Here is a 72,089-nt window from a genome sequence, read left to right on the forward strand (position 1 = left end):
CCATCTTCTGGGTAAGTTTCAAAACATCTTTAATGTCTGGCAGAAATATAAGAAGTAGCAGTTCAGGACTGTTCATGCAAATGTCACAGCTGCACAAAGAATAAAATAAAGAAACCAGTCTGCAATGGTTCCTTTCTTTTTAACACATGGATCAAATGAAGCATAGCCTGTAATTACATTCCCAGAAAGTAGCACAGCATAAATTGATATCTATCATTTGTATTATATAGTTACCAATTCAAATCTCCTTTAGAGAGGATAATCATACGCAGTGGAAAAAGCTAAAACCTGGAACTTATTATTCTGAGGCAAAGCCTGGCCTTCTTGGAGACCTAATTTTCCTTCATCTCTCTGACAATGCACAGAAAATCTAGGTCCTGGGAGGTAGGCCATCCTTACAGTTTTCTCCTTGAGCTCTCCTAATTAGGCAACAAGGGCCCCCAACACAAGAGATTCCACCTGGCTCTGAGCAGGACCAGGTGTGCTGTTATTGTCCTTTACACAGCTGTAACTGTCTGGCACAGGTGTAAACTCCACCTGTCAAAGGTCCTTTAGGGTCAGATATTATGGCTATAAATGTGAGCTGTCTTTAAGGCCATCTAGCTCATTTCAGGAATCAATCTACCACCTCACTAATAAAGAAATGCAAAGGAAATTTGTTCCTTCCCATCTCTTAGAAAATTTAACCTCCTCCATTAAAATCTCTTCAGATTCCAAAACTGCATGACACAAATTGTAATGAAACAAATATGGTATTAGAACAAATTTTTCACATTTATCCATTTATCACATGGATAAGGAGCAGCATTGAAAACTGACTCAAACTACTGAAGGCAGCCATCCCCCAGTGCACAGCTTAGCCTGACTGCCCCCTGCCAGCCTGAAGCACCGAGTGAAGCACAGCTCCCAGGGACCCTTTGGTTCCCCAAATGCAAATGCAGCATGCTGTGCTGAGGGGCTGGGCACATCTGGAGCCACCACACAGCTGCCTTGTGCAGGGCTTGCACCACAGGAAAAGCACATAGAACCCCCAGAGCTCTGCCTAAAATATCAATCCACTAGCCTCTAACTCCTGCTTCTAAAGCTTTCAGCTACCCAAGTGATTGCAATGTTATAAGAATCTGGAAAAAAACAACAACATAATGTCATTAATGCAGGTATTAATGCTCAGGTATTACAGAGATATAAGGACTACAGACTTTGATTTTATTTGTCATAAGATATATATCAAGATAACTTTGACATTTTTTCAGTACTGAAATCCTTGAAGTCCTTAAAGTAAGCGCTTGTAAAACATGAGGGAGAGTTTGCACTTTCCTGGGTGTAAGTAAAACATTTGGTGGGTTACCACACAGGGTTTTACACATGCAGCAACTATGCAGTATACTACTCTGGTTATGGTTATTAAATAACTTGGTAGCATTCAATGAGAATTTAAATTACAATCCTCTTCCATTTAATTCATAATTAGGACACTTAATTTGAACCATTATTTTATGTGAGCAAAGCTGCTGAAATAAAACACATCCTTATTAAAGACATAAAATTGTTAAAATTATCTCAAAAGCTCAGATTAACACAGATTTGGGTTGCTTTTATCCTTTTTTCCTTTGACAGAAGGCATTTCATTGGCAGTACTAGAAATAAAACTGTGCTTCCCATAGTCCAAAGCAGGTCTTGTTTTGTTTGTAGTTTTTGATTTGTTTTATCCGGTGTGAACTTTCATTGTAAATTCCTGATGTGATTTAAATGGTCAAGTGTATGACTTTCAGTGTAACTAAATGGTTTAAATAGTTGACCATAGCAAAATCATAGAGACATTTGAATTGTTAAGGTTAGAAGAGACCTCTAAGATCATCAGGTCCAGCTGTTACAATAGGATCACTGAGTTCCCCATTTAACCATGTTCCCAAGTGCCACACCCACATGATTTTTGAACACTTCCAGGGATCTTGGTTCCACCACTTCCCTGGGACACCTGCTCCAATGCTTGAAAACCAAAGAAATCTTTCCCAATATCCAACCTAAACCTTCCCTGATGCAACTTGAGGCTGCTGCCTCTTGTCACTTGTTACCTGGGTGAAGAGCATGGCCTCCTTTCAGGTAGTGGTACGGAATAATGAGATCTCCCATGAGTTTTCTTTTCTCCAGGCTGAGCTCCCACAGCTCAGCTGCTCTTCACAAGCCCTGTGCTCCTGACAATGCACCAGCTTTGCTGCCCTGCTCAGGACATGCCCCCCTACCTCAGCATCTGTCTGGAGGTGAGGAGCCCAAAACTGGGGACAGGATTGCAGGTGTGGAGTACAGGCACTGCTGAGGAGGGGAGTGATAGACTTGCTTTGGTCTATCAGCTGGCATGCAGCCAGAACCAACCCATCACAATCTGCAGCAAATACACATTCTTCTGCTCTTCTTCAAAATCATGCATCTTTCTTTCTTCATTTCCAGGTAAAATAAAATAAACAAATAACTGTCCAGCTGTGCTAAAGCCTGAAAGCTTTAGCCTAGAAGGAGTAAATTTTCCCACTACTGAGCAAGTGAATTTGAAATGTTAGAGTACAAACAGTTTTGCAGCATTATCTGCAGTGGTCACTTCTGTTCCCATGATGAGAATTCTAATGATAACACAGCAAATCCCAAATTATTTCTGCTTGTAAAGATTTGTAATATTACAAATGGAACCCGGCAGAGCACACAGCCAGGTCTCAGCTGCAGGAATGTCTCAGATTAGCCCATTCGAATTACAGATATGGAAGACCTTACACTGCCTTTGCTCAAAGCAATGTTTAGGGGAAGGTTTGAATCCTTACTACTTTTCAGTTTTCTTTTTTTTTTCCCCCCAGATAATTCAATATTTTCAGAATCTTACCTGGCTTGATATTCAGAGCCAGAGAGCAGAGTTTTTCAAGATAAAACTTTCTTTGATGATAACATTTCAAGCCCAAACATTATGCCACTGACAGAGAGAAAATTTTTATCCCAAAGCCACTTATTTATTTTATATTTTAAAATATTGCAGCCCTTAAGAACTACAGTGCTTATCCTCTCAGAAGCACATACTTGAATGAAAATAGGATGGAATTAAGCAAAATTCAGGGAAGAGCCAGACTCTCCTTTGGTGTAAACCTGCTTCCAGGGACCTAAGCTGATATACAGCAGCTGGCAGTTGGGCTTGTGTATTTTTAGAACCAAAAAAAAATCAATGCTTTCAGACCCAGCTTCCATCCTCTCGTGACACAGTGGTATTTGAGAATCTTTTTTTTCAAATATCTTGCAATTGCCTTTGGTAACTATTAATATGCAAAAGAGAAACCAGAAATAAATCAACAAACTTACTTGTTCAAGCAAAACTTAACAGCCCAAATAGTCTAGATGACTAAGCATGTTCTTGTGGTTTTATGTCCCTGAGGCTGCAGGTGGGAAGACCACTGCAATTACACACACACAAAAAAAAGGTGTCATTGTGGCGTGTGATGAATCAACACCTTCTTATAAAACTTGTACAAGTAGATGGTGACCATAATTCCCATCACAATCTTTCATTTTATGCCAGAACCTTTCAAAGCCACCATTAACACACTAAAAATCCTACATTTATGTTCTAAGTAATGTTTCTATTATCCAGCCTTTACTATTTATTCTCTCCACACAAGGAAAGATTCTGTCAAAATTCTCCTCAAATATTATTTCTTGTCTTGTTAAAGTCTTTCCTTCTTTACAGGCACTTGGAGCAGAACTGCAAAGAGTGTTACTTCAGCTTTGTAATTTGATTATTTTTCTACTGATTCCCTCTTCTATCTCTTCACAGATAGCATCACATGGCATCTCACAGCCCACTTATTCTTTAATTTCTAGTGCTGGTTTCATATCAGCCCCTGATCCCAGACTCATTTCCTGTGATGTCATATTTATAACAATACACATTTGTGTCTTGTTTCCCCTCCTCCACATTGCTCCTCTCAGCTGAAGCAGAAATTACCTACCTTTGCAGAAGAATGTTCTTCAAACCCTTCCCTCACAAGGGAGGCGATACATTTTCCAGCCAACTGGTATTATTCAGCAGAGAATGTCACTCATACCATTTCACATAAATCAATTTAACGTCAGATTTCAGTTTTCCTCCTTTAATTAACATGGACTACACAGGAACAGTTTTATTTCATGCAGGAGGCCAGGTGGGCTTCCAGTGTCAGACAACTCTGACAGCGTAGCACACAGAGTGAGCTCTTACCTTAGGTCAAGCCCTTCTGATCACAGTTCTCCTTCAAATCTATCCCTGTGGTAAAGCCATGAGGTCACTGGTGCCAGGCAGTATTTACACTGACCTGATTTTTCCATCACAAAGGGCCCTTTGGAGCATCACTCCAAAGCTAGGGACTCTGCAGGAACACCACCACCAGTTCTTGGCTGGAGACTGTCAAACAGATCGGGGTGGCCTCCACTGCTGTTTAGGAGCAACTCTTCCCTTTTCCTGCCCATCCTACATGTCCAAGCTAAGCTGTGCAGGCCCTTGCTTCTCATGGGAATAACTGCATGCATTTACTACATTTCAATCTGATAAAATCTGTGATGACTTCACCTCTAAGATAAAAAGGAAGAATTGCCCTTAATAGAGAATCCCTACTTATTAAAGCAAAAGAATTCACAGCGACTGTTAAACAGTCATCCTTGAACTGAGCATTCATGTAAAATTTGTATACATATTTGAACATGTACAAAAGTGGCATCACTCTGCTTCTTCTAACTGATTCTGTGCCTTCAATATCACATTGCTTATTGAAATGTTGTGGGTATGTCCTTTCCCCATTCCAGGGAACAGGAACATGAGAAATAAAGTACTCTAGTGATAAATTTATCCCTGAAATTAACGCTTATATTTGCCTTAATTTTGAATCACTCAAGAAAACAGTTATTAAAACTTTTCTGTTTATTAATTTGGTTTTTGGATTTCATTCTTATAAAAAGCTAAAGACAGGCTTCTTAATTTTTTTTCTTGTGAATAATTTCCTTTTCCTTATATTCCCATAACACAGTTACCCCTTAATGGAATAGTGAAAAGGAAAAAAAACCTATATTAAGTAAGGACTTTTTTACTTTTCTGAAATGTAAGCAATAAATTTAAAATCACATTACCTTAAATATGTCCATGTCTATAAGATACAGAGAAATTAAGAGAAGGAAAGAAGAGAGAAATTAACTGCACAACAGACAAGTGATGCCAACATTCTACTATATTTCATGCTTTTATTCTCAAAGGCAGATTAGTACAAATTGAATTTTGCACTAGCTCTGCATAGCTGTGATTCCTACATTTGATTCTAGGGAATATGATTATTTTGAATTATTTAGGTGCCTCATGAATAGCACCAAACCAGTTGATTGCATACTTGATTGAGTTACATTATATTTGTGTGGTTACATGTAGCCAGCATAATTATTCCTGTATAGAGGCTAAATAAATGCACCCTTTTGATAGAAAATGGTGTCTGTGATCTTTAATTTGCATCGTGTTATTAAAGATTTTGCTTAGGATACAATGAAATCTGGCTAAAGGGGGGAAAATAAAAATAATTTGCTGAGCACCAATGCTTCAATTAATTAACTTCTGTTTCTGCAAACAGCCCTAAGTGAAATAATCAAACTACTATGTTTTGTAGATGAATGATCAGCAAATGCTCAAAGTCATTTGTCATGGTCTAGTTTTGTAGCCTGACAAGAAAAATGAAGCTAGCATTTTCTGAATTCATGAAATAGTTTGGGTGGCAGTTTACATAATATCCACATTTAATTAGAGTGGAACCTGTGGAGGCATTGAATCCTGCTTCAGTCTGGCAGTAGGGTAAAGGGCTTATCATCTGTCCTTCACAAAAGGTTAACACAAAGTGCATACATGTTTCCATGTCATCTAGCCCTGGGTTCAATCACATTCTCAGCTTAATGTAGTGAGTGAACATTTCTGCAGTCAGAATTTCTCATTAGGGATATGTTATTTTTCTAGGGATTTAAGCACTCACTTGTTTCACTCGGTTATTTGGCCAGGATATCCTTTGCCAAAAGAGGCTCTAGAAATCAAACATTTCACTGCACTGTGTTAATAGAATGAATACTCATTTTTTCTCTTGGGCTTGTTTTTCTTTCAGGAGAAGAAAAATTATTCCATGGTGTCAGATAACTATGTCACCAGGGAGAAGGCCTCTTCCTAGCAGGTTGTAGTTTTTTCTTGTCTACACTGCTCATAGCAGTAGTGGTGCCAGTACCATAACTGCATTTCTGTGAAGCAGCTTTGCTTAACCCAGATGCATGGATAACTTGCAGGGACCTGTTACTCATAAGCAGCGCTATTTACAGATCCAGAGCACCTGAAAATGAAGGGACAAATACTTGAGAGCTCAGGGTAAGCTTGAAAGTCTCTCAAATCATAGTTACATGCATATAGAAATAACATATGCAGGCTTTGTGGCTACAGCTGTGTTTCTCTAGTTATACCTCCACCTCTTCCTCTTTATTTTAATTATATAATCATTTCTATATTATGTATATTATGAAAATATGCATAAGTCACACAAACACATATGCTTGTAAATAAAAAGATCTATCACCCAAGGCAGAGTGCTTTTAAGTAAAATAGATTTTCAGGCAGTGGGGCTTCAAACAACTGGAACCTTTGGAATTATTTTTCTAAACAATCAAATATTAGACATATGTTTATACACTTCTTCTTAAGTATGTTTTTTTAACTTACCTCTCAGCAGTGCATATGATCATGCACTTTATGTTGGACAAGGGGATCTCTTACATCTTTTCAGTTCCATTAGTCAGAAAACTACTATCTTTTCTAGCTCAGACAGGAAAGTTGTCCAAGTAACATGTGAGATTAAAATCTCTTAACCCCAATATGAGTTACATATGTCACAACACACACAGTCTTGTGGAAATCCTGCAGCAGTGTTATAGCAAGACTCACTGACTTCTGATATGAATACAAAAAGTCTGCTTGAATATGTTTGTCTTTCTTCTATTCAAACTTGATATGAGCATTAGATATTTAGTTTAAATATGAGATAGACAGCTAAATCAAAACCTCACAAATGCCATTACAAAGGACGTCATGCAGGGCTCTTCTCCAAGGACTGCAGAGCCTCTTGTGTGCTCCCACAGATGAAGATCAGCCAGTTCAGCCACAGCTGGCTCAGCTTTCCCAGCCAGCACCAACTCCTTTTGGCTTCCTTTTTTATCAGTGACCATCATCAAAGACGTAGAGAAGATTTAAGTTCAGCAGTAACTACCCACAAGCCAATTCTTAGCTTTTAGCATTGAAATATTTTGGCCACTCCACCCCTTAGAAAGCTGCACCAACCTCAATGAAGATACAACAGCTCCTTCTTTAAAGGAAAACTTCCTTTAGAAGAAAGAAATAATGCAGCAGCTAAATGCATTCTTTAGCATAGATCCCCCTTGACAGAGTAATAGAACACACCTGGAAAGTCTGTTTGCACTAGGAAACAATGCTATGTATGGATCAGCTCACTGAGACATAACACTTGGTTCCTTTGGGATCTATGAACATAATTTACAAAAGCAGACAAAAAGTGCTCATTTCAGCCAGGCAAAATATTCTAGAATATTTTTCTTATTAGAAACTTCTCCTGCAACCATAATAAAAAAAAGAATTCATTAAAAATTTACCTCTGATTCTAGACAGGCTCTAACAAAACCAGTTCTGTTCAGAAATGAAAACTGGACCTCCTAAAAAGATTACAAAAACCCAAAATAATATGCAGTACTGTCATGCTTCTGCACACTGATCCTGAATCACAGTACTGTTACGTACTGTTATCAGTTATATTACCTTTCCAACCACAGCATTAACATGAAAGGACAACAATTTGAAACATTTGCAGAAGTCTTTCAGATTATTCCACTGCACAATTTTTACAATACTTTCCAGCTGCTTCTTTTCACAAGCTAAGTAAATGCCCCCTGTCTCTGAAACTACCATGAGTACCCTTTCTGTTCTCTGATCTTTACTTCAAAAACATCATTTCATCTTTACTGAGAGATTAGCTGGCTACCATATACTGCAAGACCAGTTCTCAAAAAATGGAATAATTGTCACTGGATTCTGCAGCCACATGTTCCATTCTGTCTTGCTTAACAGATTTCTCTTCTCCTTACTGGAATTTCAATGGTATGTCTACTTGCCAAAATTAGAAACCAGCCTCTGAGTGTATCTTTTGATGGAGATGCTATAATGCAAGATGGAGAGAGACTATTTACAAGATCATGTAGTAATAGGACAAGGGAGAATGAACTCAAATTGAAGGAGGTAAGGTTTAGATTAGATATATAGAAGAAATTATTGTGGTGGTGCTGAGGTGCTGAAACAAATTGCCTTGAGAATTTGTGGATGCCCCATCCCTGGCAGTGTACAAGGCCAGGCTGGATGGGGCAGTGAGGAGCTGGGTCTGGTGGAAGATGTCCCTGCCCATGGCAGCAGGGTTGGAACCAGATGATCTTTAAGGTCCATTCCAATCCAAACCATTATATGATTCTGTCATTCTATGATTTTTGAAAGAGCAAGAAAAACAATCAAGAGCTTAGATTTTTTCACATGCTTGTGATCAAGTGTTTCTCAGAAAAAAAAAAAAAAAAAGGTGATAAATAGAACAAGACAGACATTTCTTTATGTCTGCTTGGGTGATGTTCAAAAGTTCAGTTGCACCAGACTCAACTGCTTTTAAACTTTTCAAGGAATCAGGTTATTGTGGCATTATTACAAGAAGACACGCAAAGGAGAAAAAAAATTGGTATCTCTGCAGGCTGATTTCACCTTTAAATCAATATTGAACCACCTTCTGAAATTTTATGATCTAAGGGAGACACTGTGCTTTAAAAAAAATGTAAAATGAAGTAGGATTTAGAGGTTATGAGTCAGATCATAAAAATCCTGAAAATTATATTTCCAAAAAGAAAAAAAATATGGAGAAGGTGGTTTCTTTCTGATCTCTTAATCTTTACCAATCACTTGGCAATGTAGCAGTGGGGGTGAGGAGAAGGAATCAAAATGCTTTAAAATTAAACAAAATTAAAGCAGTAACTGCCTTCAGTAAATTCAAAGAGCCCTTGAGGCCATCTCTTACATTTCCATAAGATCATGTTTTAAACTGTTTGCTTGTCCACAGAAGCTGGAATCTTATTTGTTCTGAACAGTGGCTGAAATTCTCAAGCCAATACTGTGATGTAGTACCAAGTATCACAAAATCCACAACAAAATTAAGGGAGATGTGAGCCTTGTTTAGGCTTTCACTATTTTGCTTTGTTTAAATTCTCATAATCTCCTTCGTGACTATAGGTTTACTAGTTTTAACAGCAAAGGCCAATTACTCCTGCAATTATTCCATGTTTGTAATAAAATGGCAATCTGCACTCGTTCTAGTTCGGTGAAGGAGGGCAATAACTGACAATTTATGTCCATCAGTGCTGCAACAGCATGACTCTGCCAGAATTTCCTAGTTCAAAACATGGAGTCGTTTACAGTTCTCAGAAGGCCTGTTGAGGAGGGATTCAGTGTGGAGATCACACCAGATCACAGATTTTAAAAATTGCTTGATTTCCATACCTGGTTTTCATGCACTTAAGCTAATAGTTGTTCTTCTTTGGGCTTCAGCCCATTCATCACGTGCCTCCTTATCACAGGACAAGAGTGTCCAGAGCAGAGGGAGAAGTTTTGAAAGTGGCCATCCTCCATCTGTCCTATGTGTTCTTGCTCCTCCTCACCTATGCTAAGTTCAGGTCCAGCAGGTCCTGTCACTGGAAAAGAATAGGGATGTGTCTTAGCTGCCTCTTTGGCTCAAAACTCCTGCCACAGCTAGCTCTGACTTTCAAATCCTTTGCCACAGAAAAGGCAACATAGTCAAAAGAGGAAAGGTGGTCAGAGAAAGAGGTCATCTAGTACACACCTTGCAGCTCTGCCCCAAGGCAGGACCAGCCATATCTGATTATTTTAATAATTCAGCCATCTCATTTCTATATCTATATCCTGTACCTTATATGTAATCTGTAGATATTTATTTAATCACTTTCATTCTAACACAGTCTTCTGAAATACAACCCTCTGAACTTTCTTTTTTCAAATGGCCTGACCAAGGCTCTTCAGAAACATCAGAATAGTCTTAATCAGTTGCTTGGTATTTGTCTCATCACTGTCCAGCATCAAGACAGTAGAGTTTGAGGTCATATTTTCTTTCTCTATTCTGTTCTGCTCAGGCAAGCCAGGCTCATTAGCTTAACTTCCATTCTTTTCTTACCTTTTCACTGTGTAACATCATCGTATGTAGAACAATGACTAGCTGAAATGAATCCAGTACTCTGGGTCTTTAATGCATGTTTGTTGACAACAATTGTTCCCCTGAGACTGCAGACACCTCTATTTCTCACCAGTTTTAAATAAACCAAGCCATTTCTCCTGTATTGAGATGACGGTTCCTCTTAAAATAAGTAATTGTATCTTATCATAATACAGAACAAAACAGTAAATCTGACCAACTGTCTGGTTGCCTTACACTTAATCAGCCTCTGAGCAAGGTTAAGCCTTCATTGCAGCAAAGACTTCTTACCCTGTCCCAATGTATTTCTGCTTTGTATGTGCTCTACAGCTGGAGTCAACAGATAACATCATTTATAAATGTCAGCTTGAGTGTAATCTATTTGACCCAGCTTAAATCTTTTTGGTCACAGAACAGTTTATCCAGAGATATCTTTAAGTTTTTAAGCATTAAACCCCAGGAGGAAATCTCTTTGTTCTTCACATCCAGGCAGGAAGTCATGAAATACAAGAAAATTATATTTTAATTCTCAAGGGAAAAAGATTTCCTTTCTTCTGAAATCAATCATAGTGGCATTCATGTAAAGAAGTAGCACTAAACTTTTTCTTTTCTCTATATTCAGTTTGTGCATTTTGAAGGAGCATTTAGAAGATAGTAAATTATTTTTCAAATCACAAGAAAGCCAAAGCACAAGAGATAGATGATTTAGTTACTTAATACTTAGTTGTCCAAATGGGAACATCAACATAGACTTTCTAGCAGCTCACAACCTTGAGCCGCAAAAAGAAAGAACAAAGCAGTTCCAACAATTTACTTGTAACATTTGACACTCTTTCACTTAAGTCACTTCATTGTTAGAACCAGTTTAAGCAAAATCTATGGAAATCCTTACAATCTGGCAGTTTTTCTATACGTGTTTGGTCTGCTTCTTTTTACTTCAAGCTTTTCATGCTTTGCCAAACTTGCAAAGGAAGAAGCACCCAGATGAAACAGATTGAAAAAAAAACTCTCTATCTCCAAGATGTTATCAATATCACAAAGGAAAACAAACCTTGAGATTGATATGCGGGCAAAAAAACCTCCAACTAATTAAAGTTAGAGAGAGTGTGTTTATTACGATGCCAGGCACATCCAGGAAAATTTTCCAAAGGCATCTGCAAAATCCATGAGGCTCTTTTCCTCTTTCATCTACAAAAATCTTACATATCCATAGAATTATTTATACACTGTACATATGCTTTACCTAACCCCGCCTACCCCTGCTTCATATTAAAATGATCTCAAAGTCCTTTTGCACCTGCGTATTTCCTTCTAAATGGGTCGGTGGGTTTTGAAATGGGTCAGTGGTCTCCTGGGATGAAGTCAGAGATGTCTTCCTCACTTTAAACATTTCACACCTTTGTCTTGTTGGCAGGTTCTCTGGTCCCTTGACTATAATCCAACCCTCCCCATCCTGCCTCCGTCTGGTTTCTGGGCCCAGGTGCAGTTATGGTTTCTTCATCTTCACCTTTCTTGTCTCCTTCTACAAACACTACAAACTAGGTCAAGAAAATAATACATTGCCTTAGCTCTACTGGGTCCATCTAACAATAATTAACCCTTTGCATAGTTTCTACTACTCCTCTTTCATTAATTAAAATACATTACCTCTGTCTTGATAGCTATGCTCTTAGCTTTTAAGTTCTTTTAACCCTTTGATTCAAGATGACTGGTCAAGTTTAAAGTATTCTAGATTACATTGAATAAAATCTCTGTTATCTGCTACAGTAAAGTCTCTTCCTTTTTTTTCTGAATTCCCAGATATTCCTAGCCAGGGATGTGTTCCATAGAGACAGTTAATTTCCAGATTTATATTTGCATAGGAATGAACAACAATTTGACCTTAGAAATAAAACTGAATCAGTGATTCTCTATGCATTGTCTTAAATGCCTTACATATATTGTACCACATTGGGAAGCCTCTTATAAATCGTCTTTGCTACCATTATTGAAGAATAAAAACTTGGCTTCTCTAGCCCACAAAATGAGGGATATTGTGTAGTTTGTAGAGGAATCTGATTAGCACAGACTAGGCTGAGAATCTACAAGTGAATGACAAAGTGTCTAATTCTTCTGAGCCCTCTGAAGCACCTGTGGGTTTAGGATATAGATTTTTTTTCTACTTATCCTTTTGTTCTTATAAATGCACACTTTAGGAGGAAATTCATGGAGTTGTCAGTCAAATCCCTTAAGGTTAAGGGAAGATTAACTGAACCATTAGGGAGATTAATCTTTAAACACTTATACTGCCTTTTCAACCTCAAATGTCAACGCCAGACAGATGGGCTGAAATTTTTGTTGCAAGGGATACCTAAGTAACAGTGTCTCAGTTTCCTTATAGTCCATCCAATCATGATTCCTAAGAAGATGTATTGAGACATACTGCATATGAAATCCATATGTCCCAGAAAGGAACCAGCTATCACCAAATTAATTAAGACAACTGCTTCTGAGCAACACTTAAATGCAAAGCTGCTGTCAGGTTTTAGGAATAATATAGTGTTTTTCACAGAACCTTTTTCCTGCACCTTAGGAGCTTGAAGGGCTTGTTGCAAGTCCTATATAGCATACAATCACGCTATACAATCTGAAATTATTTACATAAAAATTAATATGAATATAGTCCTGCAGAATGCAGATGACATTTCTCAGTATTAGTTAAAAAAAATCAGTAACAACATTCAAGGGATTATCTTACTTTGAAAATACACAGAAAATTCAGAACAGATGGGTTGTAAAATAATTCTTTTTCCATCATATCTGTAGCCTTTACGTTGTGCTTGCTGTTAACTGAGTTTATTCACCCATATGAAGCAAATAAACAGGATGCCTAGATGCTTCCAGTTCCTTCTTTTCTTCCTTCCCTGAAGGACACAGAAAACTCTTATTTTCACAGACAGAAATTATTAAGTGGCCAGAGGAGCTTTCAGTGTTGGATTTTTCAAGTTAGATTTAGTCTGATGTTCAGACTGAGTATCGCATTATATACCAAGATACACGAAAGGAATATCTCATTTTTAACCTGAAACAAATGCAGATTTAGAAGAGAAAGCATGTAAAGGTGTCTTGTAGGAGCCATTTGCTTTCTTAATGTCAGAACACAGCAGGTCCACCTGCAGGTATTGACACCTGATGCTCCACTTTGCATTTGTAGATTCACTGGCACTTTGACCAGTGCCACGAAGCTGTGCTGCCAATCTGGCTGGTTCGGGGAGCTGGCAGCAGAGACACGCGGCTGCTGCCAAGGTCCTCTACCTCAGAGTAAATATGCAAGGATCAGACACATAAGATCTTTTCTTTTCCCACGTCCTGCATGGAATGAGATCATTTACATGGAAGATTCTCCCAGAAAAAGTTTGGTGTGTAAGAGGGGATCACAACTCATGAAGATAAGTTGAGGGGTTTTCTCAGTGCTAGAAAACGAGACTCAGAATTAAGGGAAGACAGATGTCATCAGCTCAATTTCTCTGTGACTATAACCCCATAGTGGTGATGTACATAGATTTCCATATTAAAAAAAAAAAGGAATCAATAGGAGCCCTGTATCTGTCTGTATCTATACCTTTTTTTCCAATTCTACACACTGTTATGGAGTTTTCTAACATTATTTTTTTTCTGAATAATCATCCATTTACCATAAGAAAGCTTTTTATTTACCTCTTATGAACATCATAACATTTTCATCTTTATCTCTATTTTGAATTTACCATATGCTTAGTGTTTTTCTCACATTGTTATCTGCCAGTTTCTGAGATACTGTAGGTATTTTAAATTTCAAAAATTTTCTTTTTTATGTGCTTGCTCTGACAAAGTCATGCCAGCGTTAATTTTCTGAACTGCATCACGTTTGTAATGTGATATAGGGAGGAATTCTGAGATTGGCGACTCACAGATTGTCATAATTCTAATATTAGTTCTTTGAGTGATTTCAGAAAAACTGAATACCTGCTTCAGTTTCTACAGCAACCAAAAAGAGATAAAATGTACACATTATTTAGCACAGCATTTCAACATACAGTTGTGTTAGGTGCTACATGCGTAGATGCACAGAAAGGGTTGTAACACAGTATTTGAATGCTTTTCTTGTCTACTTCTTTATGCAAGTCACTTAATGATTCCTTTATTTCTCAGTTAGTTAAAAACCCAAGTAACCAATTCATAGTACAGAACACTTTACAGTGAGTCACTACAGAGATGTATGAAGGTGTCATTTTCCCTCTCTCTCTACCTCAAAAAGTGAAGCGTAGACAATCAAGGTCACCAGGGAAACTCCCCTCCCAGATTTCAATTCATTCTAGCCCAGCTTTTAGTGGAATACTTTAAAAATTAAGACACATTTTTGAAAGACTGTCTCTCAATGTCATAAGAGAACTTACATTCATGAGGAATAAAGGAATATAAAAAGTCATGAAAAAAGAACTCTAAGAACTTGGAATTCTCCCCAAAAACATTACAGGATATAATAAAGAGAAGATGGCAGATTATTGAATCAAATCCTTCTGTGAAATACTAGATATTATGCTAACAATTATATCTTAAATGACTGAAAACCAAAAAAAAATTGATTTTTAAAAGAGTAACTTTAAAATATTGAGTTCAGCATTAGTGTTTTCCTTAATTTTGTTTAATCCCAAATAAAAACTAGCTGATTGGTAAAATTGGAACCAAGAAAAGGGAAAATAAAAGAAAAACAATGTATATGTTTCAGCTGAATACTAGGTCCTTCTTTCCATCCATTTCAGTGATGCCTGTATAACTTCCATCAGTGAAACCCAATAAAATTTTTAAGCCTTTGGAGAAAAAAATAGAAGGGAAAGAAAAATCACAGTATATATTTCTTTTTTTATACAATTGTGGGTCTGGTGCTTAAACCACTACAACTACATGGTTTTAACAGCTTCTAAGACACTAGGTAATAGCTTCCCATGGGGAATAATTGGTTTCCCAGACTAACCTAACAATCCTGTGGTTTGGGCTAGGATTCTTTATTATTTTTCTTTTTTTTTAATTTTAAACATATCAGTTTCTTTTGGTCTAAGTCCAGGTAGTTAGATCCTCACAAGCATAATCACACAGACCTGCCTCTTCAAAGAAGCTGCTACTGAATTGAATTTTTTACCAAAGAAAAATCAAGACATCACAGAGCTAGTTGAGATGGGTATATATTAGGATATAAAAAGGCTCTCCCCGTGGCTGTTTCCATACTTTTAAAAGTTAAATATGGCATACTCATATTCAAACACTGATCCTGAAAGGCCTTTGCAGCTAGACAAGCACCAGTGGTGCTTCCAACCACAGGAAACAAAATTTGTATAAAAACAATATAGCAGCTCATCAACAGAACTTTTATACACTTTGTTTCCAAAATACTGGTATGAAAGAGCCAATTTAACTATGAAGGAAAGCTCCAGGAAATGGAAAAAACATCACAACTATTCTCAGTTTCAGAGTAGGACCAGTATTCCCACCTCTACTTTCTGAATGTAGCAACAGCCATACGAAATATTTATGCAAGTTCTGAAAAGCCCATCCATTATTTCAAAACCCCAATACAACCTGAACCTAAAGTACCAATCTCTCAGAAAGAATCACTTGAAATATACACTCACAAATTTATAAAGGAAATGAGAAAGACATAACTAATTATGGCTTCCTTGTGTTGCACCACTGGATTTTGTGGCAGAAAGGATAATTCCTTATACACTGCCATGTCTGTAAGCCATCAGAATTTAACAGATTGCATTCTGGAGTGCATTTCAATCTTTTTTTTTCCCCATATTTCATGATTAAGGAGGAAAATGCCAGGAATAAATTTGTTTATTATGAGGAATAATAAGTGTTCTGACTTCAGCCTAAATAATAAAGCAATATTGAGGTAAGATATTATGCCAACACCTGAATTTACTCCTTCAGAAACTTATTCTGGCTAATATAGTAGTCATGAATGCTTTGACCTCCAGTATGAGTATAAGGAAAATACCAGAATAAAACAGCTGATTTACACTTACCAGAAGGATATGCATGTATGAGAAACAGAAAATATAATACTGTGGAGCTATTAGCTAAACTCTCCTTATTCCAGGTCTCCCATTTGACAAGTGGCAGTCATCTACACCTGGGAAGAAAGACAGCAAACGTGCTTCAACAGACATCATGGAAAATTTCTGTCAGAATTAAAAGATGCTCTAAAAATGTCACCTCCAGGGAGCATATTATGTACCCACTGATTTCTTTCTCCTTTGGTTTGAAAGGTTCTGAACACTAATGAGGACTCAAATATGCAGACCTGAGTCATGCTTCTCTCTTTACTTAAGAAATTAAGTTGTCTGTCAGCCTCAGTTATACAGTTCTACAAACAGTTAATGTTCAGAAGCACGAGATGCTGGATGGAAAAAAATAACCAAACCCAAAAGAAAAAACCTAAAAAAAAACCCAAAACAAACAAACCAAAAAAAAAATCATCTTGACTTTCCTATAGCTACTAGAGAAGCAGCAGAAGCACAGACAGATTTCAAGCAAGCTTCCTTATGCACAAGCAAGAATACAAAAACATTAATGTGCAGCAGCCAGAGCAGGAGCAGAGCCAGTGCTTCAAACACACTTTAGGCATCAAGGCAGCAGTGGCACTGCTTCTCCATCCTGTATAGATATATCCATCCTGTAATTCCCCTCTCCCTGAGGGATGATCCTCCAGTTTTTCCTGAGGCAGGATTAGCCAGATAGCACAGAGTCTGTGGGTGTGTGTCCCTCTGTAATATGAGAAGGAAACTGAGTATCCAAAAGTCTTTGGTTTACAACGATATTAGTTGGTCTACTGAAGCACTTACTCTTTCTACATTAAGCTTACACCTACATGCACCACCTGTGATCAGAGGGTCGAGATAACCTACAGCCACATCTTTACCATGGCTTGCTATTAGATGAACAATAGCTTTGGCCTTATTTGTTCCTTGAGTCACCTGTTGAAATTTAAGCAACTTTATATGAAATGTTCAGCACTTCTTTATAATTTTCAGTCTATTTTATTTTTCACACAGAATGTAGGGCACCTGCTTTTGATGAGTTATTGCTAAGGCAGGAGGACCATGTAAAGTGAATGTGCCCGTGATCTTTTGCAAGGACTTTTTCATCTGCTTGCAAGTGTTGCCGTTAAGACATATGGAAAGATACAAGGAGTAGCCTTTTTCTTTCATAACTCCCACACCATTTCCATAAAAAAATGAGCTGATGAGTGTGCTCTTAGAGACACGGAATTTATCTTCCCAGGACTAAATCAGTATATTTTTAAAGGTTCACCCTGTGTTCTTTCACCAAGCATCCATTCTGCTGCACATATAAAGAAATGCGACGGCATCAGCAATCTCTGCTGCCATCTTCTGCTGTTACTTTCCATGCAACCAGTGAACGAGGGACAGAAATATTGTAATCCCATGCTTTCTGAAAGTGAGAGTTACAAATGAAAGGCTATAAATCCATAAACAAAGCTCTGTCACACAATCACAGAAACTTGGGAAGAAAATGTCTCTGAATCACTCTCAATCACCTTTATAGCACAGAATTACTCATGATATGTGCTCCCATCTAACTGAGGCTCTGATATATCTCATAATTAGTTTTATATTCTCCACAAAAGCTTCTTTCTCCTAGCATTTCCTTAGAGCCAGAGGCTGCTTCCCTTTGTCACAAGCAGAGATTCCTCTATAAGTATCTCATATTATTTTAATGGGACACTAATCCACAACATCCAGTTTTTGAAACAATATAGGTGTTTGAGCCCAGTCAGTGTAACCATAGAATATTTCCTCCCTCCAGCAGCAATTTACTCAGAGGTGTTTATTATTCCTTCATCTTCTCAGTGTTTGGTGACAGGTCAAACACCATCAGAATAATTTCTTCTGAGAGATGTAGCTTGTTTGCGTCCCACTGTCCTAAATTCTTAACGAATCTTCTGAATATGAGTTAGCTAAACTATCTTTATTCTTACCTTTTATACATACTTGTATTTTGTGCTTAAGTCCTTATCCCCTCCCTCACTGCCAATCTTTTCTATGGTCTTTTGATATTTGTGATTTGTGACTTTTGAGTGCAGATGATACATCACCACATGCCCTTTTAAAACTGAAGGGAAAAAAGCATTTTTACAACATTCCTCCTTATTCAATGGAATCAATACATAGAACATAAATATAGCAAGCATAAGAAAACAATCAAGAATAAATTAGGCATTTTCCTTTGATTTCTTTTCTCAATGATACCTTATTACCCCTAGATTTTTAGTCCTCTTCCTGTTCTTCTTCTGTATATAGATCTACACATTCCCCATCAGGGGATTAAAATTTAAATATTTCAGTTGTCATTTTTATCCTTCCTCAAGCACCAAGAGCTGACTGACCCTGCTTTTTTGCACTTTTTTTTTTTTTTTTTTTTTTCAGATGCAGGCAGGAAATAAACATTAAAATAAGTCTTCAGTCCAGAAAGAAGTTAGTATACATATTCCAGTCTATGTCCTAAAGGAAAAACTTTGATTGTTGCCACATGCAGTGCAGAGATTCCACAACATATTTTAAGGACTTCCTAGACATACCCGCTCTCCTCAACTCTTCCACTATGACAAGCCTTATAAAAATAATGTACTTTCATAAATTTTTCCCTCCTCTTTGTTGTATCCTTTCTAATATTTTTCTATTAAACTTTGTCAGCTGGTTGTTGTATTCCTTTACTCTTTTAAGGTTTTTATCTTTTATCTTTTTTATTTTGCATTATCTGTTTTTCAGAATTCACATTTAAACTATCTATGCCACATAAGCTATAGAACCATTGTGACCACATCTTTAGAGATAAAAAGGATAAAATTCTATATCATAAAGCATAAAGTATCCCCAAAGGATTTGCATAAACACAAGTTAATTAAAAGCCATATATCACTTTTTTATTAGCATTATAAGACAATATTCTGCCCTTCTCCTTAATGTCTCAGACTCCCTCTTAAAGAATTTCAGCCTTTCACTGGACATTTCAGAAATGTGGTCCATGATGGTTTCTGTGACCTTGGTAATCAAAATAGTTTTTTAGTCAGACCTCCTTTCTTTTTGCCCCTTCACAATTACTGCTACAAGAACCTGCCCCTTGTACAACTCCTGGTACCTGAAAATGCTTTCCACTTCTTAGTATCTTATATGCAGCATCATTCTGTTTCATTGTAGTATTCCCATTTAAAATATGTTTGGAAAATATGTATTAGTCTTACTTGTTTAATCTCCATTCTTTTTCTTTTTGAATCTGAACTCTATTAAAATGTTCCTAACTACAAGCCTTATCTACGTAAGGAGACATTATTCAGTAGGAACATTCTGCCACATTTTTGGGGCAGAATAGATTAAGAGACAGGCAGAAGTAATAAGAAATGGAAGAATGCTGTCTTTTGTGGTCAGGAAGAAAAAAGGGCTTTGTCATGATTGCATTAAATTTTGTTAGAATTTCTGTAAAAATGGCACTTATTCTTTCAAGCACATTCCGAGACCACAAGGCAACATATGGTCTTGTGTCCGGCATAGTATGAAACAATGCAATGAGAAAACAAGTAAAAGAGAAACAAAACAACATATGCACAGCTTCTTAGCATCTGTTCAACCCCACAATTTGTTTCTTCTCTGTAAGAGAATTAAATGTAAGAGTTTGAAGTACAAGAGTGTGTGCACCCTGCAATAACCAGGGAGTTTGGGAACAGGGTACGTCATGGTCACCTGTGTTAGCACATCTTGTGGTGCTATCACCACACAACTGCATGCTCAGGCCTCACTAACAACCAAGTCCTTACAGTTATAGTCTTGTGGAAACCAGACTTTTGTTCCTGAAATGTCTTTGGTCCTGAATAAATTGTCATCCATGGCTTTCCTTAAACACTTAAACCTCTGCAGAAGTGGGAACATAAGAGCAATGACAACACTTAGAGAAACATCATTTTAAAAAGCAGAAGAATGATCACTGTTTTCTCCTCCTTTTAGTTGCTTCTAAACTCCAAAAAATTTTAGTAGTGTCACAAAAATCTGCTTTGCTGCTCTTTCTATATGACCATGTATAAGCTAAATTTTCAAAAGTGACTCCTAGTTTCATTCATCTTTGAATTTTAAATTTTAAATTTTCTACTTCTCGGTTATGGAAGAGTTACATTTTTACATCTTCTATTAGCTCTATACATATGGTCATTTAGCCCTTGCAAAAATGATTTCTAGACATCTAAAAATGAGTAATTAAAAATCACCCCCAAATATCATATTCATTAAATAGAAAGCACTTCATAACTCTTTAATCATTCCCATTATTTTACAGTCTATTTCCAGTTGTGTGAAGAATATGTAAAAACATAATCTAAGAAGAGCAAACATGAATGAGCTGCAATAAATGGATTTCTGAGCCACTAGTTTTACTAGTTCACTTATTTCTTTCTTCTTTAGACAACAAAAGACCTATGGTTGTTTGTTAACAGCAGAATTCAAACACATTCCTTTAGCTATCCTTAACCTTAGACTTCCTGCAAATACCAGGCTGTCAAACAACATTGTTGGAGTCAGCTGCACACATTTGATTGAATGCTGCAATATCTCTGCATAGAGGCATGTCTAAATACTGCTTTTCTTCTCTTCCTTATCACTGACACAATATGCTGCTGAATTGCGCATCAGCCACAGCAGTTGCACCCCCAGAACCGTGAAAAGAGTCACAGGACTTTTCCCTTTAATTACTCTAAAGTACAAAACATCCCAGTTTCCCCTGGTGATATTATTCCTTTGTGAAGTCTAGATTGAATTTACGCTTTTTCTCCAAATGGCAGATTAAGAAATGCATGAATATTAATTTGCAGTATGTTTTGTAGACTATGTTTACAGTAATTCTGTGATTACTCCCTGGTAATTGTATACTAATAATGCTAGTTGTTTATATACAACTTCAAAAATAAATATGAAGCAATTTCATTAGCAATGGACTCTCAAGAGAGATTTCATAATGAGGATAAATTTCCTGTATTTAATATGGAGAGGCTGCTGATATATTCAGATACAAACAGGTGTAGCATCACTAAGGCAGACAGATGCAATAAAAATCTCACAAGCATTTTGGCTGGATTCGTATCAACTACCTTTTAGGCATTTAACTGAGGCACATAAATTAGACATCTGGTCTTGTTTCACAGTCAGCAGAGATCACTATAAGAGAATTTAAGCTATAAGAAATAGGCAATAAAATCAGAGAACAGAGCTGAAATTAAATATTCAGGGTGTAGGTCAAGGCTTTGTTTTATCACAGTGATCAATGAGTTTAAACACCAGAAAGAGTCCAAAGGATTCTCAGGGTTAGTGTGAATGCCAACCTTCATCAGGAAATTACAGCAATGGTAGTTCTGAACACATCACATCTTTCTGCACCACTATGCTAGCAGGGACCATCCAACTCAAGTGACACGTAAAATCACAGCTTGCAAACTGAGATTCATGAATGAACCCAAATAAAAGGTGGGGACGCTATTACATGACCAAGTCCATCTTGGACTGATAGCCATGTCTGTCGCTAAAGGACACAAAATGATTCACAGGAGCACCTCTCAGTATCAGAACAAAAAACGTGCCTTTATACTCTGACTCTGGTATTTATACATTCTCGACAATAGCCAGGGATTGGATAATCAAGTTACCACCTTCCCGAGCACACCAGTCATGAGAAACATCCACCAAAAGACGTTTCTTAGAAGGAACGTGATAAACAACTTATGTTTATAGATCTTCCATGAGAAAGTAACTAAAACTATGAAAACATTATCAGAAGGCTTCGATTTCCAGGGCAACACACGTCTACATTTTTTCAACCTTTTCAAACTCTTTGATTTCTGCACCAATCTGATTGCTACTGAGCAGTTGCTATGTGGTGAACAATTAAATAGCTGTCAGGGGTGGCAATACAGGATGATGGATTAGGCAATTTTGGCAATTCCTTACTGTTAGCAATTTTGGTCAGTGAAATTTGGAAAGAACTTCAGCATCTTTGGCTGAAAATCCCTCTATTAATGCCAGTGATTAATTATTAACAAATGTGCTGTTATTATTTTAATAAGCCTCTCAATATGCTTATTGAGCTGTGAAAAAGCTCACAACTCTCTTAAAAAGTTTGCTTCAAAATGTAGTCACCCATTCTGTTTCCAGAATGAGCCTGTATCCAACCCCAAGGGGATGTGCAGTGCCAAGATGACAAGCCCCACAGCGCGTTCGTTTTACAAGAGCAGCATGAGAGGTCACAGCACAGCAGATATGTCCCCCTTTTCAAGTGCACTCTGGAGGGCTGGAGCCAAACAAATTATCCACACAATCCTCACCTATTGTGTTAAAAAAAGCTCCGAGATGCTCATCGCTCTGCCAGCAAGGAAGGTCCTATTTTCACTGCCAAAGGGATCTTGGAGCACCCTTGGCAGCCAAAGAGCTCCAGCTGTCACAGACTGAGCACCAGATTTGCTGTCCCTGAATGGCTCCATCCACCTCCTGGTACACGGCAACTCTCACATGCACCAGCAGAAGCCAAAATCACACACTGCCTACAGCAGCCCAGGGGAAGAGGCAAGGCTAGGTGCTACACTTACCCCTGTCCAAGACATTTTGCCTTGAAAAACCTTCCCAGCTGGTGATGGCTGTCTGCCAGCCACTGGGCATCCCCAGCTCAGCCCCCTGCTCATCACAGAGGCCATTCCTGAGTGTCCAGCCATGTTCTGCTGAGGGGTCTGGGGGCTCAGCATGGCCCTGGCAGATCCAAACCCCTGTCATCTGCATCAGGGCTCCCCTTTGTGTGCAGCCCTTGGGGTGGGCTTGGGATTGGGCTGGAGCCTTGTCCTGGAGCAGCCCCATCTGCTGGGAGGCTCCAGTGGGAGCAGAGTCAGGCTCAAAGCAATGCTGGGGTGGAAGCTCTGAATGTTTGCTGCTGTCCCAGGCTCTGCTGCCCACTGCTCCTAGAGCTGCAGCAGGGCTCATGGATGATGTTCGCTTACCAGGGGAGGACAGGCTCACCGGGAAGTTAGGGTGATAGACCAAATGAGTTTGTGCCAGAAAAGTTGTCATTCGGCTTTCTAGCAGAATGTGGTTGACTTTTGCCCTCTGCATTTTACCAGAAGATACGTGTTTAAATAAAAACCTACCATGAAATACTGTCCTTGAAATATTTTGGGCCATCCTGACCCACAATACTCTGAAGTCTCCATGAGGCACCTTGGAAAGGCCATCATATCCCCCAGGGTGCATGCACCCAGTCCTGTTGTGAACAGCACTGACTCAAGTGTCAACACCAAGCACCTCTTCTGCACTTAACTCTGCAGACACCATGCTGAGTGACAGAGGCTGCTTGTCATGAGGATATTCCCTGGGACCCACACCCCTTGCTGCTGCAATCCCAATGTCTCCCCAAACACTTAGCAGATACTGTTACCTTCCTCAGAGAGGGAATTACAGTCATTTGAGTGCTCATCTTGGCCAGTTCATCACTGAGGACACAGAAAATAAAAGCTCAGTAATTTGTCAAATGCCATAGAAAAAGACCCAGTGTTTTGATGAAGATTAAAATTCCCTTGAAAGGAATATTTATCTTGTCCCTTTCCACTTACCTTTACTTCATGCATATCTCCTATCATTCATTAATGTTTCTAGTCTTACTTGATGCTTACCACTCTGACTACATGTTACTCCACCCTTTCAGTAATTGTTTTCAATCCTCTCTTGTGTATCAGCTAATTCATGGAGTAACACCATTCTATGAATCCCAGAATGTCTTGGTTGGATATATTAACCTTCTTTAAAAATTCACTGGGAGAAGGAGTTGGGAACCTAAGACTGTAATGGATGTCTCTCTATGTCCTGGATAAATGCTCTATGTGTGTAGAGCTGTTGTTACTGCTCTTGCAATTCCACTCTCAACTTCTGCACCTGTTTATGTGGCCTATCTGTGAAATATAGCCATAATCTTCATAAAATGTAGCTTTATAAACACTTTTCCATCTCAGAGTCTTTACAGACCTTAACTGAGTTTTCTCAGGCCGTTTTGTGTTGCTCTTGGAGGAGATACTGCAGAAAATACCTAATTCTCCATTGAATAAAAAAAAAAAGTGTGTCTTCTACCATTACTTGGGTAATGTCCACGTGAGGTTTTATGCTGGGTGCTGTGACTGCAGAGCACTGCAAGGTTATTCAGACAGTGAACTGTACTTTGGAGGGAGTGTCTGTCTTCTAACCTTTGCAGCATGCTGCACAAGAAGGACTCTTTGTCCTTCCCTATCCCCTGGCTGAAAAACTGACTTCAAACTCAAACAGGTGGTAAAACTGAAAAATCAGATGTAGTTCAACATTCATCCACAAATCAGTCACACAGAACTTAGCCAGTTTCTTGGCAAAACCCTTGTGCAGCCACAGAAACCACATACACAACCACTGCATATTAAAAATGCATTAAAGCTCAAAGGACAAGATTGAAAGGAGAAGAGTATGTACACTTCCCATGCAATTTCTTCTACTCAGAGAAGCATTAGCTTCATGCAGAAATTCCTGAGCAGAAGTGTCCATGTCACTGCTGTTTTGAATCACATTTATATTGGGATCACAGCTCTTTTAAGATCATTAATCTTATAATCTAACAAGACAACAGCTAATGCAATAATTTGTCCCGGGCCATTTTATTTTACAAGCAGCATGAGGGAAAATGTTTGAACTTGGAGTTTGGACAGAGAAAAGTGTAGATGAAGCTACAGGTACTGTACTGTATCAACTATATTTAACCAAATACATTTCCTTTCTAAAAAAAAATGCAAGGAATCATCTCATGCTATGAAACAGCTGTGTTGTAAAAACAAATTAATCCTCTTAAACAGTTCTGAATTTCTCAAATGAGTTAATTGGCGATCCTCACCCCTGATAATGGTGCAGAAAAAGATAGGCTGTTCTCTCTAACTTATGTCCAGGTGGTCATGATTAGTAAAATACAAAAGAATAACAATAATGAACTAGACTCTTATGGACCTAAGAGGTTCCACTAAGAGCATATAACCCACATCAGTTTGTTCTTCCATAAGTGTCCTCTGCATTCTCTGTATTTTAATATACTCCCTGGCAATACTTAGGCACAACTGAAGCAGGTGAGCATGGACAAGCAGGCAGAAAATTATCTGTAATTTAGTATTTCTTCTATGACTTTTGACTAATTTACTTTACTGTTGTTTTTAGCAACAAACGGCAATGTCAGAAATGTATTTCTCCCATGGAACTATATCAGCACTTGGGCTTGAAATCTGAATTTGAATCAGATTAAGTAATACCCCTTAATGCAAAATTTTAGTATAACGTGTATTTCACTTAGCTGTCAGTTGTGAGTAATGAACATCCCTTAACAACATCCAAATTTGTTCACTGGTATTATTTCTAGTCCATGCTGCTGAAGAGCTGTGTATACTGTCCAGTAAAGGAATAGAAATAAAAGCACATTGCTTATGCAGCTAAACAATTCTAAATTTCAAGATTCACTACTGAAAATTGTTTGTCCTGAATCACTCCCCTCAGCATCTCTTCTCCTCAAATATTTTCATTCTAACGTCTTCAGAAGGAAAAACAAGACAATGCAGGAGACAAAAATTTACAATTGATGGTTTTTTTCCCATTGTTCACTGAGTCCTAGTTAAGGTCTTCATGGGAAAAATAATAACAAGACACAAACAAGAAGACATTTCAATAAAAATAATGATAACTAACTGCTCAAATGTCTTCACTGAGGGGATACTCAATCCTGACACTGTTTATCTGACGTGAGAGAACTCTAAAAGGGTATGACAAAATATCCAAATCAATGAGTAACTCTGAGAAGGGGAATCAACATCTGTAATCCTTGTCTCAAGATTCATGAACAGGACAATAAATTATATAGGCAAATGTCAAAGGAAATATCCATCCTGTGTAACTTAACACATCTTTACCAACAGATCTGTGTCAGAATTTAATACGATTTAATAAGGAGATCAGACATTTGTAAATACAATAAAAATATCCAGAGATATGTAAATAAATACTTATCCATATTCTTGGGGGGCAAAAAATCAGATAAGTTCAGTATCAGTTAAAACATTCAGGAGCATTAAAACTGAAATTAATTCTTTTGGTAAATCAGCAGATACTGTTTAGAAATTGAAGTTCAATTAAACAAGGCAAATGCTTTAATAGCAAGGGTCCTAAACAGTGCCACAACTCTACAGCAGATTCTCCATTGACAGAACCTTCAAAGAATCACTGAGTTTTGAGGGAGTTGTAATTTCTTATTGTTGTTTTTGTTTTCCTCTAGAAATATTGTAGTTCATGACAGACTCTGGTGAAGCAAGAGCTACTGATGGAAACCTTCTGTGTTCCACAAGAGGTCAGACTAGAGGGTCAAAATATCCACATCTCTCTATTAAAAAAATCTATGAGCTTGTAAGCCTTGACCTGAAAAATAACTTCTCCATTTTGATGAGTATATCACTCATGGATAAATATATATGCAAAAAATGGACTGACTGAAGCCTATATACAGCTAAACACCCTAGACCTGACACTTCACTTTCCTTTGACTTTTGGTAAAACTATGGATAAATCCCTTAACTTAGCAGTACTCTTTGCACAGCTATAAAATATAACAATATGTTCCCACTGCTTAGTTTGTTGAGCTGCTTAATTGGTAAATATTTATAAAGGGAATCTAAATCCTTGAATTAAAGAGGAGATATGCAAATGATTATTGAATGCAGGTGTTCACAGCTCAATAACAGCAGAGAATGTTATCTTCCCTTGTGCGTTATAACATCTTAGAAATTAATGTCAGCTGTCATTTTAAAAGTACTAAGAGCAAGCATAATAGGCTGTTCCTGGGCAATTTGTCCTTCTTGGCCTCAGCTGACAGGGATGAATTTTCTGTATCTTCATGAATCACCTTAATGTAGTCACTCAGGAGATGTGTAATAAGATTTGCATATTTGTAACTTTGCGAGGCTACAAGATTTGCAATTCAGTTTTGAAATGTCAGCTGTTTCTTTTCACATTTATTTCAAAGGCTCTGGCAACCATTTTTACAACACATCACATGGATCTGTCTGTGTGATACCTCTTTTCCTAATAAGGGATTTGTTAGCTCAAGATTCAGGGCTGTGTTGCATCAGAAAAAGACCTGGACACGCATTTAGGATAACAAGGACCTCTGCTTCACATGCAACTGTGACTTGGCCTGAGGATCACAAGTGCCAAGTCTGTATCCCCTTGAGGGCTTCTCCAGCATCCCTGGAGCTGGCAGCCACAGCCAGCTAGTATCTTTGGAGACACAGGGTCTGTGTAACCCTTGCCCCTTTAGGCCAATGAAGGAGGGCCTTAACATTTTCTTTCGACTCCTCTCCAACCATTAACCACTTGGTAATGGCAATTAATATTAGGTAAACACTAGTATTAGTTATATTTCCAAAACTGTCTATAGACCTATGAATCTTGCTTCTATTAATGTTACATTCAGTGACTCTATCTGAACCATTAAGAAATAATCAACATCACAGTTGATTCTAGAAGTTGAATTAATTAATTTTGTTCTATTTGCTCTTCCCCTTTTTTGTCCTTATTTTGACAGTAAAATCCCTTATTTTGTCCATATTGGAAGGGATGTGGGCAAAGTGGATAAAAAAAGTCAAAACTGTACACCTGAACTATAAGGTTTTCATCTTTTTCCTAACCAATGAGAGACAGATGTATATCTGAGAAATACAGAAGCAGAAAACAGAGAATAACGAACATCATGGAATGACTACCTCCTTCAGTAACACAAAATTAACTGCACATTTTAACTTAATGACTAAAACTTGCCAAATGAACCAGAGAAAAGTCAAAATTCCATTATGCTCTCTTTCCTTAGTTTCTGTATCCTCACTGCTGATTTTATAAGTGATGCTTGTCCTTTTAAAAAAGAAATCCCTATATATCCAACTGTATTGGGTTTGCATGGCCTGGTTTTTGATAGATGGGCGACAGGGGCTGCTTCCGTGAGTAGCTGCTGAAAGCTTCCTCCATGTCCAGCAGAGTCAATCCCTGGAAGCTCCAAAGATGGATGTGCCACTGGCCAAGGCTGGGACAATTAGAAATAGTGGTAAAGCCTCTGTGATAGCAGATTTAGGAAGTAGGGAAAACAAAAAGGGCTTGTGCAGTTTTAATTGTGGCCAGAGAAGAGTGGGGTAAGAACACGTGACAGGAACAGCTCTGCAGGCACCAAGGTCAGTGCAGAAGGAGGGGCAGGAGGTGCTGCTGATTCCTGAGGTTCCCCTGCAGCCCCTGGTGCAGCCCGTGGTGCAGCCCATAGTGATGCAGCTGCACCCCTGCAGCCCATGGGGATCCACAGGGGATGCAGAGATCCACCTGCAGCCCCTGGAGGAGCCCACTCTGGAGTGGGTGGATGCCTGAGAGGAGGCTGTGACCCCATGGGAGGCCCATGGAGAGAGGAGCCCAGGCTGGAGCAGGCTGTCCCTGAAGGACAGCACCCCATGCAAGAGTGACCCATGCTGCAGGAGTTTGAGGGGCACTCTTGCCCATGGGATGGACTAGTGTCCAGAGGGGTTTCAGGGAGCTGCTGCTTGTGAGATGGAGCCACGCTGGAGATGTTCATGGAGAACTGTCTCACATGGGAGGGACCCCACAGTGCAGCAGGGAAATGACTTCTGTCCCTGAGCAGTGGGATAAACAACTTGTGATGAACTGACCATAATCCACATTCCCTGTCTCCCTATTCTGCTGGGGTAGGCAGCAGAGCTGGGAAGTAGAGAAGGGAGGAGAGGGGGAAGGTGTTCTTAAGGGCTTATTTATTTCTCATTATCCTGCTCTGATGCTGTTAGTAATAAATTCACTTGGTATTTCTAAGTGGGCTAACATGGGCCTTTTTTGCCCATAGTGGTATTTGATGTGTGATCTCTCCTTATCTTTATCTTAACTCATGAACCCTTACTTAAATTTTTTCTCCTCTGTCCAGTTTGCAGAGGGGAGTGAGTGAGCAGCTTTGGTGGGTGTCAGGAATCGGGCCAGCATCACTACACCAGCTCACTAGGTGTTTCTGCTGCATGCTATTATCCGCCTGTACAGTTCACAGCTACACACAAATCCCTGCCAATATTTCCACTGGTTCCAAATCAAGCTCTGCTCCTGCTCCCACTGATGTAAGGGGCAGGGAATACTATTCATGCTGAGCATAAATTCATTCTAGCCTGAGAGATACTGAATAGATTTTGTTCAAGAAAAAACAAAAGTGGGGAGGGGGGGAAATTATAAGCATTAGCTGTAGGAATCATTTAACCAAGGGGCCCAAACATTCTGAAATTTTACCTGGAATAGATGAGAAACAACTGTTTTCATCCCCTATTGAGATCCTCTGGATATTGCAAAAAGAAAGAGGTTCCCTGGACAGCCTCAGAGCGTGATGGTGGGAACACCTCCACAAATTGATGCTATCAACAAGCTGTGCTTTATCTTTTCTTGAGGTCTTCTTCCAGCCTGTTCTTTTTGTTTTGCTGGACTCTTATTATCTGACATAGACTTTTTTTATAAATACCAGCAGCATATGCTGTGGCTCAGAGTTTGGCTGTAAGGTGTACTTTCCAAACTCCATACCAGATTCAGCATGTGAATATCTTCTGGTGTGCCTCTGTGGCTGTTTCTTCAGGACAGGGATATAAACAGTGGAAACCCACTTTCTCTGCTTACTTCAGATGTAGAAGCTTCCAGGCAAATATTAAGTATCTCAATGGAAAAAATGTGTAGCAGAACCTAGGACTGTCTGTTTAGTAAAAGACACTAGTGAAAAACAATCACTCAGACTTTCTCTAATTTCCTTTAAAAATAATTCAAGTCTTAAAAAAAATCCAACTACTTAGGCTGTTGGGGGAAAGAAACTAATTTTTTTCACTATTTCAGGTTTAGAAAGCCTCTTTCATTGAAACAAAACCCACAGCTGACTTCTGCCTCACATTTGTTCATCACTAGCATCTCACCCATGTATCAGAGTGCATCACACAGCTTCTCAACTTCACGGCTATCTTGAATTATGGACCTGCAGGAAGGTCCCAGCACAGCAGTGAAGCTCCCCAACAAGGAACATATGAAGAAAAGAGTCTCCCAAGAGGCTCTCCCTCCAAGAGCTGTTGAAAGCAACTCTTTCCACCTGCAGCCTTGACATGTGGCCATCAAGTGGTGCCAGAGCCCCAACACACAAGTGAAACATATTCCACTCCATGGGACAGAAGAGCACAGTGGGCCTAGTATGAATGCAGCACTGACATGAAGGAATTCCTGCACATCTGAAGGTAGATATGTTACATCTAATTTCTCTCTCCTGTAACATAACAGTCAAAAGTGCAGTCAAATAAAACAAAAATACTGGCAAAATACTTTCCACTCCCTCATAGACATTGCTACATGCAAAACACATGCAGTTCACCACTGAATATTTGTGCTGTGTATGCAAGCCTATCTGAGCTGAAATTTCAGCTCCTTCTTGATATTGGCCAGGAGAAGCTGAGCTCTCAATACTCCCAATGATTTCTGTTATGTGGAAGGTGATCAAAATTTCATTGCATTGCACTAAATCCATTTCCAAGCTTCTTGTAGATTGGTTCCATAGGAAAGCTGTTCAACTGAATTCATAAAAGATTTATATTACTCTCCTCCAGGCTGTGATGGTATGGAGCAGACAGAGCAACAATAATACTATGTGACAGCAAATCAGCCAGTATATCCCACAGAATCTATCCAACTTTGGTAAGATTAATTTTTCACTTTTCCTAGCCTTCCCAGTTCATCATCTTTGGGAATCTTACATGAAGATCCATATCTCAATGGCTAAATTCCTTTTATTATCTCAGCACATTAATTTTGAGCTGAGCTTATATGTATCTCTTCTGTGCTGCAATGTCCAGTATAGACAAGACCTGACTGTAATTAACAATCAAAACAAAAATGTCCTCCCTCCTTTTCACTCTGTCTTTGTCAGCTTAATTCTAATTAGCAGAGGACAGATAACACTAGAGAAACTCCACAAATATGCAGACACAGCTTCCATAAGTCGTATTCTGTACTCGTAATATTATTAATAATGAAGATATTCCCCACTGTTACCATGGGACCCAAGTCTGATAAGGCTAAACTGAATTACTGAATGTACCAGATATTCATGCTGAGTAAACAGAAGAAGAGATGGTAAAGATTTCAGTCCAAAAAATGACATGAACTCAAACTTGTAAAAATTGGAATAATAAAGTCATACTTGCTCTGGGGATAAAGCAGTCTGACAAGAATAAAAACAGTGAAATCCTGCAGGACAGATGGGAGGTAAGAATAAAAGAATTTTAAAGTATACAGGATGTTTTCTTCTGACACTTGCAGTCATTATATGTAACACTTTTCTTGATTTTTGTCATGCAGGTTTTTGTTTTTTTTCTTAAAAAAAAAAAATCCTAATTTGGAGTTAGAAAAATACATAATGTAGTATGTGGGGACAGTCCAATATTTGGATGTCTTTTTAATGTATGGAAACATCTAATATGACTTTAAAAGCTCGGACAATCCTTACAGTACTTTAGGAATTTACACTTGTAGACTTAAAAATGAATAAAAGTCCTGCATCTTGTGTCCAGTAATGTGTAGAGAACCTTTTGCTACCCATTGCTTCTCACTGGCTGAACTAGCTGAAACCTCTTAATTCAATCAAAACATCCCAGGAGAACACAACACTTGAAAATTATGTTTGGCAGTAGGTAGCACCCTTCCATTTCAATCCCATCTATTCACAACAGCAGGGAAAGTCCAGCTGCTCTCTGAATTAGCATGCATCTTGTATCCAGCTGTTCTGGAAAATCCATAGCTAGCACTTGAAGACATCAGATTTTAAGTTATTATATACACACATCATTAACTTTAGAAAGTAGAGTAAATTGAGTATTTTTCTTATATATGCCAGTCTATGACATACATTTGAACCAGACATGAATTTTGTCCTTGTTTTAAAGTATTTATATCTCCATAAACATGGATACAATTTTCTGATCCATTAAAATGGATTTCTAAACTTCTGAAAGGCTGACAATAAAAAATAGAAGTAGCTATCTCAATTAAAAGCCACTGGATAATTGATTATTTGATTATACTCCTTTGCTTAGGCATTTTTGGAACAATTAATTATAATATCCAGCTAAATCGGGCTCATCAACTCACTAATATTCAATGGAAATCTGTGGTATTTACTAAATTAATAGTTTGAATTACATTCTTTTAAGTAAATTGCCAAGTTTATACAGAGTGACAGTAAGTTATCTTGTGCATGCTGCTGCACAGATTGGCTTTTCTACTAGCACTGCAAGTGCAACTGATTTACTTTTGGAATGGTTTTTATATCCTGTAAATAGCAGGAGAAAGCTTTTGCTTTTAACTCTACCTCTTGTATAACCCCATAATCAGTGGGACACATGCAAAATGCAACACAAAAAATAAGCTTATACTAAAGATAACATCACTTTAAGATAAGACAAGACTTGAACCTCAGTCTGATTCATTTCCAAGTCCTTGGTCCTGTGAAAGAGCTCCTGTGGTTTTAGTTACAGCCAAGTCAAACCCAACCCAGACAGGAACTGTTTCCAGGCTCTGACCCAGCTGTATCTGATTGTGTCTTGAAGGAAAACCTGAAACCTGATCTGCCAGGAAACCGAAATGCTGAACTCTAAGGCTGTGGCTAAAACTTCAGCAGTGAAACTGCTTGAACCACCCCAGGTTACTGACACCACCAGCTTCCCAGACATTTTTCTTTTTTGGCCTTCTGCCACCTTCTTCCTTCCCCACCTCAGCCCACCACATAGCAGCTAGTACAAACATTTCTGCCAAACCAGCCCAGTGGGCCATTCCAAGGACAAGAGTCAACATCAGGAGGGAGACACTGACTCCTTTCTCCACTGGCACTGAAAATTTTATTGCGAAGTTTTCCATTTAGCTTCATTTTAGTTTCTATGCAGATCCTCATGAAGACTTTAATACCTACAGACATGGCTACAAACAATAATTTGCCATCACTGAAGACTCACTGATTCTGACAATACAACAACAGCAACTTGAAACTGGAAGACTACAGGATAGCTGGTAGCCAGAGCCAGAGCAAAAGTGCAAGATCTAGAATGTCCTTGAGTCACAAGCAAAGGAACACAAAACATGTGAGAGACTTATTGCAACATTTGTTTTCCATTCCTTTCCAGAGGAATTGAAGGAAGATAGCAATATTGTTTTGTGTTTGCAGCCTGTAAAATGAAGTATATCATATTAGTGTTCATTCTGGTTTGTATCGTCAAACACTGGTAAAACTGAAATGAACTGCTAGGATAAATGCTGGTAATCCATCTTAATTGATTGACCAATACATCAACCCTTGAAATCTAACAACAAACCAAAAGGTTGGAGTAGTTTAGGGCAAATAATTGAAATAGTGTTTAATGCCATATTTCCATGATGGAAACCTCCCTACAATGCACAAAGATCAATACCCAGAGTGATAGATGAATGGTTTTGAAAGCTTCAGAAGTCAGCTTGCTGACTTCTAGTTCATGAGATATGAGAAATATGTCAACCATTGCACAATTGCACCATTAGTTTTGGAAACTCGTTTAATATGTGTTCATGAAAAAGAACAAAAAGATTTGTGACCTTCCTGTTTAATACCCTCCCTTTCTGGGAAGGCCTATTTTTTAACTCATCAAACTTTCTTCACACCTGGGGATGCAAAACTGAAGTCTAAATTTTTGAAAGTTTTTATTCTACACACTGGGTTCTCTTTATGAAACACAAGTTTTATTGAAACAAATAGTAGAGTAAAGCCAAGGACCATCTTTGGCAGAGAGCCCAGATCTGACTGCCAGGCTACTTGCAAAATGGCAAGTGGAGGAGAGCGTTTTCCAACGCTCTCGCTTTGACAGAGGAAACACATCAAAGTGGAAAGGAAGAGTCATCATTTAACATGGCTTTCTCATTGATCATCCTGGAGGAAAACCTTGTCAAAACAAAGAAGCTGGCTCTGCTCAACTTCTTGTCAGATTGTCAGGCTTTAAGTACTTTACCAATGAAGACTTCTACCCTTGTTCTTTTATTTATTGTAGTAGAACTTAGAGATACATAGTGATGTCCCCAAAGGTTTTTATGGTCACTGATATAAGGTGCAAGCAGCTCAAAAATGCCCTTTTTTCTGGCCAGAGAGAACTTTTAAGATGCTCAAAGGTTTGGTTTAGTCTAAATATTTCAGGTAGAAAGAGTAGCATACCTTCACTCCACAGTGGGCAAATGCATAAAAGGTTAACAGGGCAGCCTCTCAAATTAGATATATATCCTATAAGTCCTGTGCTTCAGTTGCAATGTAATGGTGCATGGAGATTCTATAGCCCATATTATGAAATCCTCCTTTGTCCTTCTATACCCCATTTAACTCTTCAGTGAAGCACTTGCCAGATTCTCACCTTTTAAAGACTTAGCAGAAAGCATTACACAAGCAATAAACTAAGAGTGAACAGAGAAGTCTTGGTAAGTGGAAGTTAAAAGTCCTTGGTCATCTTTCCAAATGAAGACCATTTACCTTCTTGGGACACAAGGAGGTGACCTAACTCAGCAGCTGCTGCTCAAGGGTACTTGGATGTCACCATCAAGATGCCTTGGCTTCCTGTACTACACCCACATCTACTCTCACGCTGGAGGGTTCCATTTCCATCCTCCTCTCCTACTGCCTGCCTTTGTACCTGTGTGCCTCTCTGTGCTTCTCATGGCCCCACAAGAGAAAAAGAGAAAGGGAAAGGGAAAGGGAAAGGGAAAGGGAAAGGGAAAGGGAAAGGGAAAGGGAAAGGGAAAGGGAAAGGGAAAGGGAGATCAAAGTACATCACCCAGAGGCAAAGATTGCAAAGCAAATACTGTCAGAAAAGAGTAGTTAGTAATCTGTAGACTACTGAGGACAAGGGTATGGGAGCAGAGAAATAGGCAACCCAGGAACAAAACCTAAGTAACCAAGAGATCTGAAGTTAAATTAGGCTTTTTGTTGGGTTTCATTTTTCATTTGCTTCTTTTTTTCAGTCAGTAATCTTGGTGCAGCAAATACTTAATCTAGAGAGAAAACACAACAAACAAGATCAGATTTAATGACCAGATATGCTGCACTTTTTCTTGCATCTGGTGGTTCAGATTCAACAGAAGTTATGAAAGAGGCAGCAAATTAATGTTAAAAGCTATGGTAAAACAGAAGAGCAGATTTGAATTGCTGGCAGCTGAGGTGAACTTCCTGCACATGCTTTCTAATCAAAAGGCACTTCTGTCATGAGTATTTCCTCTCCCAGGCATATTTTAAATTTACTTGACTGGTTTTTTTATGATAAGCACAGTACTTCCATGGTGCATTAAGTGTCATCTAGAAAACCCTAACCAACTGGGTCCTCCAGGGACCTGTGGAAAAATCAGTTTTAAATGGAACATAAGTGACTAAATATATACTCGGTCACAATGGAGTTACCTGTGATTCTGCACAGCAGGACTTTGGATGTCACATAAATTCTTCCAGGGAAAACATTAAAAATATTTCTTAAAACACGTGTATGCTTCATTTTGCTTTTACTAGATGCATCATTCAGAGCCTAAATTCTGTGTAATATAAAATATTTTATAGTTAGTAATAACACCATTTTTGATGATTTCCTCAGGTTAAGAAAATATTTTTTAGTGTAGCAAACATTGTCTAAATGAAGACTTGCAAAGTAGATCAGGTTAGAACAGCACTCACCAGTCTAAGTCTGCAGAACTCAAATATTTGTGAATTTCTGTACTGGCGTCCATACTCTGACTGCTTCAGCCCTCAGGTAACAGTTGGATGTAACCTATCAAACACTATTCACAACAAAACCTTCCCACATAAATTCAGAAATACTGCACACAGCTACTGCATCATACTTCTGGGTGTCAGTGTACTCATATTTTTATAAAATGTCGTATTTCTTCCTCAAATCTTCTCAGGCATTGAAAAAGTAAAGCACAGAACAAGAGCATTACAATGGAGTTCAAACTGACTTGTTACCAAACCCCATGACATTTTCCAGTCATTTTAAACCAAAATGGGGTTTATGTTTTTGAGATAGATATATTTCAATCATTAAGTTATTTAAGGTTAATTCTTAACTAAGTCTGAGCGATGATAGTCATGACACCTTGATAATTCTTCCTTCACTATGTTGTTCAGGACATATGTGTTTTTTCTTTTTTTTCAAATTGTAGTGTCTCTGTGTGGATAGATTTTCATGTTCATGCACTCAGATACAAAGAATATGGTCTTTGGTCTGTGGAGGGAACCCGTCTGTCATGCAGAACCACAATCCTTTTCTAGCACTCAAGGTGTGCAGCAAGCCTTGTGGTTTATCTTCCATATGTTATTTCTACAGAATCTGTTATTTTTCTTTAGGATTGAGTGGTGCACCCACACTCTTATGCTACACAACAAGGACTTAAAGTCCACACTCTCATTCCAATGTAGAGCATGAAGATATTTAAATATTTGCTGTAAAAACAAGTAAATAATTTCTTAGGGTTTGGTACAAGGGCAGTACAACAACAACATGAAAGAGGTGAATTAGTATTTTGCAGAGTTAAAGTATTCTCTTGAAATTCCTCCTTCTCTGAAATATTTTCAGGAATCCTACAAATAAAGAGCACAATGTAAGCTGTAGGAAAACATGAATGAACTCATATGGATGAGTGCACATAGCATCAAGAGTAGAGACTATTTTGCAATAGTGCCTCTGAAACAGAAAAAATACATGAACAACACTTGCCAGAAAAAGTGGAAAATGTTGACAGACACATTCTCAGAATCAATCTTTAATATTTTTGTCACAGCTGTCATCAACAAACAGAGATCTGAAATGCTGTTAAGACCTCTTTTCTAAGGTCTGTGTACATCTGGAGAATGATATCTTAGCTGTAAAGCACATTGGGGTTTACTAATATTATCACTAGCTATAATCCATGTGTTAATATTTTTATTTACAGAGATACAAATATGCATTTTTCTATCCACCCCTCAATCCATCACTGTTAGAGAAGAGAGGTAAATACTGAATATCAGTTCTTTTTAATTACATTCCTGACTTATTTCTAAATAAAAATTTATCAAGAATTTATGGGTTTGTCAAAGCAAACAGCTAAACACATTTTTAAGGTGAGTAGGCATTTGGAAAAGAAAAAATATTAAATAATATGCATTGTAATCCTTATGACTAGAAAAGGATAACTGCTCTACTGTTTAATTTTTGTAAATTGAATGAAAAGGTTATCTGCTTTAGAAATTTTTATATTTAACACCTCTGTATTGTATTACACCATACCTCAGCTCAGAACATTTCAAAGGCATTTTCTGCTTTTCTTCTATCTTATGCATTTGCAATTAAAGAGAATGGTGGAGCATGGAAACGGACAAAATCCCCTTTCATAAGACTTTTAAATTTAACAGCACTGAATTTTTCACAGTATAATACTTCTGTTCATTAGCGTAGCGATATGTGCAAAACAGATACTGGGTCTTCCTATAAATTTATGACATTTGGGCCTTTAACTATGAAAAAACAGCAACCTCAGTTTCTTTGCAGATGCAAAATGGATACTCTGTATCTGCCAGCTATCAGCCTTTCCTATCTGGTTAACAGTATTATTTCCTTTTCTGATTTTGCTTTTCTAACTTGCTATGAAAATGTCTCTGCTCTCCTGAAAGCAGCACATCTGGCTCAAGACACTCCATGTCCCAGCTATTAGCTGGAATGAGAATTGGATCCAGCTGGTACCTCCCCCTCTAGAAACTAAAAGTAGACAAGCTTAAATGTCTGGTATGCACCTTTGTAGAGGGTTTGATTTAACAGTAGTGAAAAATTTACTTAAGCCTGTGCTCTGTGCAGGAACTGATCTGTTGCATCACTTCAGTTTATGCAGCTATCCTGAGATTTCCCCTTGTTCTGGTAACCCCATTGTTTCTTTCACTGCAAATCTGATTTATTTTTCTCTCTGCATAGATCACAATCTTTCTGACCTTTTTCTTCCTTAAGGCATTTTTCCCCCCAGACAAGCTCTTCTTCAGGCTTACCTTGTGTCACAACAAAGGTCCCAGCTGCTTCTTCCAGATTTTAACTGAGAAACTGTAAGTTTCATTTATCTGTTTTGATATTTTTTATGAAGAAACAGTAGATTGGATCACTGCTGCAGACCTAGACAAATGTTATCCTATAACCCTGATTATAAAGGACAAGTATGCCCTCAGCTTTCCTAGCTGCAACATAGTCTCCTGAAATGGTAAGTAAAGCAAGAGGAGCTTAATACCTTTAATTAGTTTATCTCCTTCCAGATCAAAGCATTCTCTGTCTCCAAGATAATGTTAGATCTTAATTGAACCATCAGTACTCATACATAAGTAGCCTCTACAGAGTAAATTTAAGTAGAGTTACCTGGACTTGTAGGTACCTTTCCAATATAATGTCTCTTGTATGCATGACAAAAGACCCAACAGAGGCCTTGATGAATAATGTACTCAAATGAAATCTCGATTTCCCAGCTGTTGAAAGATAATGATAATATTGCTCCTTATTATCCTTTGATGATCTTGTCTAGTGAGAGAGCTTGATCTGTGTGAAAGAGCTCCATGCAGGAGCTATAAACCAGGAGCACAGGAACTTCTTGAAGCCCAGAAATTGCTACTGTCTACAAATAAAAGTGCTAGCAGTGGATATAGAGACCCTAGGTAGAATATAGGAACATGAACACAGGAGAAAGAACAGTTTTGATTATTATAATGAGAAAAATGCATTTTTACTTTGATGAGATCTGGGTTAAATTTCTAGCTGATTTTTATTTTGTTGCATGAATTAGTTTTCTATTTCTAATTATTATTGGCAAGACAGTAAAGAAGCATTCAGTTCCCTGCTGCTAAACAGTGAAAGGGGAAATAAATGAGAGATTATTTATGAAAAAAAAACAAAACAAAAACCCAGAGAAAATAAGAATCACAAGTTCAGCCTCTTCTGAAAGAAGATAATCCACTAGTCCTCTGAAAGAAGGAATTGCACACCTTCCTATAGAGTGCAAAAAATTTCTTTCTAAAAATGAAGTCATTTTTGAGCTCTTGAGTGTAAGAATTGTACTTATCTTATGAATAAATTGACAGCGCTGATATTAAAATTTGATGTTCTCAATATTTTAATGTTAAAATAAATCAAACTGTTAGAAGCTGTGAGATTCCTTCATTTTCTTTCTGAGAAGGGCAAACTTCTTTAATTTAAATGGATGTTAACTTATGATTGAGAAGCGGGTTCTTGATAGGCAATTGTATGAATTTGTGTCTCTATAGCAATCAGAAGCTGCATACATAGTTCATAAAACATGCAGTACACTGCTCTGTCTGTCAGGGCCAGCTAGTATTCTGGGGCTTTATTAATACAATAGGTCATGGGGATGACAAGCTTGTAGCTAGAAATAATGATCCAATGATTGTTTTTAAAATTCATGTTCCCTTGCTTCAAGGTACGGTATGGGATTTTTTCTTATTAATGTACAGAGCTCTCAAATACAAAGGTAAAGGAAGATTTTCAAAACAGAAGATAATACATTTATTTACTGGCAGTAATTACTGTTAGAACAGAACTGCTTCTTTTACATCCAAGATATTAAAGTGTAAAACAGAAAATGTTCAAGATCATATTCTAGTATGCCCACTGCCCAAAAATGCATAAATTGAAAAGTTATGTTGATAATATGAAATACACTTGCTGATACCTAAGAACCAAAACTAATATTGTTCCAGAAGAGTTTGGCACATCAAACAAGGATTTGCTTCCAAAGGACAGGGCAGATGTATGTGCTACTCCATACACACTTTGGTAGATGTGCTGAATGGTAGCAGACTTACAAAATTACTTCCTCAGCATAAAACTAGCTATAAATTAATCTCCTCTTATGCTGCAATTTTTCAAGTACTAACTTATAGGTATCTTTTTATTTAAAATTCACTTTTTTAAAACACAAAAAACATAGAGAAAGAAATATCACAGCATAAGTGTCTGGCAGTCAACGATTTTGACCCTGAGTTGCATTTTCCCCTGCTGGCAAACAAAGGTTTGACTGAAAGCAGGGATAAGCTGTATGGAAAAAAAAAATCAAAACTAGAGAGGTACTGAAGGAAAATATGCAGGTGGAGGAAGGACTCTGTAGCAGCTAGAAAAACAGTTGTATAATGATACCAAGGTAAAGAGCCTGTGACAAAAAGATTTGGAAGGTACAACAGCATGCTTGATACTCCTCAAATTGCCTTTTTGTGAGAATGGCCTTGATATTTCTGAGACTGAATTGGCCACTACAGTTCTGTCCAAGATCTTCACAGGTCACCTCAAAATCCATCCTTCCTGAGAGCTGTCCCCATCTCCAGAGCTGTAAATTTTGCAGGAGCTCCCAGCCCAGACATTGCCACCTGGTTTAACACGTCTCCAGAGCGGCCACAGACCCAACTGTTTGAGAAAAGGTTTCAGCAGAAGTGAATGCAAATATTCACAGCTAAGGGAAGCAGAAGGCCTGTTTTCCAAATCCCAAGTTCTTCTCAGTCCCAAGACTCTGCTAAGTCAAAAACTTAATACTAAGCCTCTTGTAGGTGCTAAGTGTAGGCAAAGAAAGTGGTGGTTTTCTCAACAAACATCTGGAGCTACAAAGAAAAAAATTATTATTCACAGGCAGTCATTGTTTCTGATTAAAATTGGCAGATTGGTGAGAGTGATTAATCTAATTCTCTTGGAATTGTACTGGGAAATTAAGATGTTAATGGAGAAGAATCAGAAAAAAATTGCTTCTACGCTTCTTAGGAAATAAGGTACCATTGACTCATAGCTCATGTGCCAGGTCAGCCTCCTTCAATCTTTCCTAATCCACTAGATGCTTAATTATTCATTGGAATAGAGGAAAGGGAAATAAAAGTTCTGGAACTCAAAGATTAGGGTGACTAATGGAAAGAACATATCTCATTTTGTCTCTTTTGGGGAAAAAAATTGATGTAGCCTAGATTTTAATAGACATTTTCCATCTTCCAGGAACTTTTCTTTATGAGACAGGGATTCTCTCCTAAGCCTTTATAAACAGCATCTGCACATACTTTTGTGTGATTTGTCCCTCCTGTTCACAGGCACTTTGTTTTCCTTGTGCAATTGGTATGCAATATTTCTGACTTGGGACTGAATATTCTGCCAGTTGATGGCAACTCAGGCTTGCATGCTAAAGTTACCTAGATCTAGGACTAGATGAATGCAAGGATTTAAACACTATAAACTAGAGAAGCCAACATCCTCTGACAGTCAGGAATTGAACCTGGTTTCTCCCTATGATCCACGAGCACCTTGTCCTGACTGGCTAGAGAGTTATCCTGTACTGAGACTCCTGTCTCATCAGGACCTTAGTCCCTGTATTCCTCCCTCCATTAGGGGGTTCTGATTTTAATCATTGAATCTAAATGATTCTAGCTATTTTCAGGCAGTTTCAGAGCAGAGGTTCTGCAGACTATCCTGTATTTGGGGAACTAAATTAACAGCAAGTAGTGGTGGATCTTGCAGCTACCACTGTGATTAATTTATGAAGCTCTCAAATATGTTCTGATTGCTTTATTTCCAAATACCACTTCTGCCAGGTAGCATTATCACCTCCATCTTACAGAAGCAAATCTCAACTGAAAAGAGGCCTAGTACTTTGCACCTGGTCACACTGAGGAATTGGGATATGTTTGGAACAAAAATCACCCCTTCATTCTTCCTGTCTTCTGCTTTAAGGCTTTGTTCCTTACTGATAGAAATGGGAGAGTAGATAGGGAGGACTCTATGCACGTAAACACTTTACCTGTTTCTTCATCCCCAAACCAACTGTCTAACATTTCCTATGAGAGATTCCATAATTTGGAATGGGAAGGGGAAGCTGTTAGAGAAGATTATCCTTCAGCCTAACCTACATGTATCCCCCCAAAGCAACATTTCATCAGCACTGGAATGCAGCGGTGAAACTGGATTTTTTCAATAAAACACATGTAAATTTTTATTAAAAAAACACTTTCCTTCTTAACTTCATCTTCCTATGTGCTTATATTCTAGGTATGATTTATAGTGCACCCAAACATTTCATCAAACACTGAATGGGAATGCAGCAGCTTTTTCATACAAACTGATTTGTTAGCAAAGGATAAATCAATGTGGCAGGCAGAAATACAGTGGAGATTATAACACAAATGGTAAATGTGGAAGGCCTCCCAGATGGGAAAGGCTGATTATTGTAGGGGGGAAATCAGTGATTTATGGTTTGTAAAAAAGGAAGTTTCCTTTGTAGTGATGTTACATTGCCCTTAAATAGAGTAGGAGGCTGTCATGGTTTAACCCCAGCCATCAACAAAGCCCCCACAAAGCCACTCATTCATTCCCTGTTGGGATGCATGGGAAAACAATCAGAAGAATAAAAATGAGAAAATTTAGGGATGATATAAGGACAGTTTAATATCAGGAAAGGAAAAGCCACATAAACAAGCAAAGCAAAATGAGGAATTAATTCACTAATGGGCAGGCATCATCCACAGGAAAACTGAGCTCAGTCCCACACAGTGATTATTTGAAAAGACAAACACCACAACTCCAAGTGTCCCCACTTCCTCCTTCTTGTCCCACCTTTATACCCCAAGCATGATGCCATTTGATCTGGAATATCCCTTGGATAGCCTGTCCCCTCCCCTTGTGAACCCCCAACCTCCTCCCCAGTGGGGTGTGGAGTAGAAAAGGCCTTGAGCCTGTGTAAGCTCTGCTCAGCAGTAACTAAAAAGTCCCTGTTATCAACACTGCTTCCAGCACAAATCCAAACCCAGACTGGCTGCTCTGCAGAAAATAAACTCTATTCCAGTAGAAACCAGCACAAAGGGTAGGGGAAGAAAGAAGGAAAAAAATCTCTCTTTTTAAGATATATGGAATGCAAGGTGGTGTTTTTTGAAATACTTTGCCACTAAGATTCAGGCAAGCATTTGGTCATGAATCTATAGTCAGAGAAAGGAACAGTCTGGAGAATTTCTTAACATATTTATGAATTGCTAATATGCATGAAATATGAAAGCCAGACAAAAAAAATATTTGTTAGCACAAGCTGGAATATTCACACAGTCAGACAGCTACTACCAGGCAATTACATTAAGGAAGTCAAAAGTTTAGACCAATCCTAAATCCCCTTAAGAAAATATTGTCTGCTTAAGGCAGAGCTAGGTATTTTACATTTCCAAATAATTACAAGTCTAACAATGCTGTTCCTTAGCATTGGATTAAAGACTTCAAAATTAGGAATAGGTTTTGCCTTGCCCAGATCTCTGAAATACTGCAAATGGATCAGCTGGTGATGGAGGGGCAAGGCACCACCAGATCTGGGTCATGTACTTAAGTCACAGACTGGTGTAACTCTCATGTTCTGTCCTGGCTACCTGATGCTGCTCAATCTATAGTCATCACAAGTTAGCTACCCTGCATTAATTTTATGTATGTGGAATACTCAAAGGCAATAAAGCAGTGTCCCCAGCATTGCCAAGACAATTAAAACCATATTGCCCACAAACACCTTTACCACAGGGACAGTTACACACCACATTTTTGGTTCTAATTTAAATGTTTGAATTAGCACCCTAACCTTCATACAGGCTGCACACAGCATAATCAGGGATTCTTCAAAAGGAAATTCATCTAATTTTCACCTCATAATGTAGAGAACTCAAATGGCTAATTTGGGCATCTCCTTTAAATGTGTAATCCACCTGTGAGTAATCACTGCTCACAGATTCTTTACTGCAGATGCTGTACAGACACAATGCACAGTGAGGAGCATGAATTGGAAGGCTCCTAATGAATTATTTTGCCTTACTACAGCAAACATAATTCACATGAGTTTATTCTGGGAACATAACAGTGGCTATACTCAGCCAGATCAAAACTTCACTTAAGCCTGTATGCCACCAACATCAGGGAATGGGAAGAGATCTAGAGAGAGCCCAGTGCATAAAAAGATGGTGAGCAGACAGTGATATTCCTCCTACCTTCCATGTATTCTCCAGGGCCTACAGTGTATTATAATGTTGTGTATTTACAGAACAAACTGCTTCCTTTCAGCAGCAGCACTTCCTTTTTTAATTGGTTTTAATGGTACCTTGTGAAATGCTGTAAAGCTGAGTGCAGCTCATTGCTCAGCAAAGGGGGTCTTGGGCAGAGCTCTATATAGTCTGCTGTGACTCTATATGGTCCAAAGAAAAGTTGGGGATTTTTTGAATTTTTCTTGAGTAGGCTTTTGGCTTGGGTGTAGTCAGATGACGGGAACTTGTAGACAGTTCAAATCTGGCCTTCCTTCTACCAAAATCACAGGTTCTGTATGGAGACCATGTTCCAAACTCTAGTGGCAGCCCCATGGTTTGAATGTGTGCTCATTCAAAAGAGCTGGCCTAGGATGACCCAGTTCCTACATTGTGATCCTCAAACCTGCACCAACAGATGGATTTCAACATCTAAAATGTTGGGCTACATTTGTCTGAAACCTGAACTTAAAATGTTCTCTGCACTTAAGCTTCAACTGGTTCCCAAATTACATTTCTAAACAAAGATTCTGCAGTATGTAAGAGTATTGTTTACTCATTCTCATAAACATAACCGGGCAGGACCTCAGGAGGTTCAAGCAGGTAAAACCTTCATTATAAACGAATATACAATAAGTTAAATAACTTATTTTTTCTTGGGCTTTATTGTAAAAATATATTTCCTCTAAATGAAATTTGAGTTTGTACTTTTGAGAGAAGTTGTAAGATTATGTTTTTATAAAAAAATCTTTTTTTAGCACAATGAGAACAGACCATCACTGCAGTCTTTAGTTTTTATCAGTATCCTTTGAAGCACACCCTATCCACCTCAAATTAATCTCTTTTTTTTCATAAAAAGCAACAAAGTTATTCAAATAGATAAAATATTAATCTTAAGAGAAGAAAAAGAGAAGCAAAATCAAAATCTTAAATTTCTTACCCTAAGCCTTCTTTCTATTAGGATTCAAGAATTCACTTCTGTTGCACATTAATCATTTGAGCTACCATTGGGAATAAATGTCCCCTAATTCAAGTTCTACTCTGCTGTTGGGAAGAACATTTTCAATATTTAGAGAAAGCAGTGAATGAGGGCTCCTCAATTTTCATCTTCAATGAAAGATTGAGGTAGAACCACACAACTTATTCTGGCATTAGTTTCATTAGTTGAAATGGGTACCTCACATTATTTCATAAGGTTTCATTAGTCATAGACTGTAGCAAATAAACCTAACATGGACAAGAGTGGATTGGGTGTCACAAAGGTATTTTGCTGCTCAGAGGAAAAAGTGGTTGTGTTTCTGTAGTGGTTTAGATTCACTCTGATTCTTGGAGAAAACATGTGCAGAAAATGTGGTTTGGCTTTAGTAGAACATGAAACAAGGATGAAAACACACATATATTTAATTGTCTTGGTTTACTTGAAAAAATTAATATTTTCTTACGTTCTCAAGTGATAAAATCATAGGAGAGTAGTCAAGGTGCAAATGTATTATTTCCAGTTTCCATTCAAACTGATTATCAGAGAGCATCACTTACTGTCTCTGCAAAGCTATTGCTGTTCTTACAGAGACTGGAGAGCTTTTGAATTTATTTTTCAGTAAGTTTTTTCCTGACTCTTCATTGGTGACCTCAGAAACAAAAAGAACCTCCACTGGAGGAGCTAGAAAAATCCATTCCTTTTACAAAAGCACCTTAAAAAATAATGCATTATCCCTCCCCATGCCCACCACCATATGCACAGAGATAGAGGGGAAAAATTATTAAACATTAAGTTACTGATACCTACTAGGTTGCAGTTAACTAAATTGTGGTGGAAAATCAGTACCAACAACTGGGGAAGAGAGATGTGTTTTAAAGTTAGGTTGCAAATGAGAATGTGAGAAGGAATGATCAATGCAGCAATAAAGAGGGAACTAAGACAGTAAGTAGAGGCTTGTAGCTGGATATATTTAAAGCAAAAATAGAATCCTTCTCAATATGAACATAAAAGTAGGAGTGGAGGGTGTGAGAGTTCATTGCAGCAAACATCCAATATAAATTTTATAATAAAAGTGAGGCACCTGGATTTTACAGTGCAAACATCAAACTGTAAAGGTCTGACTGGGACAGTCCTGGATATAAGCACCAGTCTGCTCTTTCATGAACCTTTCTTTATATGATAAAGACAGAAAATATTCTTTAATAATACATGATCACAAGTGGGGAATAACTCAAAAAAATATAACCCTAGATAAGCAATCTCAGGTTTTACACAAATAGCCCAATGAATTTTGGGGCTTGTTTCCAAAAATTGCAGCTCATTATTGGTGGACACTAGGGCCAGATGAAAAACTCACTATTTTCCTCATTTTGTAACTCTGACTGCAGGTTACCTTTTGATCTGTCCAAAACAATCTTGTTTCCTTGGAGCTTTTGTTGATTCAGTACATCTTTGCTTTCTGAACCCTTCCTGTGAGCATCTGAATTTTGGAAAGACTGTCAGAGACCTCAGATGACAGCCTTAAGTCACACTGTACACTTCTATTTTTCTAGCGAATACATACAATTTTAAAACTAATTTCCAAGTCTAAGATTCAAATATTAATTTGAATTTGACGTTCTCCAAGCATTTGTGAGGAAAAGGAAGGCCATTCTAAGAAATGCATCCCACTAAAATTAGAGTACTCATGGATTACAAATTCCTGTGCAGTATGAACAGGGTATCAGCATGTTTAATAAAAACTGAAACTGTTGAAAATACACACAGAAAATAAGTGAAATAATTTGTCAGCCTACTTCAGGTGCCCATGCAAGTAGACCTGGTCTTTGAAAAAGAGTCCTGCTTCACATACAAGCTTCTCACACTTCCATCACTCATTCATTTGCATACCCTCTGTCAGTGAAGGAAAAATTGGTATGTGAACTATTACAGGAACTTGACACTTACAAATTGACAGGTCCAGAAAATGTCCATTCAAGGTTATTAAAGGAGCTGGCTGACCTCTTCATGAGGCTGCTTTGCATAACCTTTGAGCAGTTTTGGAGATCAGGAAGCATCTCAGAAGGCTGGAAGAAGGTCGATATCATACTATCTATCACACCATCTACAAAAAGGGCTAAAGGGGGACCAAAGAAATTATAGGGCCATCAATCTTCAGTCCCTGGCAAAGTTATGGAATGGATCCTCCTGGGGCCATCCCAATCAGATAAGCATGTTTTTGGGAAAATCCAGCACAGATTCAACAAGGGCAAATATTTCCTGACAAACATGATTGTCTGCTATGACGAAGAAACCTTCCTGGCTGATATGGGGCGAGCAGTGGATGTTGTCTCCCTGGATTTCTCCAAGGGCTTTGATAGGGTTTCCCTCAGCCTGCCTTAAGGGTAGCTACAGAGTGGCATCTCCTGAAAGTTGGGACATTTTGAAGGACTCTTTACAGGTGGACCAAAGGATCTGGGTGAACAATGCTGAAGCAAACAGCAAGGTGTGATGGTTAAGGATAAGATTAATAAGCCTGCTAAAGTGCAGAGTTTGTTGTGAGGGAACCTGATCCTAACAGTTGCAAAGAGTTAGATACATGTTATAATTCCTCAAGAAGAAAAAGTAAGCAGTTTAATATCTTTTGCTCTTCTAAGTTATTGTAATAGATTTCTGAATGTTATATTACTAAACTATTCATAACTATTCAACACTAACTTCAGCAGAAATACATAGGCTAAAAGCATGACCATGTCTGCCACTAAAAAATTCTAGTTTGAGAAATAGTTGATTATTTAGAGTTGGGGGAAAAGGGTGTATTAAGAAAATGTCCTTATATTTTTTCCTTTTTTGATTTCCATTGACAGGCATGATAGGATCATCAGGTGCTCAGATAAGCAAAAAGCACATCAGAAAAAGCCAAGTTTAAAAAAACCCATATAATCTTCACTGAAGCCATCAGCCTGCAGCTATTACAAATGAGTAATTTATAAGTGTGTAATTTACAGAATGTGTATGGATGCGCATTTAATGCTGACAAAGACAGCTTGGATGTGTAATGAGGTTTTTATAGCATATTGTGCTAGGCTTAATGTAGGCATGTAGGTACAGCTTCCTCAGCAATCACTAAGGGTTGGTTGAGGGTGCTTTCTTTCTTTTAAGCCTGAAAAATGTGCTTTTAAATAGAACTTTAGAAAAAATTTACATAATTATTTCAAATCTGTCAAAGTCTATTCTTTGGACACGATCACTCTGTAATGTATGGAGGCTACATTAGTTATGAGAGGTTTTTTTTAAACTGTCACAACACTACCAAGATGAGAAAACTAATTCCATGCTTAATGCATGGCTGGATCCTTCTGGAAAATAATGAGAGGCATCCTAGGGAGAAAGTACTACTTACCATAAAATATATTCTCAGTCTATTTCTCCTTTTTTTTATTTTATTTTTTTTAATTTTATTTTTTTAAGCACATTTGCTTGAAAACAAGGATCTCTGGCTAAGGATGCCCTTTGGATTCCTCCCTCCCCCTTGGTATTTTAACATCCTCTTGCGGTGACTAGCACCCAAATTCTGCCAGCACCTACAAATTTAACCTTTCAAACACACCCACTGCTTTCCTTGATGCAATCTACTGAATGTAGTGCAGCACATGGACAGTGTTTGCAGGAGCAGAGCCCGGATAATTATTTCCAGATGAAGTGTGCTGCAAAGAGAGTGGTAGAACTAGCACAGCTAGAAGGAACTGAATTGAGCCCAAAGTTATGCCCCTCAACAATTTCTTTGCCTGGAACAGCTCAAGCACAGGACAATTGTCACCAGTGAATCTCAGGAGAAGCTGATGCTACAGGGTCTCAAAGGGAACCTGTGAGAGACAAGAGCAGTGGTCTCAAAGGGGTACAGACCCCAAAAAGATTGCTTCCTTAGGATGCTGCTGGCAAAGCAGAGATGATTTATGTCTCTGTGGTATGAGCTGCGACTCCAGTCTTTATTGAAGGGCTCATTTTTAGCTGAATCCACAGGCTAAATTTTGGTATGGTGTTCTTGCCCTCAAAGACAGCTGCATTTACTGGATCAAATCAACTTTTCTAGCAGTCTTTTGCCTGATGACAATACGGAGAACAGTATAAAAAATATTGATGAGGCACATTAAAGATTTTAAGTAGATTTTCTCTTCATTCAGAAGTGACTTCTGAAATCACATCTGTTTACATTTTGCTCTAAATAAGGAGAGTTGTCAGGTTGTTTTCACCTGTGTCTGAGCACAGATTCTAGAAATGGGCTGCATTGTCCCATGTGCTGGTGCATTTTATCTTTGTAGTTGAAAGCCCCAGTGTATTGTCGGAAGACATCCCCACCTGGGGTGTTCACAACCAGTAAGGAAGTATATCCCAGGTTACCAAACCAAACAGAAATTCAGGGGAAAAACAAAAGGAAGAAGAATCAGGCCTACTTTACTGGCAGTAAAAAAATGAAATTTGAGGAGACTGCTGTGTGCTTCTGAGGGATACTTCTGATTTGGAATTTCATCACCAGAAAAAGTAACCATTTTTGGCCCTACAACAAGTACTTGTGAAAGCCAGATTATGCTCCAGGTCAGGTACAGACTTGGAGCAAATAACATGAAACTTAGCAGTTTCATTGCATTGCAGCTCATGCAAAGCTCCAGTGTACCTTCTGACTCCCAGTCTACCATTCAGTGTTAACAGAATTCAAAAGCATAAACTAAAAGTCATCCTAAGGCACTGAGTTTCTTCCATTTCTGGGTTTAATTGGGATTTTTATATACATTTTCCAGATAAAGTCGTAAGTCAGGCCATCATTTCCCAACAAAACTTTACCCAAAGGTCCCAGAACCTCAGTGAATCTTTAAATAGACCCTGACCTGTTGTTCAAGTTTCCTATGCAGTATGGAACAAGGTAAATTTTCCTTCTGTGCCTTGGGTCTTTGCTGAGGATCCTTCTCAGAGTGTTTCCTTCATGTACATGCCATCCTTATTTTGTTGTAGCTTTCACTGACCTAAATAAATGGCAATAAATCCCAAGATTATTTTATGGAAAATGAGAGCTCATCATCTTCCTCCGTGTTCTGTGTTCGTAAGTGACAGGTGACATACAGTTGGGTTTCACTCACAGCTGCTGCCCATTGCACACACCACTTGCCTGAGAAACCTGACAAATAAAGAGAAGCAAAAGAATGAAAGAGAATAAATTTTGATACTAAAACTAAGTAAACATGACATGTAATTTATCAAAAGCATAAATACAAGCAATGCCAACACGTCTTTTTCCCCTAAAATGATATATTTTACCAGAGGGATATTTCAGATTTTTCACTTAGTGCCAAGGTAAGTTTAATACCTTTCTAATCTACAACATATGGGTCATATGATATTGCACATTATTTGCATCACCAATAAAATGGCCCATTAATCAAACATGGCACCATAACCTCCAACAGTATAGACTTGAAAATGTGCTTAATATTTTAAGTGGAATTATTTGCTTGAAATGCTCTCTTTTGGTGTGATAAACATCTGCTAATTTTAACACTGGTCAAGCATACCAAAAATTATTCTAGATCTCTATTTATTTGAAGACTTCACTGGAAATAAAAACCAGTCTGTGGATATATTTATCTCCAAATTATATGATGTGGTTTTATTTATTTTTTTCACCAGTGTAACTGTGCAAATTTAGAATAGAGTCATTTGGAAATAATTAATATGTATTATTTGTATAATTATGATATTTCACCCAAGCTTGGTCATTCTGTGGCAAAGTTGATTAGAAATGAAAATCAAATTTATGCACAAATAGATAATTTTCTTCATAAAATCTCATACACTATAATTAAACATTTGTGTGAAGCAGGAAATTATGAACACTGTTCAAAATTCTCAATTCAGCCTTTGGCTTGTAGCAGTTTCAGATTTTGAAAACAGGCATAGAAAATAGATACAGAATTTACCAGTATTTTAAAATAAATCATATTAGGTTAAAACTACAGAAATGCTTTTTCTTTTAAACAGAGAAAGACAGGAGAGCTGAATTCTGTTGCTATTATTACTGTGCTAATGAAAATACTTAAATAATTATTTTCCATACATTTACATTAATTTCACTGGCAGACATCAGTGCTTAGATAAATATGGGGCTTTTTAGTCTCCATCCAGAAAATAAAGCCAAAACCCTTTTTCTACCAGACTTCATCTCCAGCACTCAAATAGGGACTGAATCAAGAACCTCTGAAGGGTAGGGTTGGTTTTGGGTGTAGTTATTAAATCCACTTTAAAACAATGAGAAATTGAGGCTATGGGTGAGAATAGTTTGCCAAATTAATTAAACAGTTATCTTCATCACAGGCATTAGTTGACAGTCATGAAAGTATGTCCAAAGAAACTTTGTTTCTAAGCATGGAAGAAGAGCTGTAAGTATAAGTTTGTGAGTAGCCATTAGCACTGGAAACTGTATTCAGTATCTTCATTTGCACAACTCATCACCTCTCCCTCTCTTAGTCTCCTGCAAAACAAATACAAAAGTACCCTTCTACCCAGGGTTATGTGAGACTAAAACGTTCACAAGACAGTATCAGCACCTACAATGAAAAGTGCTATAAAATCAGAGAGTGTTACTGCTTTTTATTAGAAAGTACATTCCTTTAAATCTCCCCAACACTTTTCCATTGAAATTATTTTTTAAAAAAACAACAAAAAAGCCCACACCTAAACTCAACACTCTTCTCATTAAGGAAGGTCAATCTGCTTTCAGCTAAAATGAGAACAGACCTTACGTTTTATTCAGCACTCACAGGCATTTTTAAATTTTAGAAAAAGTTCAATAAAGGTTTTTGGTTTTATTTCAGTCAGATATAACCAAAATGAGGGCCTCTTCTACAAATGCTTACATATGTGCTCAGGTTTAGGAGAGTGAAACAAGTTGCTTGTATAAATTTAGGCAAGCGCATTCCTGTTTGTAGACTCAGAGTCTAAGAAACCATTTTTTACCCTTTCTCTGAATCATTGCTCCAAACCTGCTAACAGTAACAAGCTCCTGCTGACTTTAAAGTCAACAATTAATTCCCAGTAGTGTTATTAATTTATTTTCTGATAAAAAAAATACTTCTAATCTCCCTAGATATTTTATTTTCATAAGAATACACAAAAAAATATTATTTTCCAAAATATCAGAACAGGTATATTAAGCCAGCCAAGAGAAGATATAAGACTAAAATTTAGGACGAAATTTGCACTAGGTGTCTGCCCAATGTAATTTTCATTAGGTGTCATGCTATCCAGTTATTGTGAAATCATAAAATACATCCAAAAGTGGTGTATTTTTTTTACCTCTGGGTTCTGATGACATGCTCACACTGTTAGAGTAATATTGTCACTAGCAACTCCTGATAAAAAATAGTTCTATTTAATACAGTTGGGTGCAGTTCACTCTCTCTATACTGTAAATATAAACCAGAATATCACATGAGAGAAACTAAATTATATAACTCCTCATGCAAACCTGTACAATACCCTTAACGGCCCCTCATAAATCTGGAATGTTTTGCTGTTTTTTTCCCCCTCTCAAACATCTGAACTTGAGTGTATTTCTTTTCAAGCATTTAATTTAGTTGTACAGGTCTTTTTCTCCACTGCTGTCAGTCAAGGTGGAGATGGGGTGAAGGTGCATTATCAGTCACTGTGCACAGCAGGAAATCAAAACCTGTAGAAAACACTTGCCATCAGCAAGAGGTAGAGTTGAGCTGCCTACTTGACAAATGCTTCCTAGACCTAAATAAGGCAAAAAAGAACAAGCACAATGTTTCAGAGAAGCAGTCTGTGGTAGACTGAATTTAAAAAGAAAGTGTGGGAGGCCAGCACTCTCAAGAGAAAGCATTTAAAGATTTGCTATTGTTTCTAAACAGCGGTAAAACACATAATAAAATCCCAGCTCTGTAGAAAAAAATTAAATTTTTCCCACGAGTTGATGGCACTTCTGATAAAATTAATTGGGTTTTTCTTCACATTAGAAAATGGCAGTCTGTCAAAACATTCCAGAAATATGTCAATTTCCATGAACTTTGACCAAAACATGTAGAACAGTGTAATGAGCAAGGTAAAGGCTGCTCACAGCTCCATTTTCTCCTTGCATAAGTAAATTATGTTTTCTCCAAAGCAACATTTTTCATAGCATTTTTCACTTTTCTGGCCACTCAGGTACCCCACATCCAGCAGAGGATGTGCAGAGGATGTCAACAAGACCTTGATTCACCTGACATTTGAATGTCTGTGCCGTGGTAAGGAGCAGACAGAGACCTTAGTGCAGAGCTAAGAGAAGGGCATGGTTTAATTCCCCCAAGCTGCACAGTTCAGCCTAGCAGCTGTTTGCAATATCCTGCTTTTCCTGAGGGACTTTGTGCACTCTGACTCTCACAGTGACACTGGGGCTTTGCTGGAAGGACCCCTTTGGTAACTGCAGTTGCCTCAATGCTAGATAAGTTAGCTGGTGCTACACACCTGGGCTGGAGAATTGTGTCCCAAAAATTGCCTCCAGGACTCAGAATGTGCCCTTTTTTTCTGTGTATCTGAATGAGACAAGTTTGGTTCTGAATCCGTTTAATCATTCTATCTCTATTCGTATGGATCATCCATGGTCTATTCCAGGGAGTGTTCCCTGTGGAAAAAAAAATCATTAAGAATGAAATCTTAGCACTTTTTTCCTCAGTTTTCTGGCTCATCCTTTTGTCCATTTATCTCTTGCTTTGATCCTGATATTATCCAGCTGTACTTAGACATGTTTTTTAATAATCTCTCCAGGTGCTGCTCCTGTCTTGACAGAGAGTACTTAAATTTTCTTCTGAGATGTAGTCAGGGAAACATCTTAAATTCAGAAATCATACCAGTGGAGGAGGAAAAAAAACATCTGTAGACAGCTTGGTCTCTAATTACTGTACTATCACCCACTGCTTCTTTCACATCCTCACAGAATTTTCAGACATCCTACATAAAACACTTCTGAAACTATTGAATCTAACTTCATATGTTTACAATTGGTAAGTACAAGCAGATTAAAAAAAAGCCCCAAAAAAACCACAATAAACCACCATCAAAGCAACAAACAAAATAACGTCTCCCATCAACTATATTGTCACCTTGTCAGTTTTCAAACACATGAGTATCTATCACCAGAATTTTGTAGAAGTGTATAAAATAGACCTGGAAGATCGTAAGACCCTGTAATATACCCTTATGTCAAGATCAACCATATTGAAATCTTCCATCACCTTTTCTCTGACTTCCTTAAATTTCACTGGTACAGATTTCATGTCACCTGAAATAGGACAATGCCAGTTCACTTTCTGTATTTTTCCCTTTTCTCTTTCTTACTTTTAAAGAAAATTCACAGCTTTTTGCCTTGAGTGCAGGGATACAATATCAGTTTTGGTACTCCTAGTCATTTGAAGAGTTGAAGTGGCTCTTAAGAAACTGTTCAGATTTTTTTTAAGCCTTGGAAAGGTTTTTATTTACCTCAAAAAACTTTGTTTATCCAGAGCAATTCTCCTTTTTGCTACCACCCAGAAGAGACAAGACTGAACTTAAGCTATGTTGTTTTGAGAAACGTGTCAGTATTTTGATTGTACTCAAAAACTACTCATAAAATCTTTTGTTCTCACAACCCTGATCACCATATGATCAACACTTATACATCCTATTAGGATACAGTGAGACTGTCTCATCTCTCTGTACAAAAAGTAATCACACAGTGCCCTATTCATCTATACCATTTCCTTATTCATGTTGGGCTCTATTCCAAAACTGTCCTTTGGTAGTGCTGTTTTGGGGGAAGGAAAGAGGAGAAGTTAAATAAAGTCCTACATGGATTCTTTCCAATCTGAGATATTGCTGTCTTTTGCTTACTGCCTCTTACCCTCTATTCTGTTATGATAAATTCTCCCAAAACATTCTATCTCTGCTTTCCTATACCTAGACTCCCTCCTATTCTCAGCATCACTCTGTGAAACATTACTCCTTTTTCAGCCATTATCATTTGTCTTCATCTCTTACATTTCATTTGTTAAATGCATTTATTGTGTAAAGAGGGATGGATCTCAACTACATACAAGATAAATCTGCCCTTTCTCCTACAGATGTGTCACCTTCTGCCACCCTCATTACCCTTCCATTCAGTAACATGAGTTGTCTGGGACCTTAGAGAGAATCTCCCCAGTGGAGAAGGAAATAGTTACATGGAGTCTAAAGATACTTAAACTTAGTTGTAAACTGAGCCTGTTTATGCACAGTTGTTAAATGAAAGCATCAGTGTATAAAGCTGCTCGTGAATCTAGACTACTGTCTGGCACCAAGGGAGAATTTCTTTCTCTGTGCTCGGCCTTTCAGGGGTTTGTCTGTTTGTTTCTTTGTTTTTCTGCTTTGCTGACACACCCTCTTCCTGAACCTGCTCAGTCCCAAACCTTGCATCATTGAAGTATCTTCATAGCTAATGGTGGGTAGGAGGTAACAATGGCAGACTCAGCATAAACAAAAGTGAGACACCAGGGGAGTTAATTACAAAAAAAACCAACAAAAAAAAAAAAACAAAAAAAAAAAAAAACACACCAACAAGAAGAACAAAAACCAACAAACCAAAACTAAGGAACATCCGTTCAGTCACTGGACAATATAAGTTTGGTGAGCTGCTGACAGCAGCTCTGCTCTGTGCCAAAATACTTACAATTCTCTCCTTGTTTGTTAGGTCTGTCTTTGGCTTTCCTGTGCCAGTTCAGATCCATTAAGGCCATATATTTTAACAATGATGATTTTACGGTCAAATATACAATGCATGAATTCATGGTGGTCAAACCCAAATGTACTCTCAAAATGCTAACGCTTAGGGAAATAGTCCAGAGAGGGGTTTTGTCATAATATTTATTATAGTAATACCACAGATTCTGTTAGCAAAACCACTGCTGTGTCAGCAAGTTCTGGAAAAAATAATAAAAGGAACTATAAATAAAATACATAAATTTAATTAAAGATTAAATCTTTGAGAGAAACCCCTCCTTAAAAGCGACTAAAAAGTTTTGTGATTTTATCTTTGTGATATATCTTGTTTTCCTCTAAAATTCATAGTTTTTTTAATCTTGCTGCTTATTTACAAACATAGTAATTATTCAAGCAATGAAGGCTTAAAAAGTCACTGGATATGAAGCTATTCATCTAATTAGTAACCTAATGCCTCTTACAGTCATTGTCCAAAAATACCACAGAGGCAATCAGGTCAAAAAATTGAATCTCCTACATTTTTTGGTTGCTGCTTTAAAATGGATTTTTTTCTATTTTGAAAGAAAACGTTTCATTCTTGACCTCCTTGAAAAAGTATAACATTGAACAAACAAACCAGAAACATTTGAATATATATTATTTCTTTACTATAACTGCAGATAATTTTGTGATGTTCCCCACATTCTCAGCTGCCTTGTTTCACTATCAGCTTGTGTTTTGAGATAATTCATTCCTGCAAGTTCCTGTGAAAAGAGCTCTGCTTGCTACAGAAACAAGTTATTATACATTATCAAAGCTGTTGTTCTTACAGATATCCTTAAATAACATTGTAGACCTTGCAGATCCATGACATAAAAATTTAGGATACTGAGATCCAGTTTGAACAGCTTGCTTTTCAGAAGACAGTCTGCACAGCAGGCAGATGGACATATGGGATATCTGGTGTCTCAGAACAGCACGTTCCAGGAATCCAAGGTGCTTAGGTTTCTCATCCCAGGCAGGTGACATGTACTGTCCTTCAGAGATGCCTCCCTATGCACTAAAGCTGTAGAGGACACAGAAGGAATCAGGGAGAGTGAAAGTTGTCCTTATTTCCAGTTAAAAATAAACAAAAAAAGACCTGTTTAGAGGAGACTCCTTTCAGGACATTTCCTCCTAACTTGTCTCAAACTGGGACAGTCATCTTGCACTGTGACTGGGGAAAGGGTTAAAGCTTAGACATACAGGTGGAAGCATAACACGTGTGGAAAATCTCACAGGTGGGAAAGAAGGCCATCAGCTTTAGTGGCCTTGGAAAACCTGATAGATACAGACAACAAATATGTCATAGAAATGAGGGATCTCTGATGGGCATCCAATTGTGGAGAACAGTCTAAAATGTCTGAGAGATGAATCCCAGCTATGAAGCTTGGACAAGTGAATCCCAATCTTATCATTCTAAATAAAAGAGCAATTAGCTTCTGAAAGGCAAATCTTGTTAAGTTTTGTGGGTTTATATACCAGAAATAAATAGAAGACTTTAACATGGGAGGGCTTATAGTTTTATTAAGGAGGTAATAAAGCAGCAAAATGAGTAATGTGTTAATATGTTAGTTTAAAGTACGCACAGACAAGGTAATAAAATTGTTTAAGTAGCCAATGTCCTTAAAAGATATTAATGCAATCAGATTTTTGAGATCATAGATTTTGAGGCAGAAGGTCAAGATTTTATGCTAATGCATTATTTTAATTTAAAATTTAAATTTACCAACTGACAGATAAAATAAAGAGTCTTCAATATATTATGGACTGTATAATCTTATATTGCTAAGAAAAAGTATTTGCCTTATGTGTCTTTAGGATCCAACTGCATGTTTGCAGGGCAATGACAGAGCTGAGCACAGTTTTTCCAAAATAAATCTTCTGATACTTATCATTTCCCTAGGTCCTGTCAAATCAAGATTTGAATATTATAAGGAACTGAAAAATTCAAATAATTACTTTATTTTCTCAACAGAATAGGAAATTGCATATCCTTTCTTTCTCCTCTTGAAGTACACAGCACTTGCTCTAATAATGCAATAAGGCCCATTGTAATGTTTAGAGAGGTACACAAGTATTTAATAGATGTGTTGTTCATTGTTTCCCACTTAGCAGTCAGCTGATCCTGCTGTCATTTGGCAAGAGAAAACACCTTGCAGTGTCCAGGTGCACTATGGCCAAGAGCAGCAGTGTCTGAGCTTGCCTTAAATTAGTCAGTTCAGGAGCTGGCAGCAGTTTACCAGTGTGGAGTCCAGCACTATCTAACAGCCCAGCCACTTGCCCTGCAGGAATGTTTCCCATGGAAGATTTAGGCTTTCACAGCTTTTGGTGGTGGAGCTAGTTAGCTGAAAATGAATCACTGCAGCTGTGCTGTACCAGCATTATTAGACACCTGTCCTGTTAAGAGGAAGTCCCTCTCATCCTTTAACAAGTACAGAAATTGCATTAGTTCTGTGAAGAACTTCCACTTGGGGAAAAAAGATCCTCTGAAGTCTTACTCTGGTAATTTAGGGAGGTATGAGAAAAATATCCCACGTCAAAAGCTACAGCAGGGGATGGTGGTTTCTTTCTCTTCTAATACATCCTCTTTCATGGCACTCTCACAGACTACACTCCCACGTCCACAGACCTGGCAATCACTGTCACTGTCCCACGCATGCTGTGCCTGACCCGCTCTCCCACCAGCCTCTCCAGCACCTGCCGCTGTCTCCAGTCAGCCCCACCTCTCAGCAGGGAGCACTAAGGATCAGGCAGATATGGCCTGATCCCTCAGACTGCTGCCCAGGGAAAGTGGCATTAGTTTTACAACTACCAAGTCACACATCTCTGATATCACTCTGATGTATAAACACATCATCCTTCCAGAGAAGAATATGTAGGGCACTGACCCCTTGCATGCTTTCCTTGACAATGGCTTGATCTTTCACTGTCTTCACTATGCTATTCTATCCATAACTATTGTCTTTGTTTCTCTCAGCAGAGCAACAACACATCTTTGTGTCTGGCTGGGCTTTGCACAGCACCAGAGTGTATCCCTGTGTGTTTTGCTGGGCCTGGGCTGCCAAGCCAGTGCCCCTGTGCCACTCACACATGGTAAGAGGGAGCACCAGCAGCTGCTGGAGCCAGGAGGACACAACGCTGCCACACTCCACCAGGGCAGAAAAACTACTGAGCATGCACAGCAGCCAAAGCTGAGGTGCTCCAGGGACTCTTATTATCATTAATGCTTTGGTTAAGTACTCTAAAGGTAGGCTGCAGCTGAAGCAGATATTTGAAAAACATAATTTTGGCTTACAGACCTGTATTGCTTTCAGTAACTCTATTATATGCCTAGACCTGAGTGTTAAAAGAAAAAATTACCTCAAAAATCTTACATTTTCCAGTGCCCATTTCTCTGGGTTTTGCTGTTTGTATTCTGCCTAACAGTAGGGAATATCAATACTCACCATAGATTATGGAAAAAATGTTACTGTATAGGCCCTCATAAGACCATGTTTCCCCTACTCACAGAGGGATTTTGAATAGGAGTACTTTCATCATTACTGACAGATGCTTGTCTAATCAAGGTCTCTAAGGATGTAAGCACTACAACTTTAGGCAATCCATTCCAGTGCTTCACTACCTCTACAGTTTGGATTTGTACTTTTTTTAACCTGGTGGCAAACCTGGATTGGTCTTGTTGAAGTTTAGTACTTTTCCCAAGTGTAGTGAAGCATATAACATTTTGGAACTGATTTGCTTTGACTTCTTTATCAGCAAGAACAAAATACCTGATGAGCTTGTTAAAAGCAGCAAATGCTTTTACATCTCCCATGAATCAGATCTTTGGGGAAAAAAAGACAACAGTTTTGGTAGCATATAGGAGGTTTTAAATTCTCTCTGAAAAAGCCATCACACCTTTTATAGTAACAAAACAGAAATGCTAGTTGCCACAACTGATTTACATTCCTGTTTCTAGTCAAATGAGCTGCTGAAAAAAATGTAGATGTGGGTGGTTACAAAAAGAGGTAAAGACCTGCTTGAAATGAGCACAATATTTTTAAAATGTTGAACGTCACACAATGGAGTCAGCGGCAATTTTCTATTGTGTAGATAGACAAGTTGAGGAAACTTACCTAATATCTGTTAAAGTTAGGAAATATCCCTCTACTGTGATTAAATGGCATCAGGGATGCATCATGTTATCAGACACAGGATGGATTCCACTCACTACAATTGAACATTTACCTTTCATTCCACCCTCATCATTAATGCGGCTCTCTGCCATGCTGAAATGGCAAGGTTATAAACACACAAGGGTAGAACATCACAAGACACTTGTATCTATCAAAGAAATAGCACAGAAATCAATAGCATAGAGGAGGATGATCCTGGGAATTCTATGAGTGGATGTGAAAAATAGATATCTGCAGGTATGCCAACATCCTTGTGTCTGTTGTGTGACAGATAGTTTCAGCACAGCTAAAGTGTTCTCTTTATTGCTTTTTCTCCTATAGCTATAATATAAACAACTCTCTGGAGGCCTTGTATTTGTTTCACTTAAATATTTGGCTTAGTATCTATTGGAAAATACATTTCCTACTTTCTTATCCTCCTGAAGTCACTTGGTTTTCATAACTGAGTAATGTGTCTGGTCTGCAGGAGATATAAACTCTTCCATATCAAAGTCATTGACACTAATCAAATATCCTAATTTTCTGGGTAGGAAAAAATACAAGACAATGCATTTGAGAAAGCAAACCAAATACTTGTGACTTATGTCATTCCTAAAATAGAAATACAATTAAAGAATGAAGCAATGAGAAATTGCCATTGAACTTTTGTACAGTCAGAGCACAATAATCCTGTAATTAGCCAGAATTGAATTCTCACTATTACTAAAATGCATAATAATAAAAATACCTTGTATTTTATTAGTCTAGCATTGAAAAACCACATAAATTTGGTACCATGATGACATGGTAAAACTGTTAAATTGGATCAACTCAAAAAATAATAAAAGGTTCTGCTCAATCTGGGATTTTAAGATTTTCCTTTTCTTTTTTACATTAACTGAAAAAATCAAAGGAATACTATTTTGACCCAAAGCATTGATTCTTCATTTAGAAGAAATATGAAAAAAAAAGAGTCTGGGACCATTTCAGAACTGTTTATTGTTTAGGTGAAGATGGTAAATTCATTTTCTCAAGAGCAGCTTTACTAAAGCTAATTGGCATTTTCCAAAAGGGAAATTCCTTCTCAGTTAGCTGTATGCCAGATGTGTAAGAATCACACACCCAGCCCTGAACTCTGCCACGCACCACAAAAGAAACACTCAAAGGTAGCATGGGAAAACAAAGCATGTTAAGGATGACTAACTGAAAATGAGAGAAGAGACAGATGCCAGCCCAGTGAACAAGGACAAGGATTAGATTAGCTGTTAAATCCACAAAGCAGCCACCATGTGGGGTTTTTACTTCTACATTGCTGTTTTGCAAAGCTTATTTATTCAAAATGTTTGTGTAACTCCCCACCCCCCTCATGTGAACAGTTTTGGAAAGGGATCCTTGCTACTGAACTACGGTAATAGGAAAACCTAAGCAAAATACTTTTTAAAATGTCAATCACAAGAGGGTAGTAAATATGCTTGTACCAAAAAGACTGCCATTAATTTTAATGAGATCTTCTCATGTGGAACATTTACAGGTTTCAGTCTAATGGCTGAAGTGTAGCATGTACCACTGTCGGTAATAATATAAATTTCTTCTTTAATATTGTTATACTATAAAGTAATTATTGGTGCATTTGATGTGGAAGCAATAGCTATAGTGTTTACTTTATCCAAAATATGAGTCTAGCTGGCTCCCTGGACAGGTGTGGCTATACACATCAGCTACTGGAGCTGAATTTTGGAATTCAATTTCCAGCATCCAGAATTTTAAACACCTTTGATTCCTCTGCTCAAATGATCCATTTACAACCAGATGAACTGGGAATAAGGCTGGAAGTTTTACCATTGGATCATTCAGTCATACTATTTGTCATCTGTAATTCTTCTTTCCTGTGAACCAATACAATTTCAGATCAATTGCTCGAGGGAGAGGAATGATGAAAGAAGTTCTGTGCTGTTCATTGAAGAGTTCAAGAACTAAGAGAGTATTGTATTGATGCTTTGAAACAGAGCAAACCACTAAAAGCAAAATATTATGTCTGGCCTTGTCTTCTGGCCCTTCAAACAAAATCACACATAACTGGTAACCAAACAGAATGACTCAGATCTCCTTTTGTGAGGAGACCAAAATGCATTTGAGGCTTTACTTCAACAGAAAATACTGTATTGTTACCCAAGCCCTACTAGAGCCTTACTTGGTAAAACCAGAGCTAAATCCTAATGCTAGACATAGTCTGAGAAGTTATGCATTTTCTAATAGGCAGAGAGGCATGAATAAGAATGCATCTTATTTCTCTGGTAAGTAAAATTTCTTCCATGAACTTAAGTTTTGTTTCTGTGTGATAAAGGAGCATCTTGTGAGAAGTTACAGGTGCTAGAAGAACAGTGTCCATACAGGTCAGGAAACAGGTAGCCAGTGGGCTTAGGAAGCAAGGGGGACCAGGCAATACTTGGAAGTCCAAGGTGACAGAATCCCATTAACTCTTGTTCTTGTTGCTGTTGTTGTTCCTCTTCCTCTTAGGAACAAAGTGAGCTTATGACATTGACCATCATCACAATCACAGCTTTACAATCAAAATCTTACAGAGAGTTCGGCTGGATACTAGAAATAGAAATAATATATCCTTGTATGTGTTTTTTAATGTTTTTGACCTCCAATGTCTGTTCACTGGCATGAAGGATTAAACAGAAAGTTGCTTTATTTCACCACAATCTGTCAAAATGTTTGAACAAGCTTAATTCACCTCTTTGCTCAGTTGCACTTTCACAGCCTTTTCCCATCCAATTGTTAGCTCTCTGAAAGGTCCCTCTCAGACTGGCCAACCTGAATGCAATCAAATCATATGGGGAAAACATCAAAAACAAAAAGCTGAAAAAATAAAAGACCTTTCCATCATTCAATTGTGATTTAAATTTGCATGTATCCAAATATTTCCTTTGGTAAAGCTTTTCACAGTCCCCTGTGCAAGGCAGCAATCAGCTGTTAAAAGCAGATAAATGAAAGAATGGAAAATTATAACACATTCCACCTGCATATTGGCTTTAACACAAACATCAATCATTTTCCAAAGTAATTAGCATTGTGCTGGCCTGCAGGGACCAGGCAAATGAAAAGGGTAAAATTTAATGCTCTATGCAACATGCATAATAAACACATGCACATCCACACATATGCACACATCCACAGCAAAGGGGTTTTCACAGATAAAGAACTTGCCAGAAAAGCTCCATGTGAATGTGATAAATCTCTTAAGACAAAATTAAGAACTAAAGAGCTATATACTGATCACATTTATACAGAGGCAAAACCAGAAAAACACCACTGATGTCCACACCATTTCCCAAAGTTCACAGAAGTAAATGAAATATGAATCTGGCTTAAAGTCCTTGCCAAGTTCTCAGGCAACAATACTATCTTGATTAAGCAAAGCTATGAAGTACAAGAAGCTATTGTCCAAGCAGCTGGCAGCAGATTGATTAATAGTAGCACTAGTAGACATCTGAGACATGCTAAAAGTTATTGAATTCATTAAGCTAAATTCTGTTTCAACTTGAAATCACTTAGAGTCTTGCCACTGATCACTGTTTAGTCAAGCTTGTCATTATTTCCCATTAAAAAAAGGCAATAAAGCAGTAGCTCAAAAAAAACATTGAAAACTAAAATTGGACAGAACCCTAGGAAACACATAAGTTGTGAAACCATTTCATTTTAGAAGCTGAGGATGGATAACAACTCTAATAGCAATCAGAGTAAAAAGGGCTTATGCTACAATTCATCAGATACCATTTATCCAAACATGCTATTAGCTAATATAGTAATACACTCAAAACTGATGCGTTTTGTCTTTAAAATATTTTTTATCCTTTTCAGCACACACATGCACACAAAAGCCAAAAAAACAAGACATTGATCTCACAGTCATGTTTCTGAGCCTGTACACAAAGGTAAAATAAAACAACTTTCACTATTGTAATTAATATCAAGAACCTGGAAAAGGGTGTGCAAGCTATCATGTAAATGATTAAGAGGATGTCAGATAAATATATTTAAGAGTCCCGACACTTTTAATTACTATTCTCCCTCCTTTCTTTTTCTAATTGAAGACACAAATGGTTCCTGACCCCAAAATGTGAAAGCATCTTGGTGACTCAATGCAGGAAACCTAATGCACTTGTGATTATTATTGCCACAGCATTGTCACTCAGCTTGTGCCCTATGGAATTCAGAAGATGAGAGATTAACCTGGTCATTGAGAAATTTGCCTACAATCACCATAAACAGCACTTACAGCTGAAGAGCAAAACACAGGTCCTGCTTAATACACTAAGCTCTGGAGAAAAAGGCAAAAAAAGAGGAGGGATTTCTTGCCTTCCTGAAATGCTGAAATAAGGAAAATTGATCCTCCAGCTATTGCTCTGGGGTAATACAGAGACTAAACCAGATAGTCTCTGCTATGCTGTAGATGCCCTTTCCAGTATAATGGATGGAAAACATATTTCCCAGACCAGAAGGCAGAGTTGGTGTTGTGGTCTGAATAAATACCCTGGTGGGCATAGCTGAGCTAGCCCTCAACAGCCCAGCTCGGGTGTGGGAAGCGGTATTGCCCTATTCTATGGCCTGACAGTCTGTCTAGACTTACAGGCAGGCTGACAAAATTGGGAAAAAGGCTTTTTGAAGTGATCAAACTGCATTTGATACTGAAAGGCGTTCCTCAAGAACAGCTCTAAATGTGCACATCTGTACCTGGAAGGAAGAAGTGGAGGAGGTGGAGCAAGATCATCCTGTTCACTTGCAGCCCATATGACAGAAGTTCTGGAAGTGGCTCTCCATGAGCAGTGCTGCAACCCATTATCCACATGGGATGGACACCTCCCAGCATCTAGCACAGGAACCAGAGACTGGAGCAGAGGACAAGCAGACTGGGAGTGCAAAGTGCATGAGGAAGAAGTCTCCAGGAAAGACTGGATGAGGAGATCACCATGAGTGACAACAAGGAAGAGAAACTAGATATTTAACCTGGATTTCTGGTATACATTAGGTGACTGGCGATTTCAAAACAGGAAGCTCATGGAAAGGGTGGAAACTGCACCAGGAGTTTGAAGCCTGGGACTGAAAAATCTCACTGGGGAGAGTCTGCAACAGTAGGCCACAGGCAGAGAAACAGCAACTAGATGAGGAGGTAGGGAAAAAGATCAGAGAGAATGTCTAAGAAAGAGCCTGGTTATAGAAAAAGAGCAGGGGAAATGTGAGTTATGATCCCACACGTTGCTGTTCTTCCAGTATTTCCTCACATGGGAGCCAACAACTTTGTAATTTATGCATCCTCTTAACCCCCTTGGAGGTCTAGTGAAAAATAAATTTTGCAGAAATGAGGTCAGCTTTGCACTCCTTCCAGGGCTTAGGCTGTTCCTAGTTTATTCTTTCCCCATGCTGCAGACAACCCAGAAAAAAGGACAACTACCCAAGAGCAGAGAATAGTGCCCAGCCTTTTCTGTTGGCCTTGGTCATCTTACAAAGAAATTGATGACAAATTCAGTGATTCTAAGAGACATCAAACAGAGAAGTATATCTGTTTAGAAGTAGTAGCAGTGTTTCTCACTTAAAATTCAGGCACCGGAAATAAAAAGATTGTGTGGAGGATTTTTCTTTGTATTCATCTCTTTTGCTTTTATGTTTCTGTTCTTGAAGAAATCTTTGGAAAATAGCATTTTATTCAGATGTCACACAGCTGACAGCCTGCTGCTGCTATCAGGAGATACATCTTATTTCAGTTGAGCTGATTTGACAGACACTTGTAAAGTTTCTCTGCTTTATGTCTCAGCTCCAGGAGACATGCTTACAGAAACAGAGCATTCTATCTATTCCACTTGTGACTAACAGATTATTATTATTTGTTTCTTATCCTGAACAATCAATACTTGGCAGTCTGTCCTGAGACACACTGCTTACAGTTCTTTCTCCTGCTTTTTAGATAAGCTTTTCCCTGTTATTAACTTCATTTTCCTGCACAAAAAGCTGGTTGCTGAGGCTCTTTGGGACATTGCTGTCAAAATGTTTTTTCAGTAGAAAACATTATTTCTGCAAAACCTTTTGCTGGGAAAATGGAGTGAGTGCCCAGCACTTAATTTGCTTCAAGGGCCAGGGCAGATCATAGAATATGTCACTCCAGAAATTTTTATCTGCATCCTAGCTCAGGGGTCAGACATCATTATGTGGTGCCCTGTGGTAGGAGATGGCAAGGAGGCAACAAGACAAAAGCAAGGACAGAGGGATCTGCAGATTGTATTTCTGTGAGATTCTGCTGCATTTTATAAACATGCTTAAGATGTAAATTTAATGTAAGTGAGACTTAAGAGGTTTTTGGGATGAACAAAAGGAATCTATGGTCTGACTTCAAGACATTTACCATATTTAAATAGCGGCAATATCATGCTAGTAAGCCCTGATATATCCAAGGTATGATAGCTCAAAATGCAAGCCTGGTCACATGATTTTAACTGAAATCTGAGCTTTGATTTGTTTACATTTTCCTTTTTCCTGGAAAAAGCAAAAAACTTCCAGTTAAATTTTCAACCTGTTTCATGATTAAACTGGATCCTATACTTTTTCCTGCATAGCAAATATGAATTTTTACATCTGACTTGAATCTAAAACCTATTACGATCCTGGGGTTCTCACCCTCCAAAACCCTGTAAGAACCTGTCCTGTGTGCTTCAGGACTTCAAATGGAGTCAAGGCAAGCAAAACCCTAAAACTCTTCACTGCCGACTCACCTCTGCTGAGTCCTCTCTGACAGTAGTGAAAATCACTACGTGAAATAGAATTACTGACAGTCTCCAGGACTTCAGAGCCATTTGATAATCAAGTCCCTAATTTCCACTACTTTAACAGAGCCAAAAGAGCCTCAGTACACATGCACAGAGACAAGCAGACAAAAGCCCATCTACAGAGCCAGCCAAGCCCCATGGGAATGGCATGTTCTTTTGTCCTGGCAGATAATCAAAGGAGATCATCCTGGTTATTTCCAGTCTCCTTATTACAACAGCAAGCTTTTCTTAGCAGGGAGGCATTTTGTAGATGTTGCATAGGCACAGGGTGTATTCAAGTCCCTTTTTGTTATGTCACACCAATCCTTTCCTCCTCTAAGCTTTCATCCCTAAAGGAGGTCCTGTCAAGCTCAGGCACAAAATACTGTTTCAAGGAAGTTTGAACAACTGCTTCTCTATTCTTTTCCTGGGCTGTTGCTCTATTTAACTCACAGGCACGTTTTAAATAAATGATCAAAAAAGTTGCAGTTATGTTTCCAAAGCATTAAAGAAAGCAATAAGTGGCTTTGGGACTTGTGGTCATTTGCTTTTGGTAAGTTATGGAAATGTAGATGAAGGTGTCCTTGAGGGTGTTTTCTAAGGCTAAGACACTAGACTATTCTCTTGACACAGACTGAGGAAGCAAAAAGAGAACAAAAACAATGCTGGATCTGCAAGGCAGAGCTGCAGATCAAAACAACTCCTTCAGCATTACAGTGTCCGCCTCTTGATCCTTCTGGTGTCTTGCCCTGTGTTCCCAAGCAGAGAACCTCAAAGTGTTTCTAGTTTTAGGAAGTGTATGGCACTAGCAACACACTCATAGTTCAGATGACTGGGAAATCATAGTCCAGCAACACAATCACTGGTCAGATTTATCCAGGAGGTCAGCTGCAGAGCTGCCCCTACACACACAGACACACAGACACACAGACAGACAGACACGCACACTCCTGCATTCCCAGTGGGTCACATGAGGCAGTGACTACATGCACTATTGCACCCAGCCTAGGCTAAATGTAAAAACAAACTTGACTGGCACAAGAAGCAGAAATAGCAGTAAGGAAAAAGGTACCTGAAGCCACAACATGCAGGTGGAAAATGCTGCTGAATCAAGTTTCCAAAAACACAGGTTTTGCAACAGTAGAAAGAATGAGAAAGGATTTTTTACAGTATTGTTGTACACCTTTTGCTTCACAGCTACTCTGTCTGCCAAACAGAAGACTTTTTTGCCTTTTGAATCTGAACTCAGCATTTCTGTTGGTATTACTACTGACTTTCATGTAGAAGGGCTTTTGTCTACAGGACTGTATCTACCTCATTTGTTTCTCAAAAATAAATTCTATGCAGGAATAAGATTTCTGTGGGTCATGGTGTGTAAGAGGTCTTGTCAAAATTGTGACAGAACTGAAAGTGCTATCAGGCACGGAATGCTGGAAGAGATGTTATCTCCTTGCTAAAGCTATTGAAATCAAGGTTGCTCTGACAGAGCCCTTCTCTGCCTGCCATGGATTTGCCACTCCAGCCTATGAAAGGGGGTGAGGCACAATGGCCAACAGGTCATCTCTCACCATGACCTCTTCCTGTCCTTGAGAAAACAAGCCTTGAGTTTCTGAAATGACACACACATATTAACATGTACTTTGACCAAAATTTCAGTGTATCTCTCCTTCACTGTGAACCATTTCATCTGTGAAAAGGGGATAACAATAAGGCTTCACATTACAGGATTATGTATAAATCATAAAATCATAGAATGATTTGGGTTGGAAGGGCCCTTAAAGATTATCTGGTTCCAACCCTCCTGGCACCAGACCAGGCTGCTCAGATTCCAGCAAATTTGGTCTTGATCACTGCCAGGGATGGGATATTCACAGCTTCTCTGGGCAACCTGTTCCTGTGCCCCACCACCCACACAGTTAGAATTTCTTCCTAAGAACTAATCTAAACCCACACTCTTTCAGTATGAAGCCTTTTCCCTGTGTCCTCTCACAACATGGCCCTGTAAAAAGTCTTCATCTCTCTTGTAAGCTCCCTTCAGGTACTGGAAGGTCATACTTAGGTCATCCAGAAGCCTTCTCCTGGATGAACAAACCCAATTCTGTCAGCCTTTCCTCACAGGAGAACTGCTCTGATCAACTTGGTGTCCCTCCTCAGGACTCCTTCCAACAGATCCATACCTTCTCTGCTGAGGACCCCAGAGCTGGATGCAGCACTGCAGGTGGGGTCTCACCAGAGCAGAGTAGAGGGGCCTCGCCCTGCTGCCCACACTGCTTTGGATGCAGCCCAGGACACATCTGGCTCTCTGGGCTGTGAGTGCACATTGCTGGGTCATGTCCAGCCTCTCATCCACCAGCACCCCAAAGTCCTTCTCAGCAGGGCTGCTTTGATCTGTTCATCCCCAGCCTGTGTTGATACCAGAGATCACCCTTGGCTGCACAGGACTTTCCCTCAGTGAAGCTGTGCTGACTGTCTTAAATCATGTCCCTGTCCTCCATGTGCTTTAACACAGCTCCCTGGAGGATCTGTTCCATGATTTTCCCAGGCACAGAGGTGAGGCTGACCAGTTCTCCAGTTCTCAGGAAATTAATTAATGAATTACTCCTCCTTTACAAATAAATTAACGATTATCTATGAAAAAAATGGTTAATTTTAAAAGGAGCTGTAGTTAAAAAACTAACAAAAAAATAGTTATTCCATTGCTAGAATTGGCAGAGCAGCATTTGAACAAACTTCAGAATTATGCAAAAAATGGCACGTAATGCTATATAAAAATAAAGGCAGAAGAGTACACTTCCATACAATCAAAAAGCATATTGTACTCTTTACACACAAAAAGGTGCCATCTGGAGTGTCCTTTTTCTGACTGAAAAATTTGTAATCAGTAGTTGTATATGAGAACCCTCTATAGCTTGCCAAAAGCCATATCAAGGAGATTATTTTCTAAGTATAATGAGAGTTTAACCATGCAGAAAAGAAAAACATCCATGATGGTACTACAGAGTGGAGCAAGACCTGGAGTTTGTGAAGAAGATGAGCTCACAAACAGCTTCACACGTAAATCAATCTTACTTCCTCTTGTAATGGTAATCCATTGCCCCATACCATACCTGAGACTTAACCCATTACCATCAATAGAATATTTTCATTGACTTCAGAAGATCTGCCTTGAAAGCAATGTAATAAGTGAAAAATTAGCAAAAGGGGTTTTAGTTGAAGAAAACTTTCTGCCAACAAGATCCACCAAGACAGAGATCTTTAAAATTGTAGTGCTCCTTCACTGACATTCTTGAACGAGTCACAGAAATCTTATTCCACAGAGCCATCATTGCCCTGTAATTTAAAAGCAAGTGAAAATCAGCACTTAATCAGATCAGAATGTGTTAGTCAGAAGACATGCACATTAAGACAACAATACATTATAAATCCATTTAGTAGAGCACCCTTCAGGATGATTTGCTCACTTTCAGAGAATACTGTCTTGACAAGAACCTTTAGAATAGCACTTACAGCTCTATTACATGACATGGATTTTCAACTAGAGTCAGCAGAAATATCATTTAAAAGTACTTCAGAGTACCTCATTATTGACATGATGATGCCCTGGCTACAATATTCCCTCAGATAGCCATTGTCATTAGTGGAACTGCTCTGACATTCTTTGATATAACTCGCAAGAACAGTTATCTTCTAATTCAGTAACTTATAGAGCAGTGCACCTCTTCTATGAGAGATGGGGAAGGAAGGAAGAAATAGAAAATCACTCTGTCCTGCTTCAATCATTGTGTTGCTTTGGTTAGCCATAGAGATATGCCTTGCTTGGGAAGTTTCTGTAAAGTTAGAAAGCTGGATTTATCTCCACAGACTGTGGGTGGATGACACCCACTGAATTTATTAACACGGATCCTTCACACAGCTATAGCACTCTAATTCCTTGTGTTTCACTCATTGAAAGTGTCCAATCAGTGTCTAAACAAAAAACATTTCTGACTAGATTTAGAAAACCTGTCTTCTCGCCTTCACTCATGTAAAATATGCTGTTTGTGAAGGCAAAGGGCTTTTTGTCTATAAAAAAATAGACATTACAATTGAATTAGGTCCTTAATTTGTAATTCAGATAATGAAATATATCTCAGGTGTCTAGGAATATCTGAACAGATGGAAACAAAAAAAATCAACATTTCAGAATTATACCCCATTTTGTCATGACCATACTAGTCAAATTTACTGGAGAAAAAAAGCAGTAAAGAGGGTAGAAGGCCCTTACACATACGATGCAGCCATCAAAACTGTACATGGCTTATGAACACATGAACAGATGCTTCCTCTACTAAATATGAAAAAATTTAGGAGTTCTAATTTCTCTGAATTCCTAGCAGGCAATCTCTTCTAGATTTGACAATCTGTTGCATTTTTGCAAATGAAAGTGAGAATTCTACACCAAGTATCTCCAAGAGCTTTCAAACCTCCTCACAGTCACATAATGGTAACAGTGAATTTCCTCAATATCTTCCTAGTTACTGCTACTTATATAGTAGCAGGATATGCTACAAATATATGCTAGTTATATGCTACTTATTTGTCAGCCTGGTCCTCAAAGCACAAGTTTATCCTGCCAGGAAATAAAGAAGAGAGAAGTGAAACAGTTGGTAGAAGAACTGTGTGATCACCACACTTCAGAAAAAAAAAAAAAAAAGCAGGGGGAAAGAGTTCCTTCTTCCCAACCAACACATACATTAAATAATATAATAAATAAAAGCGTTTTGATACAGCTTGGTATGTGCAGGTGTGTTCA

General features: G+C 38.2%; 2 long non-coding RNA genes across 4 annotated transcripts in view; one reads left to right on the forward strand and one right to left on the reverse strand.

The window, feature by feature from the left end:
- LOC111929615 (uncharacterized) overlaps positions 1–379 on the reverse strand; it is a 4,416-nt gene extending 4,037 nt beyond the window's left edge. For all 3 annotated transcript variants that reach the window (XR_015288319.1, XR_002864776.2, XR_002864777.2), the window contains exon 1: positions 235–379. This is a non-coding gene — a long non-coding RNA (uncharacterized LOC111929615). The remainder of the gene's footprint in view (positions 1–234) is intronic.
- Positions 380–30,600: 30,221 nt separating this feature from the next.
- Positions 30,601–36,026, forward strand: LOC147652682 (uncharacterized). Its single transcript, XR_015288320.1, has 3 exons — positions 30,601–30,732; positions 31,099–31,186; positions 33,097–36,026. It is a non-coding gene; the product is annotated as an uncharacterized LOC147652682 (long non-coding RNA).
- Positions 36,027–72,089: the final 36,063 nt, after the last annotated feature.

The sequence above is a fragment of the Cyanistes caeruleus genome, chromosome 6, assembly GCF_971803275.1.
Source record: "Cyanistes caeruleus chromosome 6, bCyaCae1.hap1.1, whole genome shotgun sequence".
In the NCBI taxonomy this organism is placed as follows: domain Eukaryota; kingdom Metazoa; phylum Chordata; class Aves; order Passeriformes; family Paridae; genus Cyanistes; species Cyanistes caeruleus.